Source organism: Dermochelys coriacea, chromosome 6, assembly GCF_009764565.3.
Source record: "Dermochelys coriacea isolate rDerCor1 chromosome 6, rDerCor1.pri.v4, whole genome shotgun sequence".
Classification (NCBI taxonomy): domain Eukaryota; kingdom Metazoa; phylum Chordata; order Testudines; family Dermochelyidae; genus Dermochelys; species Dermochelys coriacea.
The window spans coordinates 126,611,799-126,683,887 of NC_050073.1; positions in this window are offsets into that span (position 1 = coordinate 126,611,799).

Here is a 72,089-nt window from a genome sequence, read left to right on the forward strand (position 1 = left end):
AAGTTCTGCCGAAGGCCCCGGAGTGCCGCCAGGTGAGTACAAATTAAAAAGGGATTCTCAGGGGAGCCTCTTCAGCTGAGAGCTCAGGCAGGCCAGACAGGACGGTCCCGCAGGCAGGAATTTGCCCACCCCTTAACAACCAGTTCTCAACTGGCTTCAAAATTTAACAACCAGTTCGCGCAAACCGGTGTGAACTGGCTCCAGCTCGTCACTGGCCACATGCCAGCGTAGGCACCTCTCGCCATACCATCTCCTTCATAAACTTAGCAAGCTCAGTCTTAAACCAGTTAGGTGTTTTGCCCCCACTGCTCCCCTTGGAAGAACTGTTCCAGAACATCACTCCTCTGATGCTTGGAAACTTTTGCCTAATTTCAAGCCTAAACTTGGACAGTTTATAGCCATTTGTTTTTGTGCCAATATTGGTGCTTAACTTAAATAACTCCTCTCCCTCCCCGTTTATACTTCTGGTATATTTAGAAGAGAGTAAACTTATCTCCCCTCAGCCTTCATTTGGTTAGGCTAAACAAGCCAAGCTCCTTCTGCCTCCTCTCATAAGGTAGAGTTTCCATTCCTCGGATCATCCTAGTAGCCCTTCTCTGCACCTGTCCCAGTTTGAATTCATCTCTCTCAAACATGGGAGACATAACTGCATACACTATTCCAGATGAGATCTCACCAGTGCCTTGTGTAATGGCACAAACACTTCCTATATCTACTGGAAATACCTTGCCTGCTGCATCTAAGGATTGCATTAGCCTTTTTCATGGCCGCTTCACATCAGTGGCTCAGTTATCCTGTGATCAACTCTTAGGGGGCGTATTCCTTCACCCACTTACTTCCCTGGTCCTTCTCGCATGAAGAGAGAGCAACAATACCCGAAGTCAAAAGGCGCAAACAATTCGATTTTTATTCTGGTGAACTTCCAGCAAGCATGATTCCAGTTTCCTTCCTTAGTGTCCCCCTTCCCAGCTCTGACACCCCAGAGCCTTACACCTGTGTCCCTGTTCCCATTTCCCCCCTTAGCCAAACATGATTCCAATTTCCCCACCCCCATTCCATGTTCCCATTCCCCCCCCACCCACCCACTCCCTTCCTGGTTGACTGCAGACTATATAGTAAAACTTGAGTTCCACTTAGCTATACCTTAACCAATCATTTTCCTGAAATTTAACTAATAAATCCTAACATATTGTAACATGATTATTTAACCAATTATATCCCACCACCTTAATTAGTTTACACCCAGCAAAATTAATTATTCCGCAGACAGAAACAATCCCAGAACCAGACAGAGATTATACAGACAAACAATGGCAAAGTGGGAACTATAATGACAAAACAATACAGAAGTGAGGATTTCACATCCCAGCTATTGATAAGCGAGTTCTTGCCAGACAGGATGCTACCAAACTCAGTTTCCTTTTACATCTTCTAGGCACTTCCCTTTCTCTGGAGGCGATGGGCATTATCAGGACAGGATTGTATCCTAACGGCCCCATAGCACCTGATTTCAATGTGTGACTAGGTTGGGATGAGAGGAGGTGACTGGTCACTTCCCAGGTTATGGCTGCCTCTGTTGCTTAGCCAAAGGCCCTAGTCTAAGCACAGGGCCTCAGACTGTCACAGTAAGAGGAGGCCCTTATGCCGGCAGACAGTGATTTTGATTCTTTATTTTATACCCTCTAGAACTAGCCAAGTGATAAGAATACACCTAAATTCTTACAGTATAGGCCTTCACAGACAGGCCTGAATTTCTATATCCTAACATCAACCAATATACCCAGGTCTTTCTTCTCCTCCATCGCTTCTAACTGATATTTCCATAGCTTATGGCAAAAATCAAGTTACCAGTATCCCTAGCTCTCCAGACTAGGGAATCCAACTTTCACAGGCTCAGAGATTGCTGTATCCTATGTCCTCTAAGTCAGTGATTCTCAAAGCCAGTCCGCCGCTTATTCAGGGAAAGCCCCTGGCGCGCTGGACCGGCTTATTTATCTGCTGCGTCCGCAGGTTCGGCTGATCACGGCTCCCACTGGCCACGGTTCGCTGCTCCAGGCCAATGGGGGCTGCGGAAAGGGCGGCCAGCATGTCCCTTGGTCCACGCCGCTTCCTGCAGCCCCCATTTGCCTGGAGCGGTGATGTGTTCACTAAGCTGCAGCTTGTTAGCTTGATTGCTTTGTTTATCTTATGTGTAAATGTACCTTCACTGTCATCTGGCTTACAAAGCTTGACCCAGACGGTAAATCCACATTCTTTTGCCTAAGGCAGGCTGGTCTATCGGCTCTCTCCACATATTTTATGACAGGTTTCAGAGTAGCAGCCGTGTTAGTCTGTATTCGCATCCGATGAAGTGAGCTGTAGCTCACGAAAGCTTATGCTCTAATAAATTTATTAGTCTCTAAGGTGCCACAAGTACTCCTTTTCTTTTCACATATTTTATGACTATCAAACATTCATAGTCCTTTATACATCATTCTATCCAGATCCCAACACAGGCAGTCAGGACCAAGGGTCAGAGCAAGGACAACCCTTAGGCAGGGAATAGCAGAGGAGGGCCTAGTCAGGTTCCAGACCTCGGTCGTAACCTAGGAGGTGATCAGGAGCACAAGTCCAAATCAAGCCAAGGTCAAAGCTAAGTGTTAAGGAGGCAAGGCACAAAAGACTACAAGAAATCCAAACTATTGCCTGGACTCTTCCTGGAATGTCCCTCTTAGGTTTATAGAGGGCAGGGAGCCAATCAGGAGCCATGGGGCTGCTGCCTGCCAGACCCATTGAGGTGTTTTTTCCATAGTCTCTGTCCACAGTGGGTCATAAGAAGTGGAGTGTAAGCAAGTTACAGCTGCTACTAAGTGGCAGCACAGAGCTGCTACCTGCCTAGCACCCCTACAGGCCTGGGTGCTAGACCTGTGTGGCCTCACACACCTGTCTATACAGCATCCAATGATCTTCATAACTGAAGTATCACCAACTTTCATAAAAGACCTTTCCTGATGCACTTTTGTAGTACAATAATAGTGTATACAATCAGCTGATTTAACTGGTTATTCTTTGGGGTTCAGACTACCTCTTCTTCCCCTGCTGCATCTGTTACTCAGGGTTCTTTCAACCCAAAGCTCTTGGTAACTTTTACTCTGTGCGAGGTGGTGTCAGGAAATAAATCAGGGGAGACACGGCCGTCCGACCGATAGATGGCTCCCACAAACAGGACAACACAAGAGTGCTTTCACTTAAAGTTAAACTTTAGTCTTAAACACTTACACACGTCTGAAAAAAGTTAGTAAAACACCTCAACCCTTGATAATTACCAAAGCTGAGTGTGGTTCTCGAGTGGCACAGTGGCAGGCTTCCGGTGGTCAAATCTTCTGTCTGCCGGTGGGCCTGCAAAATATATCCAGAGGGAGAGTCCAAAAAGAATCCATCTACCTCAAACTTTTCCCCCTTATTTATACATTAGTAATAGAACGACATGTCCTTTAAAGAATACTCATTACAAGCAGTTTCAGTGGTCCAGCAAAAGGTTCCTTCTGATTATTGATTAACCAGGTGTGGGTTTTTCCAGAGTTTGCAGCATTGAGGCCTCTAGTAGACATTCCTGGGGCACATCCTGCTCTTCTAAAATGCAGTCACTTCAATACAATTCTTATCAGGAAGGACGCAGGTCAAGCTGCCCTCTCTGTGGCACCCAAAGACACACACACCCCCCGCCTTGGTTAAGCTAAGCCTGCTGACTTGGCCAATTTACAGCCTGCTGACTTGGCTGGTTTTAGCAATAAGCCATAGTGGTTTCAGGCACTTTACTGATTTGCCAAAGTCTCCCTGTACACGTCTACACCCTGATTGTCACAGGAGCCTATTAGGTTGTACAAACAAAGAGCGTTTGAAAGTCCCCAATGTGCCTTATACCAAAGACCACACAGCCCCACTGACATTGACCCAGGTGAAGACAAGCCATGGGTACTACAAATCTGTAGTCTTCTAACCCAACATTCATCGCATGGTCTTTTGCAATATTTTCCAAAGCCTTACTGCCAGGCCCAGAATGTCCTGAACCCGATCCTAGAGAAGAAAGGCTAGGAACTCAGATGTGCCGGTAGAGCAACTCTGTACATATTCCAGTTGTCTTTTAGGGACCAGCTGGGACTTGGGTAGTTTCTCATAAACTTTATTGACTCCAGCATTGCAATGATGGCACGGACTGATTCTTAGTGATCTTCTCGTAAGTCTGAAAAATATCCTGTAGATGAGATATGCCTTTATGTGCAAAAACAACTGCAGGCTAAAGAATACATCACCCCTAGAAAGAACACAATTGTTCCCAGAAACACCATCTTGGGGGTTTTTTTTAAACCAGATAGAAATCTGAGGTCAAGCATGGGCCAGAGACTTCTTGTTTTCTGGGACATGAGGATGTCTTAGAATAAGTATTCCAAGAAGCAAATTTTGTAATCTCACTGAGCATATGTCTGAATTCAATAAGTGCAACCAGGGATAGAAGGCAGGGGATGACCAAAGCACTATCTAAAGGATTTCCAATGGCTTGAAACTTGAGCTATAGAATTTATAATTAGTTACATGCTGAAAGCAGGAACCCAGATTAAGAAAACCACCACGTCACCCCAGTGACACCTCCTGAAATTGTCTTACTTTTTGGAAGCACCTCATTTTGTAGATTCCCAGGCCAGAAGGGACCATTATGATCATCTAGTCTGACCTCCTAAATAACACAGGCCACAGGACATGCCCACAATAATTCCTAGAGCAGAGCTTTTAGAAAAATATCCAATCAGGATTTAAAAATTGCCAGTTATGGAGAATCCACCACGACCCTTGGTAAACCGTTCCAGTGCTTAGTTACCCTCACTGTTAAAAATTTCTGCCTTCTTTCCAGTCTGAATTTGTCTAGCTTCAACTTTCAGTCATTGGATTGTGTTATATCTTTCTCTGCTAGATTTAATAGCCCATTGTTAAATATTTGTTCCCCATGTAGGTATTTATAGACTGTAATCAAGTCACCCCTTCAGTTTGTTAATCTAAATGGATAGAGCTCTTTAAGTATATCACTATGAGGCATGTTTTCTCATCTTTTAATCAGTTTCATGGCTTTTATCTAGTCTCAGTTTTGAACCTATCTTCCATCAAAGTCAGACTACCACAGGGAGAAACGGGAGGGTAGCTGTCTAGGCACATGTTACCTGTTGGAGGAAGAGCCCATCTGGCTATGATCCCAGTGGTGCAACGCATAACTCGTGAATAGTCTTATTGAAGCCAATCGGGCTACTCAATTAAGTAAGGGTGTACAAGATCAGGCCCTATGTCTAATAATCCTACAGTAGACTCTGGGCCAGAAGATATTGCAAGCAAGAGAGTTCTTCGTTAATATTTTTCTAAATTAATTTGTTTGATTTCAGCATTTGGAAAAAGCACAAAGTATGTTCTCGGATAAATGTTTTAACTTGGTATTGCTGCTTTATGGAGTTTTTAAGTGTTACTCAGTTATTCAAGTGTTAAATGAATGCTTCCATTTTATCTAGGTGTTTATGGAATATAAACTATCACTGAGTGGCTTTTTTCAAGCTGTCAGATTTGGGTCTGAGTGAGAGAAGTGTGATGACTTGACAAGAAAGCACGGTCTTTATCATGTTATAATTCCCTCTTTCCTTTTCTTACTTCCTGTCAGCACACTTTGAAAGAGCAGAAATCATAGTGCTACATGCAGTCTTTAATCATAATGCTGCTGCTAAGGTTACCTGTGCAGTGAAGGCTACTTGGTCAGCTTACATTGTTCTGCTTGACACCTTAAACTAAAAAGAAGACTGCAGGGATGCTATGCAGAGATCAATTTTCAAACTTGTGAACATAGGTTAGGGCACCCATTTCCCTGTTTAATTACTCAATGTGAAATTTAGACACCTACAATGGCAATTTGAGACCCCAATGCTTGGGCTTCCAAGTTTGAAAATGGGCCCATTATACAAAATCCCTGCATTCTGACTCCTAAAGACATGATAGATAGGGCCACCTTACCGCACCTTGTCATTCCATCTAGTTTTGCTTCTAATTATTTGAAACCAAATATGTATCCCTTAAGGTCCCAGAGATTCATTTTCCCATCAGTGACAACAGAATTCCTGCTTGCACAGTATTTTGAGACTCAGATGAAAAGTGCTATAGAGCATTAATATCAGCATCGTCATAATGGAAAGACACCATAGAGCTCCATGTGCCTTCACTTTCACTCTGTGGAGTAGATGTTGATATTCAGTGGACATACACCAGTTCAGTTCCTTGTCCCATTCAAGAAGGGCCAGTTCAAACTTTCCCAGTGACTTCATTGGGGACTGCATGAGGCCTACAAGGCTTTCGGTGGAAAGACGTTCTTAAATTTCCTTGGGGAAGTCTCTAACAGTGACAGAGGCATCACTCTTCGTGCTACAGCTGGAATGTGACTGCAAGTGCTCCTACTGGTGCTCTGAGGATCTCTTTCTGGATAGACTGAAAATTTGAAATATTTGTTTGGGATTATATGAAAAATTGTCAACGAATACAGAGGATGCATCTCCCACTCAACACAATACAGGTATCAATACATCTTCCAATGACGGATACCTCCTGAAAACACTAAAAAGATTGTATGGGTTTTTTAAAAAAAAAAATATGTAACATTTTATATAGACAGAATCATAACAAGTTCCAATGGCTGGAAGTTGAAATCTGCAAAGTTCCAAGGGGAAATAAGATGCAAAATGTTGGCAGGGCGGGCAATTAACCCACTTGGAACTTGTTACCAAGGGAGGTAAATTCCTCATCATTTGGAATCTTTAAATCAAGGGTAGGGGGGCAGAAATTAGCTAGTGTGAATTGTCATAACTCCATTGACTTCAGTGGAACTCTGACAGTTTACATTCGCTGAGGATCTTCCCTAGGTGTCTTTTTAAGAGATATAGCCTCATTCAACCACATGTTACTGGGCTATATTCACCATTGTTCTCTCTTTTACAGGAAGTGACTGCATGAAAATGACATCTTATCCCCGAAAATAGCCAGTCACCTTGTGGTCCATGCTTTGGCCTCTTTGTGTCACCAGAGCAATACCAATGCCTTGTCAGGCTTCCTAAGTGGGCAACTGAGGACCTGAAATGAAACAGTTCAGTTCAATGTAACCTTTTTTATATACATATAAAATTGAATTAAAAACCTAAACGCGTCATTTAGAATTTAAAAAAAAAAAAAAAAAAACCAAAAACCTGAAACATTTCATTTTGAAAATGTCAAAATAAAATGTTTCAGGTTTTTTCAGTCTTTTCTGGAAGGGGCTGGGAGGTTTCCAACCAGAATGATTTGGTGAATTCACAAGATGTTTTGACCTGAGTCTGCATTTTTCAATGAAAACAAGTTTTGTCCAAAAAATTGCAGCCAGTTCCAGAGTAGACAAAGCATCAGGGATTATCCACCCCGTGCCATCTAGACTGGTGCTGAGCAGGGGTAGACAACATGGTGGTAAAAATCCCAATGGCCACCCGCTATTCCCCTACACTAGCACTACCACCATTGCTGCCCTCACTGGAGGTGCAAAGGTCTTAGCAATGGTGGAAAAGCTTGGGTGCGGAAAGCAGGAAAGGCGAGAGTAGCCCCACCACTCTGGTACTGTAGTGGCAAGGTGGTAGCATTGACATTGTGTATTGACCAGACTGAACTCAGTCTCCCATACAATATGCTATGAATCTGTGTAATGATCTTGTCTTGTTGAGCTCAGTCCTGAAGTAGTTACTCAGGCACATAGTCTCCAAAAGGGTAGGGCTAATTAAGGGCATCAGGACTAAAGCACCAATTCAGCAAAGCACTTAAGTTTGTGCTTAAATGCTACTGAAGTCAATTGAGCTTAAGTGCTTTGCTGAAAGAGGGCCTGGGCCCACAGGCTTTTCATTCAGATGCTGCAAGTGGGGGACACACGCAGAGGTTGCTTTGCACTGGATCTGCTTTCCCCTGCCCGGGTTGGCAAGGAGCAGTGCGTCGGGTACAGCACATTTTCTACAGCGCCAAAGAGAAAGAAATGACACTGTTGCCGTGACACGCACGGGGAGTCAAATGTAACAGATGGCTTCTATTAATCACAGTAACTACCCTGAGCTGACATTTGCCAGCAGATAACACTGTGCAGCTTTATAACAAAAATGTACTGTTACCTCCAGCCCCCACGCTTTTACAGTAAGCGCCACTGCAAGAATCATTTAACAATATACCTGCCCCGACACCGAAATAAACATTGTATGATTGAAGAGTCCAGCTTGAGCAAAGCAGCAGGCTGAGCTTGGCCTCCGCCTGCATCTTGTCCTTGACCCTCCCCACCCTCATAAGGAAATCAGTGTCAGAGCTGGCTACATGCAGGCCCAGCAGATAAGAAATTGACAAATGCAGATTGTTTTCTCTTTGACAGACTCATTAGTTTCCAGTGAGTTAGAAGCACAGTGAGGAGCAGGTTTGCTAGCTGAAGTGTGTTGTGAGTGATGGAGATGCTACAAGAAGTCTGATGCATTTGAGCTAAGGTTGCATGCAGAGCAGTAAAACCACAAAAAGCCACCACACAGATAAAATCTGACACATACACACATTCCATGGAGTACCTCTCTAAAAGATCCTTAAAATCACCCACTTCCCCCCAACCCTCCATTGCATCTAGGTTTGACATACCGTAATGGGGTGGGGACTCATCCCTGCAGCGCCTCCCGCTGTCTCTCAGGGAATTAGCTCTTCCCGGCCTCCGGAGCACCCTCTGCAGGCCGGTGTCTCGCTTGCCGTTGGCCCCCGTGTCCTTCCCGGACCCCGGTACCCCTTTTACCCAGGGTGCTGCCCCCTGGCAGTACCCCCACAGTCTCTAGGTCTCCCATCCCCGGGAAACTGCCACCCACTATCCCCACCTCTCCTCAGTCTTTGGCTACTGCCAGTCACCATTGAGCCCCCAAACACTGGGGTGGACTGCAGTGTATAAGCCAATTATCACAGGCAAGAGGGGTTTGGACCTGCTGTCTCTGCCTACCCGTGGGCTGCCCCTTGCAACCCCAGTACCTATCCGGCCTTACACTAGGCCTGCAGCCTGGGGGGGTTTCCAGGCCACAGCTCCCTTGGTCTTCCCCCAGCCCTGCTCCACCTCAGGTACCCTGGTACGCTCCCCAGCAGCCAGGCCCATCTCCCTCCACAGCTAGAGGAGACTCTGTCTGCTCCTGGCCCACTGCCCTCTTATAAGGGCCAGCTGGGCCATGATTAAACCAGCCGCGGCCTGATTGGGGCGTGGCCCCCAGCTGAGGCTGCTTCTCCCAATCAGCCCCACTTTTCCTTCCCGGGCTGTTTTAAGCCTTTTAAGACAGGAGCGGGTGACCACCCGCTACACATACCCACCGATAATGACATCTGTGGTAGTAAGTCTGCTGTCACTGCAAACATTCACACCTGGAAACCCCAACCAATGACAGCTCTGGGCAAGTGTTACATGCTCTGCAAATCACACAAGCCTTTAACTTGCTTCATTCTTTCCCTTTGACAGAGGAGAAAAGGGAAATTGTGAGAGCACTAGATGGTCGCAATGAATTTTGGATAGACAGACATCCTCCTTAATGAGTCATGGTAGAAAATATGCTGTCAGCCTCTGGGTTTTTGTCCATAATCATCATGCAAACTGAATCATAGTAGGTATATTTTCCACTCAGATTGAAGTATATTTGTTGAGGTTTTCAACAAATTGTTTTCTTCATTGAAAAAGGCATCTTTCAGGCGCCAAAACATATCAAATTCAGGTTTAAAAAAAAAGTCAAAAGAGTCTACGTATTTCATTTTGTTTCCAAACATTTCCTTTTGAAGCAGTTTAAATGGTTAGTTTCAATTTTTCTATATGAAATGATATTTTGATATCAAATTTTGCCAATTTTTTTTAAAGCCCACAAAAATGGTGAACACACACCCAAAGTGACTGAAGTGAAACAGAGGAGGTCATTTAGAGTCAGCTGAAAGTGTTTACATCAACTCAAAATGGATCTGAGTGAAAAAAATTCATTTCAAGTCAACTCAAAACATTTTGATCAATTCAAATTGAAACTGAGATTTCAATTAAATTTCAATTAGATGAAAAAATTGAAAAAGTTTACTTTCGTGTTTTGCAAAACGAGAGAATGGGACTGCATTAATAGTCCCCACTTCTGAAGCAGATTTGTATTGCCAGCAACTAGAATAATAAACAGCTGAGAGTGTGGCAGATAGAAATTAAATCTCCTGCAATCAAAACATCTGAGGAAAAGAGATACTTACCTTGTAGATAAAATGTTTCTTATCAGATGCATTTCAGATGGTCCAGAGTTTGCCAGTCTTGGAGAGTTTATGTCTCCAGGCATAGCAGAGACCTACAGGAAAGTGGGGATTTCGGTATCTGTGCTGCTACTGAGTTTAGAAGTGTGATGGGGTGTTCACCCCACACATGCCATGACAGGGTTAACATGGGCCTGAGTGGCCAATTAACATGTCTGCTCAGATCTGGAGAGTGGGCCAGGACTAATTAGTAGTAAAGCCCAGGTAGGGGAGAGCAGGGCTTGTTTCCATAAAGAGCTGGTTGAGCCCAGCTGAGAGAAGGAGAGACCGCCAAAACTGAGGAGCTGGGAAATGGTCTGAAAGGCGACTGAGAAGGAGAGCTGAGCAAACAGGATTCTCCTGAGCTAGCTGGAAGTCTGACTGAGGCAGGAACCCTGATAAGCTGCAGCCCTGAGCGAGGGGAGGAGCACACCAGTCCCCGGACAGTGGGGCTTTTGGAGCTGTGGGATGAGGAGTGGGGAAAAAGACGACAGCAGCCAAGATGTGCCGGTGAGAAAGAGGTGGCCTCTTCTGCCCAGTGGGGCTGAAGGTTTGATCATTTTGTTGTACTTTGATAAAAGATTCTGAAGCCCGAGAAGAAGGTGGACTCTAACGTGGTCTGGCTGGAGGGGCAGGACACTCTCACAGCTGGAGGAGAGTGGGGGAAATGGAGGCAAAATTTGCTGCAGCTCCACAGCTGACCAGGAGGGGTTGTGTTGGGATGACAACATTGCCACATGATGCATTGCTATTTTGATTTGTACAATGTCAAGATGACTTGGTTGGGAGGAACTTTGACTATAGCCAGAAGGTCATCATGAGTCCAAAGACATTATTTCAAGAATTCTTTGTGTATGCATAAAACTGAGGATTTTCCCTGGGAAAAGAGCAAGGGGGAGAGAAGGGGTGATAAGAGTCTCCCGGCATGGCTTTTGCATCTTTAATAAACCAAGCACTACATATCGCTTTTCTTTGCTCCTGTAGAAGGATAATAGCTTTGTCTCTCTTAACAAAGGAGAGGTGTCCAGCTCTTAGAGAAGACATTGCTGCTCAGTGTCTATCATTTAATCAAACAGTGCTGAAGATTACAGTCTCTTCAGTACATTCTCCCCCAATTTGCAGTTGTAAACTCCTACCAATGCTTGACAAAAATCACAATAATTAACATTTAAATATCTTTCTAACATGAAGGAAAATAAAAGTGTATATAGACCATTGCAGCAATATAGAAGTGATAACGCTACATTGTGGAGTCTGCAATTGGACTGAGAGGTGCTAAGTACAGATTTATGGCCAAGGATGAGGTATTCTCCTTGAAACTCTTTGTAACTGTCACTTAGTGGGAGAAAGTGGAGATTCCCAGGGAGTTCTTTTAATTGGTCTGAACATTTCATTTGATCAAACAAGCAACTCAGTATATGTCTACATTACAGCAGCAGAGCTACCTCCCTGCAGTTGTTCCACTGAATTGCAGGTGCGTCCTTTATTGGCTGAGGGGGTTTTCCAGCAATTTAGGTAATCCACCTCTCCAAGAGGCGGTTGCTAGGTCAACAGAAGAATTCTTCTGTCAGCCGAGCTGTATCCACAGTGGGGGTTAGGTCAACCTAACTATGTGCTCAGGATGCAAAATTTTTACAGCCCTGAATGATGTAGCTATGTCAATCGAACATCTAGGTGTTGACCAGGCTTTAAAAAGAGGATGAGAAATGCTGCTCTCCAAGCATCATGTATCTGTCAATATCTACTAACATTGACAAGAGGGAAAGATTGACTTGTAATAACCTTAAGTTTATAATTTTATTATGAACCATTTTGCATCAGTTCAGAGGTTTATCCCCCACAAGCCTATTACCAATAGGCTAGGACTGGATTTCCAACTCAACGTACCCAACACCCTGCTAATGACTGACCACTTCCAAGACCCCTAAGCTTTCTACAGATCTGCCACAAAACTTGTCATTTTTAATGAGTGACCAACATGGCTAAGCAGGCACCTTATTTGCACCTTTATAACCCTTTGTTGAATTTACCACTGTTAGACACCTCAGAAGGCACATGCATAAAAATAACCTATAGATATAAATGCTGTTCAGTACAAGTGCTTTTACGAGTGACTATTTTATACATAGATAATTGTCCCCAAAACCTTGCTGATCACATGCATCTGGCTTCTGTAGTGGTTTTCCTGTGACCTTCTGGAACTTTAGACAGGAAGGCAAGGTCCAGTACTCACACCTATCCTTACATCTTTGATTCCTTTACATCAGTCTTTAGGAGATTGTTATTCCATGTATATACTCTAATATGAATGGGAGATCTCTTGGCAATAGAGAGGTTGTTTTGTGTAAGGCTGGAAAGTCAGTATGATGCCAAACACCTTTTCAAATACTAGTCTGCTGAAGTGATCCATAAATACTTTAGCAATCCCCATGGCTTAGCCATTAGTCAACTCGTCACAAGCCGAAAGGACATCATAGAAACACATTGATAGGCTTTTTCTTACATGGGAATCATGAATTCAGTTCTCAAATCAGCAGCTCATTGCCAGTGGTGGTAAAAAAGGGAAAGTTAAACATCCAGAGTTCTGAGCTTTTCCTTCGCTGTTCTACTGACTCAAGTGTGCGGCATTCAGAGGGTGAAATTCCCCCTTGAGGTGGAAGGCCAAAGCCCGCTTTCACTGCCAGCACTTAAGGAAGGGACGTTGTAGGATACAGTCACTAAACCATGAAGCTCTTGCATCCCACATAGGGCGCCCTGCATGTTCAGAATCCAAATAGGCCACATGGAGGGTAGATTAAGACAGGCTGAGGGACAGGCCATGCAATCTCATTGCATGGCTCCAATGACCCAGTGCTCTCACCCTAAGAGCACAGAGGGGCACTGGCTGCTATTTAAGCCCATTGACTGGCATAGTGGCTGCACTGAAAACACACCCCTTCTCCTCCTCCCTAGCCTGGCCGAGGGTTTTCAGGGGTCGGGGGTGAACTCACCTTTCCCAATCCTGATGGGAGTGACTCCTCATTCAAGCTTTGTGGAGGGATGGCATGGGGAGAGGGAATAGAGAGAAATTTCTTTCCTAGTAATCTATGGGATATTGTCTAGGAGATTATATACCATTATCGTACTGCATTTCAGATAGGTATTTAACTGGACATGAATGAGTTGCCATCAATAATATTTGATGGTTTGTTTATTGGCCTATCCCAGTTATCAAAATCTGTTCATTAATATTCCCTAGTGGTAACCAAAACAACCACAGAGCTCAGCATCTCCACTGTGTTCCCTGCAACACATTAATCTTTCTGCTTCCCATTGATTTTTTTTAAAAATGTTACTGGCTCATGGAAAATTACAGAGCTCTTTAAATGGACTAGTTTAAAAAGCTCACCCTTTACCGGTTCATCTTCATTCCTCTACACTTCATTCATTCACGTGAGGTGCTGATACCCCCAGCAGAGTCACCTTAGTGACAGCTCAAGCCACGTGTAATGAATTTCTACCCAGCTAAAGGCTAACTAGCCTACCTCAGTCTGAAGAAAGACATAGGCAAAGTCTACACTTGGAGCTCAGGGTCAGAGTCCCAGCTCCTCTAGATGTACTTGCTTTGGCTCTCCTCTGAGCTAGCACATGGATATTTTTAGTGTAGCCGAGGTACCATGGGCAGCAGCAGGACACACTATCCACCCCAAGTATGTAGCCAGGGGGATCAGGCAGGTTTATACACAGGGGGCTGGCCTGTGTCACCACGCACCAATGCCCATGCTACCACAGTGCTAGCTACACTACTATTTTTAGAGAGCTAGCTCAGAGGAGAGCTAATGCAAGCTGGGAATCACACCCCTAGCTTGCAGTGTAGTTGTAGCTACATAATGGTGTGTACAGATTGCCAATTGCTAGGGAAGGAAGACTGGTTTTTACCCCACCACTGACAAGGAGCGTGTCCACCATATAAAAGCCCCATGCTTGATAGCACTGACTTGAATAAACATATGCAAACCTTCTGCCTGGTAACGTCAGCAGCAAAGGCCAGATTCAAAATCTAGGGGTTCATCTGAACGTTACAGAACAGGGCCAGCTCAAGCCCCCACTTAGAAACCTGGGGGAAAAAACACCAACTTTGGGCATCTCTAAGAGGCAATACTGCCCCCACTCACATGCACTGAGTCTGTGCAGAATGCAAATAAACATTTATTAAGAAAAGAAAACACAGCATTCATTTGGGAAAATGCCTCAACAATGACTTACAAGTATGCAAACAATAAGTAAAACACTCACCTGCACAGCATCCCTTGCCTCAGTTTCCCACCTTATGGTGTGAAAGTCCAAAGGATGAATGTCCCTTCAACATGCCACTCTCCTTTTCTCTCTGCTGCACCCAACTCCTGGTTTGTTGAGTGAGGTCAGTGACATTCCCCAGTCCAGAGGGGAGTTCAGGTAGGTGCGTGTCCCACCCCTGAAGGGAAGGGGTAGTTGAGTGTCACTGCAGCTGTACCACTGTCTCTGCTGCAGTCATTGCCTCAACTCACTGTTGCTGCCATCATCGCTACTGCCTCGAGCTATAATGCTGCGTTCTGAGGTTCTACCACCTAGCCCAACTCTTAGTAATTTCAGCTCTTTAGCAATTGCCCTGGGTAGCAGGGAACCTCTCTACAGACATCTCTTCTGCATTGTCTTGTCACTGTAACAGGTCTGTGGTCAGTCCCCTTAGATTAGCTTATCAGTGATTGTAGATCTAATAATTGCTGAGAAAGAACAAGAACTCTCAACGGAGTCTAGTCTGATCTATCTTTAAACATCTGTCTACACCCCAAGGTAGGAATACCTTTCTTCCCTCCTCTGACTTTCATTTGGATTTGGGATCACTACCCCTCACCCAGCAAGTGAGGTTCCAGTTAGGGTGACCCCTCAATTAGGGCATATCAAGTACAGTTCTGCTGCCTTTTAATCAGATAATCAGGATAACAACATTTCATTACCCCTGTGCCCAAGACGAAAGTGAATTTTAACCCCACCTAGTCCAAACTGATCACTTTGGCAAATATATATAGCAAAGCAGGTGTGTCTGCTCATCTTCTAAGCAAAGTAAGGGTGTCTATGCAAATACAGTTTGAGCCTGAGGTCTTTTCCCCAGTTTATCAATAGAGGGCAGGAGAGATCTCATTCAGACCCTACTTACCCATATTTTAAAAACACTCTCTCTTGCACGTGCGTGCATTCACACGCACACACACATATATCCTCAGCTTAAGGATATTGGTGAGCTTCAAGTGATTTCCAGAGTTCTACCATCTTACATGAACTAAGGAGCCGATCCACAGATTTCACTTACATGTACACAATTCACTGTTGCATAGCTGTCTCAAGTTCTCCTATTGCCTCACTAGTGTAGTACCTGAGCCCCTCATACTCTTTAAGGTATTCAACCTCACAAAACCCCTGTGTAGATGGGCAGTAGCATTACCCCTGTTTTTCAGTTGGAGAACTGCGACAATGTCTACACAGCAAAGAAAACCCACCACTGGCCCATGCCAGCCGACTCGGGCTCGCAGGGCTGGGGCTGCAAGGCCATTTCATTGCAGTGTAGACTTCCAGGCTCAGGCTGGAGCCCAAACTCTGGGGCTCACCCCCCTCAGCATTAGTAGGGTGAGGAAATACAAGTAAGGGATGAAGCCCCAACTGAACATGTATCAAACAGAGTGGCATCAGCACACCACATTCTGAGAGCCGTATCCCAGCCTGCATGCCTTGGGAGATGCAACTCTTAGGAGATGCCAGGATGATGACCACAGGTGAGGATGATGATGAGGCAGACTGATACTTCAGGTTGTGCTGCAAGGGATGGTGTAACTACACGCTCAGACACGCGGTCGGTGTTTTCTCTCTCTCTCTACCACACTGTGCTGGCATGTTTGTAACTTTGCAAATGGTTACAACTATTACAAACACAGAAGGATTTTCCTAAGTTTGAGTGCTGCAACCATGCACCTTGGCGCTCTCAACTGAAGAGTGATTTTAATAATACTTGACCTCATCTTGGGAAAAGAACCTACCAAATCTCAGCATGTTAATGGGGAATTCTTAAGTAACCAATAGAATTAATGCACAATCAATAGAGCAGGCATTAGAGGCCATCTTGTTCTTGCTACAGATGGGAATACATGAGTCAATCACTTACCATCTTGTGCTTGTTGGGGTCATGGGGGATATTCTTGAGTATTAGCTATATATAGCTGCTCCCACCCACCTGTATGCCACAGTGGTTTAACCATTCATAGAGCCCTGTGTGGATGCAAAAGTTGTATCCACATCCGATCCACAAAATTGATCCAGATGTATACCAGGTATCTACAGATTTGCAGGGCTCTAACCATTCATATATGACATTGCACACACTGAAAAATGTGTTATTTACTAATTTGCTGCACCTCCTGGCACTTGCATAGTCACATGCAATATTTGATAACCAGTGTTTTGAATTGCCTTTTGCCTTCATAGTCAAGTGCAGACTTGTATTAAGGAAGCTGTTAGCACACCTGAACACTTTGAGGCTGATTTGAGGGTTTTGAAGAGACAATCTCATTTCCCACATGTTGACCTTTTGATGTGTTGGAAAATATTAACCGTAGGGAACATAAATAGCATGGCAAGATTCACATAGAACGAGGTTCTTGGCATCTGATCAATATTTAAAACACCACTTCAAAAGTGGTACAAGGGTTCAGACTTCAACCTTGTCAGATCATGGAAAGTGAAAAGGATCTATCTGTGCATTGCCCCAAACTGAAACAGAAATGGTAAACTGGGCTACTCGTCCCCAAATGTATTAGGTTGTTTATAACATATAAGTTCATCCCCACCAAATTAGCTGTGACACTCTAGCTTTCTATTCTACACATTGGGAAGTGCTGCACTATGGTACCTCACAGTAACTACAGGAGTTTTAATGGAGACCACTGTGTGTACAAAGAAATACATATCAGTTTACAATGTTAGATGTGACTGTTCCTTGATTCTCTGCTCGATAGTAAGGGATGATTAATTTTGCAACATAAAAGGCTGAAAATTACTGCTTCTGTTCCAAACAGCCATTGGTTTGACATGCACATTGTTCATTAATTGTACTAGATGGATGTCAGTGTTGTTAACATAAATTACATATCCATGTTAATAAGGCACACACAGCAGTTAAAATGGATGTAGATTTCAGAGTGCAATCTACATCTTTTTGCACTGCAGCATTTTACATTCTAGAAAGTTTATACACTCTGGGTTCAGGATGCTATGGAATCAATTAATTTATTGTACCTAGATTGCACTTTAGTCTGACATCAAGCCACTATAATCTGCATTTCTCTTCCATGTACAATCTGTCAAAAATTAGAAATGAAAAATTGTATTCACAGATTTTTGTTTAGGGAGCATTTTGCTTAAGGGTATTAGCAAAATAATTATTCTGTATATAGGAACAGACAGCTAGGTTTAGATTCTAACTAATTTTTGTAATGTTTGGGGATTTTTAAAAAAAAAAACTTTTAGAGACGAGCAGAATTTTCAGTCATAAACAAAGTGTAGAGAAAATATTTACAACAATCAAGAACCATTCTAGGACTATAATATACAGCTAATGCTGGGTCTTGGGTGTCTGCCCTCCAAAATATCACAGCCTAAAAAAATGTGTAATGATTTGATTAGCAAATGTAGCCTTTTTATCTGCTCATATAATACTCGAGAGCAGATCTCAATTTCAACAGCTTTGTTCTTTATTCAAATGTATCCAATATGTTTAGCAGAAGGGATTTGGATTTATTTTTACATTTTTACTCTATGAATGGTTTGCAAAGTATTGCAAACATCAGGTACACACTATATGATATTCAGAGCATAAGCTGTGTTGTTTACTTGTGAATGGTGAAATACATCATGTTTTATAGTTTCTGTGGCTGACTGGATAATGACAACCTAACCAAGAAGAGAGCCAGAAAATGCCACTATGGCTTTCAAACGCTCCAGTAAAAGGTAACAATTCAGGTGGCGCTAACCAATAGCAATATGAACTGGCTGTGAATAAGTTAAGGCTGGATATTATAAGGTGGTTTCTAACCATCAGAGGAGTCAGGCTCTGGAACAGCCTTCCACTAGGTTTTTTGCCTCACTACTCCTAACTAGCTTGAAGATGGAGTTTGATAAATTTATGAAACGGATTATATGCCAGGGTGGTTTATGATCGTAGGGTCAGGATTCAAAGACGCAGGAGGTTCCTTCCAGTCCTGTGCCCTATGTCTCTAATACAGATGACCATGGATTTAAAAAAAAAAATCTACACCATTTCTATTGGAATAATTAGACTATTGTTAGATTTGACTGAGAATTTAACTTTCTCACCACAATCACACAAAGCAATTGTGAACACACAAGTTAGTTGTGAGAGAGGTGTTCAAATTTTTGTATGTCTCATTTAATTACCTATGTGCCAGGATTCTGATGTGAAGCTTGGGCAATTTTTTTCCTATGCTGTGTAAAGCAAATATCCATCCCCTATAAAAAATGTACCATTGTAGCATGACTACTGGAGAACACAAGAATAAAATTTGTTGTCCTTGCATACTCCAGTGGAAATGTGTTAGCTTAAATTTACTGGTAGCAAGCATTCATGCAAGTAAAGCTCTTGAATCACTTGAATATGTGTGACAAGCAGGGTTGAAGCAACTTCAGGCTTAAATTTGAATAGATACTCACTGAAACATTTTACACAACAAATGAAAATGGGGAAGGGAGGGCTTTTTTTGACAAAAAACAAAAACATTTAAAAAAAAAGTCTTCACAGTTGCATTTATATTTTATGGGGGGGGGGAGTAATTTCGGGACCATCTCCACTATTTGCCCAGTTCTTCTAAACAAACTGGAACACACTTCCAGGAAATTAACAATAGATAACGCTAAGCAAGTTCACCAACAGATAATATTTTTTTCTACTTCATGGTTAGGTTATGCTCATTTCTGTGGTTGGTTTTGTGTGTGGATTAATATTTCCAAGGACTAATAGGATAAAGACACAAATTTTGTACTCCAAAGTCATTAGAGGCCAAAGCCAAATGGGAACCTAGATGTCCAACCTGGAGTTTGAATCTTTGATTTCATTTTCTTTAGTTGGCACTAGCCTACTTCATCCAACCACCACAAAGGCAGCACTCTCTGTTCAGGTATCATGTAATGCAATGTACAAAACCAATATGCTAATACTTTCCATGTTGGATAGCCAAGGTCAGAGTTCTTGCCCCAGTTTTTATGAAACTGTGTTACATTTTAAATCAGGGCAAGAACACAAAAATCCATGGTTTCCTGCTAGTGCCCTGTCAATTTACCCTCCTTTTTTAAGCAATTATATTTTAGAAACTGCACTAATTCAACTGTTAATTATTTCCTCTTCCCTGATAGATTTGGAAATATGTATCCAACAATTAAGTTTGTATTGCAAAAGTGTTAATCTTTCGTTTATTCTTCTTTATCTATCTGGTATTTCATCTGACATTATAAATAAACTCTAGCATGCTCGTCTTAACAATTTTTCGTAGTGGTTCAGTGCAGCATCAGCAGTCTACCTCTGTCTACCGGTGTTACTCACACCAGGAGATTTCATGCAGTCCAACCCCTCCATGGGCTTAAGACGTCCTTTCCCTTCTAGAGTCTATTTTGTCCAACAGTATAATGGGTAAGGACACATGTCTGGCTGGTATAAATGGGCACAATTTCATTGACGCCAGGGGAGTTGTGCCCACTTATGCCAGTGTTGAATCTAGCATATAGTCTCTTTCCTTGTGCTATAGAAGCAGCCTGTTCCAATATATTTAAAGCTTGTCTCTAATTCTAAACAACTGAAGACTGTTTTGCAGGCAAGCAAGCCCTGAATAGTCTTCTTCTCTCCCTGGCTGTTGGAGTTTATGTATATACCTGAATGACGCATTGATGAGATTCCTCATCTTAGCATCAACGTTAGCAACAAGTAAACAAACAATGTGTCAGTTATTTAATACACCCCGTGCCTGCAGTCTCGCTGGTCATGAAGGAAGATGGGAGCCTAACTGCGGCCAAAGAAACATGCTGTTAGCCACGAAGGGACAGCGATGGCATTGTCCTCGTGTTGTTTCCCATTTCTCTCTTTATTGGGGCCTAAATCTGAAGTCAAGAGCTTGCTAACCCTCCCTGAAATGGGACAAAAGTTGGTTTTAGCAACTTGTGGGCCAATTTAATTCTGGCAGAAAACCTGTCAAATATCACAGCTATTACTCTTACTTAGTGAGTGAAATGAAGTAGTTTTATTACCCCATCATGATGCTCTCCATATTAGGAGCCCAAGTGAGATACAACAACTGATGCATCAGCCACCCACCATTATTGTTTGCTTGCTCCATTCCAAACTTAGTCTGTCTTTTGTGTGGCATGCTCTTGATTTAAGTGATTTGATTTTCTGTTCTCCTTCAACTCTTGGGGTTAACAGACAGACAGGTCTTGTCTGCATCTGGTAAGAAGAGTACCGACAAAGAAATGGACTTTGAAATCCCAGCTTGGATCACTGAACAGCCTCATCCAAGGTTATGCTGGTGGATAAAGGAGTCAGAGAAACCATTATTAAAAACGGGAAGTATGGGTATTACATGTGTGGTATTATTGTGACAGATATTGCAACCGCATGCAATATCTTTGTACTATGTTTATGTATGACTGTGGGCCAGGGATCGTATCTGTGATTGTGTTCTTCTCCATGGGGGATGGTTATCAGAGTTCCTCCAGGAATCAAAAACATTCGGGCTGGGGGTCGGTGACTAAAGTGAATCACTTGGGTTTTAAACACGTCTAGAGCGGTACGACCCCTGGGAAGGCTTGCATCTAGTGGTTCAAAGTGGATTTTCCAGAGACCAACAGACAAAGAAAGGACCTTTGACATTAAAAGACTCTGCTTAAACTGCCTTGGTTCTGATGCCACAAAGGGACGGAACAGGAAAGATTTTGGCCTACTAGGGGCCCATAAGACTCTGGTAAGACTCTGAGTGACTTCTGATGTGCTTTTAGCATGCTTATAGAATTTTTTGCTTTTTTTCTCTGTAATGTGTCTACCTTAAGAATAAAGGTGCTTGCTTAGAAAGAGCTGTCTGGTAACAAGTAACTGCTGGCAATACACTGGTCCTAGCTCTGGGAGGGAGAGCAAGGTACAGTCACTGGCCTTTAGGCAGTCTGACTTGCTAGGGATATCCCAGTGTAAAGCAGGGAGTTCTGTAGCCCTAAAAGCCAGGTCAGGAGGGAGGGAGATATGGTTCGGAGCTGGAAACCAAGAGGTGATGGCTGGGAGCTGGAAACCTCAACTGGATGATCTTGATGGACCAGGGAAGGGAAATACAGATGCAGTTACCCTAAAACTGTGACAATTATTATCTGTACTGATAGCTCCTAAATGCCCTAGTCATGGTCCCACTATGTGAGGTGCTGTACATATCTAACAATAGATGGCCCCGGCCCTGAAGAGAGATACAGATAGACAAGGGATGCACAAGATTACCACGATATGATACTGGTCCCATGATAAGCAGCTGTCACACAAGAAATGTGAATAAAAACAGGCCATTCTTTTACAAATAAATAATGCCACTTTCTCCCAGTCTGAATATTGTCCCTGAAAAATTGTACGGAGAAGCCTTCACCTGACATCTGGCAACAGGCCAACTGCAGAAAAGTAATGTGACATTATAACTAAGGCTAAGATTTCATTGTGGATATTTTTAATAAAAGTCACAGACAGGCCACAAGCAATAAAGAAAAATTCATGGAAGACCGTGACCTGCCCCTGACTTTTGCTAAAAATATCCATGACAAAATGGGAAGCTACAGAGTCCCCACATGCCCACAGTGGCTGGACACCTGCAGGGGCCCTGGCTCAGAGCATTGGGGGCCCCCACTGCCCGTGGGAGCTCAACACTCCAGAGTCCCCCAACTGCCCTCAGCTCAGAGTTGTGGGGTCACCCTGCTGCCCACAGTAGTGGGGAGCTGCGGGGGGGGCCCTGCCGCCCATGGCAGCCGGGAGCTGCAGAGTCCCCTTGACACCTGGGGTGGCCAGGAGCTGCTGGGTCCCTCCACCACCCGCAGTGGCTCAGAGCTCTGCGGGTCCCTGCCACTCATGGTGGCCTGGAGCTGCTTGGCTCATAGTCCACCCACCACCCGTGGCAGCTCAGAACTCCTGGGGGGGGTACCCGGTGTGGGTTACCTCGCAGCTCCCAGCCACCACAGGCTGAAGTCCTGGAAGTCACGGATTCCCTGGCTGCTGTGACCTCCGTGACTAAATCGCAGCCTTAATTATAACCAACCTACACAGTGAAAACATTTTCAACAGCTCCAGCAGTCACAGTAGCAGTGAAGTGACATCTCCCATGGGAAAGAGGATGCAGCTAAGTAGCCGAGTAAAGCTGTCCAGAAATACTGTCACCGCGGGGGGAGCTCCGGACCATCCAGGAGACTGGTGACAGGGGACACCTGCATTTGACAGAACAAGTAGTATCCGCTACCACCTGCAGCAATTTTGCAGACAGTAATTGGCTGTCGCCGTCGATCTTTTCCCCTAAAACAAATTTGTTCTTACTTTTCTGGTTAGCAGTTGTTCCCAGAGTGAAAGCAGAGCAGTGCTTATTGTGGGACCAGTACTCTGTGTGGCAGGAAGTCTAGGCTGCTGGGATGGAATCATTTCATGCACAGCTTCACAACAGCAAGTGCCACTGCAGTATGGAAGTGCAATATCAAACGCCAGCATGCTGCAACGCCAGACGTGAAGACGAGCTCTGCGTAAGCTTGGAAGCTTGTCTCTCTCAGCAACTGACGTGCGTCTAGCAAAAGATTTCACCTCACCCACCTTGTCTGGCTAATCTCCCGGGACCGACACGGCGCCAACAATACAACATGCTACAGTAACATTATCAGCTAACCCATGCATGGCAACCATTACAACATAGGTGCTGAGTTTTCTTTTCCCCGGGGGGTGCTCCATCCCCACTCTGCCCCAAGACCCCTCCTCCTCCCTGCAGCCCCGTCCTTGCTCCACCCCCTCCCCTGAGGCCCTTCCCTTGCTCAGTCTCTTCCTTCCCTGCTCCGCCCCTTCCCCCAAGACCCTGCCTACCTGCAGCTCGCGGCTCTCCACCCTCCTACAAGCACCTCCCTTTGCCCCCCCCCCGAACAGCTGATCGGCAGCAGCCCCTGCAAACAGCTGTGGCTGTTGGATGCTGAGCACCTGCTCTTTTTTTTTTCCATGGGTGCTCCAGCCCTGTCGGCACCTCTGCATTACAATCGCCTTCCCAGCACAGGAAATATAGTGGGAATGATCTCAGACACAGAGTAATAGGAAAGGGGTGTTCTGGATTCAGGACTGTTCTCTGTGAGACTGAAGACTTCCATCAAAGATAAGTTGCTCTGCTCTCAGTGACTCCACTGGGATGGCCTACACGTAACTGAGGCTGGACTTTTGTCCCCGGGCTCTATTTGCCATAGAGCCAGAAGACAGAGGCTACACAGCAGGGCTAAGATGCTGTTGGGGGAGGAGCTGATTATCTCTGAGGTTTCTGTCACTTGTCCCGTCTCTCCCCGCCAGGATAATCTGGCTCATTTGCAGGCTTTTATTAGCCCTGTGGACGATCATCAGTTGCTTTTAAGAAATTATGGGTTTGCTCTTTTCCTTTTGCTCTTTGGGCCTATTGACCAGCCAGTTTTGGAGCCCAACCCTCCACAGTCCACATCAACTGGACTTTTTCCCTTTCTGCTTGTCTGTGTTTTGTCTCCCTTGCCAGCAAAGTGGACAACAGTCCCAGGAATGTCCCCGTTACAAGAACCCCACAGCACAGCTGGCCCCCTGGCACACAAGCTCAGCATCGAAGCCAAGAACTGATTGGACATGGAGAGTAAAATTATTGATATGACAGTAGCCCCTAGAGGCCTCCCACCCTCTCTAGAGCCAGCCCCACAGTGCTAGGAACTTTCCAAGCACATAGTGAGGGCAGTCCATGTCCCAAAGAGCTTACCACCTTCATAGACCATGGGGAGAGGAGAAGCAGATGCACAGAGAGAAGTAACTTGCCCAAGGAGGCACAGCAGATGAGCAGCAGAGCCAGAAATGGAACACGGGACTTGCACCCTGGGTCACATTTCTTCCTGTCTTTTGGAGTCCACTCTGTATCCCCTCCAGATTACTTCTGAAGCATATTGACATGCAAGCAGCATGCATGTCTGCTGTCCATAATATATACTGCAGACTTCTTCTGCAGTCCACAAAACATACACAAGGAGGGCAGCAGCAGTGTATGGCCCCTTCATATCACCATGCCTGACACCTGCTCAGAAAGATTCCTATGCTGCCAATCCAGAACCTTTCACAAGCATTCTATCCCATCTACAACTAAAGTGAAAAGAAAGAATTAAATCCAGAATTTTAATATTCTGATTATAGGGAGGGAGACGGGACTAGTAGGTGTTTGAGAACTGGGATTGAGAACGCACAGCTGCTAGCTTCTGGAAGAGCCAAGAACAGACCCTCTGGCTATCGAAGCACCAGCCTGCCTGCACAAGACAGTTTGGCCGCTAGCCTGCAGCCCTGTTTGGCTGGCTGGAGTTTCGGTTTTCATTTTTCTGCTGGGTAAATGGAAGTGACTGTGATGAGTGAGAGTCGAGTGTTTTGCTGCACACACAATTTATCATCATGGACCAGTTGGCAAATGCCTTCCTCGTGTGCTAGAAGTTTTGGGTAAAGATCCTACAAGAAACTGCTGGATGCTCATCCTTTGTGACAGTAAGTCACATTAATAATTATAGCATCCACAGCTTTTTTTGCATGGGTATTTTTTATTATTGTTTTCTCAATCCAAATAAATAATGAAATAATTGATTCATTTGATTTTTACCCTATGTAAAGTCAGTTCAACAAGTATTTCTGCTTTCACTGAGAAGGCAGTTGTGAAGAGAGATCCATAGTGGTGGTAGAAAGAAAGAAATTCTACGGGATTTGATCCTCTACTTAACATAGGGCTGTCAAACACCTTTCTCTTCTTTTAACAGAAAACAGGAAAGTCGTGGAATCTCTTTCACTGGAGGTTTTCAAAAGGAGGCCGAATAGCCATCTGTCTTAGCCCCAACAAATCCTGCATCTTTGCAGGGGGTTAGACTAGATGGCCCTGGTAGTCCCTTCTAACCCTATTATTCTACCACCCAAGTCCCACTAACAAAACCAGTCTCTCACGCTGACGGGGTTTGGTTCACATAAGCCTTGTCTAGACTATTCTATACTGGCTCAGGTTCTTATCTTGCCATTATAATCAGAGTATCTGAGGACCTTTCAGGAGTGCATTAAATGACATGACTAATATCTGCCATGTGTGGTTTATTCTGTATTGTATCCTTTCTCTGGCAGAAGAGGAGTAGTATGGGTGCAATGGAGTGTTTTGTTTTATGTTGTGGGGAGGGTGGGGTTACGTACATATAAATTATACTTACTTGCTGCTCTATATTTATAGTAGCAAAGGCGAGGTTGAAGAAACATGCCTTGATTTTGGAAGGGAAGGTGATGAGGTGGTGATGGCCCTTCGTTTCTGTGGGAGTTCATTCCACAGCCTTGGGCTAGTCCCCAAGAAGGCTCCATCTCCTGCACAATTGAGCTTCACCCTTGAGGTGGACAACTCCATTGTGCCAGGAGGAGCATGGTTGATAACTCTGCTCTCTGAATCGATCTGATAAAGGCTCCCACTGGCCTGAGCAACTGAGATAAGAACAGAGACCTTTCTGTTCACTCACTATTCCATGGGAAGTCAGGGTAGAGAGCGGAGGACAGGCTTGATGTGAAGCTGGTAGCCGGTGCTGCTGAGGAGGGGCATTGCAGCATTCTGTACTAGCTGGAGTTTCCTAGGTGCTGATGGCTTCATGCCCAGGTACACTGGACCGCTGCAGTCCAGCTGAGGGTGAGACAGAGGAGAATAATCCAGGCCAGATCACTCACTGCCAGGTTGAGAGAGAGACACTTAGTCAGCCAAAGATGGTAGAAAGTGTTACCCGGGGCTGCTGCAACATGAAAGCTCAAGATCAGTGAGGAATCCTGGATCTCCTGAAATGACAAGCTGAATGGAGCAATTGTGGGCATGAACCTTCAACCAAAGGAGACTGCATTTCAGCTGCGAATGACTCCAAGTGCTTTCCTCTGTGAGCCAGCATATCATCCATCTTGCTTGGGTTCAGCTTCAGCCGGCTGCTCTTCACGCATGAGTTGATCTCATCCAAGCACTGAGCTATGTTTGTGACAGTGGTATTGTCAGACAAGATGGAAGATTGGTCTTAGGCACCAAGAAATGTTTAAGAAAAGCAGACCCACTCTCGGCTATTCAGCCGCACTGGCCCTACCAGCCTGGGGAGTCACACCGTCAATGGGAATGATAAGAGCATGACAATTGCAGGTTTGAGCCCAAATTAGCACCTTGTGCCTTGTGATGCTGGTATCTGAAAACATGTGCCATGTCTCCATTCTATACATGCTCTATACACGCTCCTTTAAGTCAAAGACATTTTATCTGCTACATTGTGACTAGCAAAAGGTCTGTAAAGGCCCTCTAATTACATATATTAATATACAAATTGTTTGTACACTTAAGCTCAGATTTAATGGCAGTTTATTAGCCCATTTTCCTCTATGCACCTCCCCTTGCGGTTGCAAACCGATTCTAATTAACCATGGCAAGACGACAATGTTATTTCTCTGCAATGTTCAATGTCAATTTTTGGACTGTCCTTATCAATTGACATTTTTTTCCCATTCTAATATTGTACTTTCTTCTTGAATTATGAAATGATGATACACTCTGCAGAAATTATTATTAGAAGGTTTATCTCATGAAGAGTGCAGTCAGTCCCTGGGTAGTAATCCGTCATGGGCTCAACTGATTAACATTTTGCAATCTGACATTTAAAAAAAAAAAAAAAAGCAGCACAGCAGATAGCATTCCTAGCTGCCTAACTTCAATTTCAGAGAAGCAGCTGTAATACCCAAATGGCATTTAATCCGGTGCTAAAACCACCTATCTAGTGCAATAGCAGGCAAGTTCCAAGGGAGCTAAGCCTGTCAGCATTAAACCTAGTCATTTACTTTCACTCTCTCTCTCACACACACACACACACACACACACACACACATCTGATGAAGTGAGCTGTAGCTCATGAAAGCTTATGCTCAAATAAATGTGTTAGTCTCTAAGGTGCCACAAGTACTCCTTTTCTTTTTGCAAATACAGACTAACACGGCTGCTACTCTGAAAAGTGTGAAAGTTAAAATTCCAGACATGGGATGGCAAAAACTAAAAGAGGGGGGGAAAATGTAAGAAATGTGACCCTGTTGTAATGCTTACTAGGTTCATAATCCACAGCACTGGTGAATGCACACAGAGAATTGAACCCCATCCATGGCGGGTGACCCAATACTGAGCTCCTCCAGACAGATACCAGAGGGACCAATCTCTTTCTGACTTTTTGGCAATGCTTGTCTCATTCATCAGGCGGATAAGGTCTCATCGAATTAAAAACTATGTGCCATCCACTGTTAAAGTGAACTCCTGCCAACATCAGTGGGGGAGTTGTGCTTAGCAAGGATCAGTCACAAGATATTTCCCCAAGTAATTAAGAGTGAGGGGCTATGTCCTAAATATAAAGGGAAGGGTAACAACCTTTATGTATGCAGTAACATAAAATCCGTCCTGACCAGAGGTACAGACAGAGGTACAAAATAATTTTACCTGTAAGGGGTTAATCAGTTCAATTAACCTAGTTGTCACCTGAACAGAAGGACCAATGGGAAAAGAAGATATTTTCAAATGCGGGGGGGAGGGCAGGGGAAGGTTTTGTTTGTGCTCTCTTTGTTGGTTTCCTCTCAGGACAGAGAGAGAGACCAAGCAGGTAAACCAGCTCCTAAAAAGATCCTGAAATGCTACATGTAAAATTACAAAAATTGTAAGTAATAGCAAGGAAATGTGTTAAATTATCTTTTTGTTTTAGCTTGTCAATTTTCCCTATGCTAAGAGGGAAGTTTATTTCTGTTTTTGTAACTTTAAAGTTGAGCCTAGAGGGGAATCCTCTGTGTTTTAAATCTTTTATTACCCAGTAAAGTTAGCTTCCATCCTGATTTTGCAGGTGTGATTTTTACTTTTTTCTTTATAATAAAGTTCTTCTTTTAAGAACCTGATTGATTTTTAGTGTCCTAAAAACCAAAGGGTTTGGTCTGTGCTCACTTTGTTAACCTATTTGTTAGTATATTATTCTCAAGCCTCCCCAGGAAAGGGGGTGAAGGGGTTTGGTGGAATATTTTGGTGAAATAGGGACTCCAAGTGGTCTTTTTCCTGAATCTTTGTCTAAATCACTTGGTGGTGGCAGCAATACCATCCAAGGACAAGGAAAGGATTTGTGCCCTGGGGAAGTTTTTAACCTAGCCTGGTAGAAATAACCTTAGGGTATCTTTCATGTGGGTCCCCACATCTGTACCCCTGAGTTCAGAGTGGGGAGGGAACCCTGACATGGTGGTAGCGTGGGATCATTTTGAACCATAAGCACAGACCTCAGGATATTAAAAGGACACTGAGAAGAGCTGGAGTTTTTTCTTTGCCTAAGGGCAGAGTAGTTAAGTTCCTGCAAGGGAATTCACAAGCTGGGTTGTTGTTTTTTCTAGCTCTCAGGTTAGGCTAGGCTAAGCAAAGGAAGGCTAGAATAATGGAAAGTAAGGTCCAAAAACCCCCTAGAATTAGCCAGATTGGAAGCTGAAAAAAGACAAAAAAAACCCATAAAAGACAGATGGCCTTAAAGAGCTTGAAGTTGGAAGCGAAGAAGAGAAATCAGGCGAAAGGCTTGGAGATGGAAATGGAGGTAAAACGCTTGGATACGGAGTTAGAGCTAAAGCGCTTAGATCTGGAAAGGGCTAAGCTGGATCTACCAGATAATCCTAACATCCTTCTCCAGATACCACTCCCCATTCCAAAAAATCCCCCACCTTCAAGGTAGGCGATGATACAGAGAGGCCTTCTTAGAAAATTTCAAAAGGGCCTGTCTTGGGTACAGCATCTCTACAGACCAGTATATGGTGAAGCTGAGGCCACAGCTCAGTGGACCCTTAGCAGAGGTGGCAGCTAAAATGCCTAAAGAACACAAATGGCTACGAAGTTGTTTTTAAAAAAGGCCAAAATTAGAATGGAGCTAACACCCAAGCATGTCCGTCAGCGGTTCAGAGCTACATTGGGACTTTAGTCTCAGCCCTGAATAAGGGACTAACCATAGCTGCACTGCCCCCACCCTGGGAAGGAACAGCTCCCCAGTGGGCAAGTTGCCCTCTAGCCCTTGAAAAGGTGCAGCTTGCTCCTCCATACCCGGGCAGGTATTTGGGGGCAAAGGCAAGTACCTCCTCCCTTGCTCCCCAGGGGCACTGTCCAGAATGCTGAGACTATGCTCCGCATCACAACCCAAGATTTGAGTATACACCAAGCAATGCCCAGTCTGGGGGAGGAGGGGGCTGAATTCCTCCTTACATCTCGACACAGCTGTGTAAGACAAGGGCACAACCTAACTATACATAAATAAATAAACCAACTTACTACAGTTTCCTTTGCAGCATCACTGTATAAAATAAAAATGGTAGAGCTGGTCTGGAATTTTCTGGGGAAGTTGTTTTTCAATGGAAAATGCAGTTTCAGCTAAATCAAAAATTTCTCGTTAGCTGCTGAGAAAATCTAAATGCAATATTTTGCTTTTGGATAGGTTTGATATTAAAATGCATCTATATGGTGCCACAATTTTTCCTGGGCATTTTTGTTCAGGTGCTTCATGTCCTCATTCTTTCATATGGGCCGGATTCCAGGCCAGATTACATTTCCCACGATGCGTAGAGAAACCCCCCCACAACTGAGTTTTATCAGGCATCACGGGAGTCACATGACCATGGTGCCCTATGGGAAATGTTGTGTTGCCAGGGAGGGTCCAGTCTGTATGGAAGAAGGAGAGCATGGAGATATCTCAACCACAGCTCCCAAAGCACCACGGCACCTCACACAGATACTGTTTAAAGCTGAATTAGCTCAAAACATTTTGATAGTTCCAAACTGAAATTTTTCAGACCCTTTCATTCCATTAAATAAATTGATATTTCGACCTTTTGTTCCTATTAGGGATGAAAACAAGTGTCGGGATATAAGAATTTTCTTTCAGCTAATAAACCAGCATTCAAACGACTAAAGGAATTCAGCAAAGTTTGTGGCATAAAACAAAGTTGCAAAGGAACACTGCACTAATTGTGTGGGCCTTTTATTTGATCATGCGAGTAATTTTAGCCACTTGGAACAAACTGCCAGTATACAGTTTTGCTTAAGAGAAACCAACTATCTTTCTCAAGAGAAATTTAGTGAATGGACACCCAGAAGTTTTTATTCACTCTCCTCCACTGTCTGCAGTGAAAGCCGTATATTCTGAGCCGTATATTCAATGCAGTAATCTTTAGCATTTTAGACCTTAGGATGCACGTTCTTATTTTCCAGAGAAGGAAGAACACAGATGTAAGCAGAGTTTACTACTCCCTAGGCTCCTTCCAGACTTCAGCTAAATCTCCTTGCTTCTGTTCCTTAAATGTCTCAATTTGCATGAAATTGTCTGCAAACAATTAAAGTTAATTAAGATAATTTATCACTTGAAAGTAAAGCAGTCTTATCAGTAGGTATCAGCCTGTTAAGCAAACAAAGAATTAGTTGTAGGAAAATAATCATGTCCCTGTTACCATGTCAGACAGGAAGTGGCAAAAATCATTTCTTTAGGATACTTGCTGTTTGGACTGGGTGTTATGTTTTCAAAGTAATTAACTGCAATTAGCGAATCATGTTTCTATAGCAGCTTAATTTGTGACACGACACTATAGACTTGATTCGTTTACACTTTGGCAGTCATCCTGCATATAAATTGCGATAAAAAACTTTTGATAACATCCCAAAGTTCTTCTGACTGAACAAAAATGGGAAGTTAGAAAGAGTTTAATTGGGTATATACATAAATCTGCTCAGTCCAGGAAGTAAGAGTTTTCAAAATGGAGAGGAAAAAATATAACTCATATGAATATGGCTGCATTAAGCCACAACCAGTATGGGACTGTCCCATTGATCTCCTATACCAGGACTAATCTCCGTTAAGGACCTGCCTCTTTCTTCCTTGAGACCAGAACCAGGCTCCACTGAAGTCAATGGAAGTCATGTCCATTAGCTTCAGTGGGCATTTCATTAGGCCCTTTGCACAGAACTCCTGTTGATTTCACAGAGTTTCATGTGGGAGGTGCTTTCATGTGAAAGGGGTCTCAAAATGATGCACGTACACAGGAAAAACAGTTTGCAAATCACTCGTCATTCAAAGACTGTGACTGGCAATTTGGCAGTGCCACATGTAAATGAGAAAAATAAAAACAATGTCACCTGTTCTTGGTGACTGTGCAATGAAGACTTGATTGCTAAAATAATAACAAGAAGACAATGTTTAATTTTCATTTGTGGGCTTAGTTACATATTAGCATTCATAAAAGCATTAGCCGTCACGGTAAACTGACTTAATGCTGTCCAAAAATTGCGAAAAGGCAACCAGGAACAGTAATTTTAAAAATTAATTTAACACAATTTCTGAAAGTGCCATGGGAAAACAAAAATCATTAAGTGGGGATATTAATATTCATTGCAGCTGTTATACAGTCAGCTACCGCATCTAGTGTTCAAAAGAGCTGCCCAATGCACTGCCAGAGAGGGATCTGATTGTCCGAGTTCAGCGGAGCATCACAGCACAAAGCCTCAGCACTCCCCTTTCCCTTCTGCCTGCTCTCATCCTCCTTCTTCAAGGAAAGGCACCCACAGAGTCATGTAAAAATACAGGCACGTTATCTTAGAATACTCTGTTTGTGGGCAACGCAGCTCCTCTTATAAAGACTGATTGCTCTAATCTGTCAAGGATAATTATGGTTAGAGCAGTTATGGTTACCTATTTCTCATGCTTCCGTTCCCCAGCCCCCACAAATGTCCCACATATGGTGAAAAGAAAAGGAGTACTTGTGGCACCATAGAGACTAACAAATTTATTAAAGTGGCCATCCATTCATCCTTCCTCCCCCTCCATGTTAAGGCTTCAAATAACTTTCTCATTTTCTTTCACTTTTTCTAGGGACGCAGCATGATGAGCACAGATGTAGGAGCCAGGAGCTCGAAAGGTTTAACCCCTGCTCTGATGGGAATTGTGTGTGCATCCTTGCCAGTCACAAGCTCCCTGCATTCTCAGATTTCCCATCTCAGGTAGTTAATGCTGCCACTTTCCACTATGTATTGGTGGAGTGCTGCGAAAAATCAAAACCATTATGTAATCGCTACGTTGTTTTTTTAATTAATTTCTTTTGGAAAGTGCATAGGGCATGCCTGCCCCATAGCACCCCCTACTGAGCTATTCTGGAACTGCACATACACCCTTCCTCAGTTTCCCTTCTCAGGAAGCAAAAATCCCACTTCAGTCACTCTTGAAGCTTGACTCAATGAGCCTCTTCTTGGGGCTGGTTTTAATATAAAACTGCATTCAAAAAGGTCCATAACAAAAAGTCCCAAATAAACAAAAGGTGCTTCTGGCTTTGAGGGATCCTCTGAAACCTGCCCTCCAAATGGTCCCACAGTCCCCCTAGAGTTATCTCTCAGGCCATGTCCACGCTACAAATTTTGGTCAATGTACATTATGTCAGTGGATGGTCACCACAGTTAGCATATTGTTCAAGCACGTGAGTACTTGGCTGCTTCAATAAGTGCTGCACGTACTCACCAGAAGCACTTGTGTTGATGCACAGTGCAGCGCACCAGCGATAGGTATCCGTGACATCACTCTAGGCTGGTCAGGGAAGATGCGTGATCCTCACATCTTTAAGAACACAGGACTGCTCATAAAGCTGCAAGCAGGGATGTTCTTTCCTGACCAGAGGATTGCCACTGGTGATATTGAAATGCCAATAGGTTGCCATGCGGGACCCAACCTACCCCTTGCTCCTCTGTAACATGAAGCCATACACTGGCCACCTTGACAACACCAAAGAAAGATTCTGCTACTCGCTCAGCAGTTGAATGTGCTTTTTGGTAGATTGAAGGGATGCTGGTGATGTTTACTCACAAGGTTGGATCTCAGTGAGAAAAATAACCCCACGGTTAGAGCTACTTGCTGTGCCCTGCATAAGAGCAGTGAGGCAAAGGGAGAAACATTGCCGCCAGGGTGGAGGGTGGAGATGGAGCAGCTGCTGGCTGACTTTGAACAGATACAAGGACCATTACAGGAGATCAGTGTAGCACTGTGTGCTTGAGGGAGCCCTTAAAAGAACACTAACAGTCTGCCGCAACAATGTGCCTCACTGCCCTGTTCTCTGGCCCGGACGTTTTAGGAATTTTGAAGTGCTAGTTGTACATTTATAACTATTACTCTGTGTCTGTTGCTGAACCTCTGAATTCTGCAGGTTTTGCTGTGCATTTATAATTGTATACTGTGTGCTTAACTGGACCTGTGTGTTCTGTGGTCCTGTCCAATTACAAGTAGTGGGTGCTTTGAGTACCTCAATACACTCTGCAGTATGTGCTGTGAACTAATAAAGATGAGTTTCTTTTAAAAAATAAAAAAAAATTGTGTAGCACAAACAGGGAAATAACTATGCGCTCCAGGCTGGCAGTATCACCTAATGGCAATACTCCAGAGCATAACTCTGAATGGTGACAGTCCCAGGGTCAGTTTCCCTGGCAGTTATGGCCCAGGATACTATCGCCCACTGGCAAGAGTCCAAAGGCTGCCTTGCCTAGTGGCAATAACTCAGGGTAGTATCACTCATTGGTGAAAGTGAGGGGGAACAGGGGAACTTGGGGATTCTGACCCAGGGCCCTTTGAGACAGTAGTGCTTGTACAGGGCCTAGGGCTGGCTACCCCTAAATACACTCCTTAGGTCACTTCCTACCCTTCTTCTAGTCTCTCTGATGGTGTGTCAGGCTGAACTTGGGGTCCCTCCAATGTTTCCCACTGATCTGTCTCCTGAGTCTCTTGTGCTGGCAACAGCAAGTCATCACCTTCAGCTCCCACCGTTGATAGGCTTCCAGTGGCTGGGCACAGAGCTTGGGCATGGCTCGATCTGTTGGAATGGAGCCCTGGCAACTTCCTGGCTGGAGGCTGCTGCACCTGACTGCTCTCCTCCGTGGTCAGCCCAGGCTGAGCTGAGTCGCTCCCGTTTAAATGCTCCCTCCACTGGAAGCATGCCCAAAAGAGGCGAGGGGGTGTGGCCTCTTGGGACCAGGGGATCTCTTTAACCCTTGCCTCACCAGTGAGGAGCTGGTACATCCTGTCACACAGCATCAAAAAAATCAATGTGCAAATAAACACAACATAGTACAAATGTCTAACACAAAGTAATGGAACTCTAAAATTAGAAAGGCAGAAAACATTTTCCAGTCTATTTTGACTATACGTACACCAACCAGGCTCTCGCAGATCAGTGTATGTGAATCTATGTCCTCTGGTGTTGAGTGGTACGGGTGGGGATGCAGCCCATAATGCTAGGTACAATACCGGGGAGGGAGGATGTAGGTAGCTGCTGCAGAAAATTCCTCCCGTGACTGCAAAGGGTGGCATGTCCCAAGCAGTGGGAATATACTACCGACCACCTGCCCAGGATGGTGCTGCTGATTATGAAACATTCAGGGTGATCAGAGAGGCTATAAAGGCAGAAAATGCAGCAACAACAGGGGATTTCAACTATCCTCATATTGACTGGGTACATGTAGAGAGAAAATTTCTAGACAGCATAAATGACCGCTCCTTGGAGCAGCTACTTCTGGAACCCACAAGGGGAGAGGCCATTCTTGATTTAGTCCTAAGTGGCACACAGGATCTGGTCCAAGAGATTAATTTGTGTTTGCTGCCTGAAAAGTTCCATTAAGAACATTGGAACGGCCATACTGGGTCAGACCAATGGCCCAACTAGCCCAGTGTCCCGTCTTCCGATAGTGGCCAAAGCCAAGTGCTTCAGAGGGTGTGACAAAGCAGGACTCACCACCGCGGCGCCTCCTGCTGGCTGCCCTGGGAATTAGCTCTCAGCCCTTTCAGTCCTCCTTCAGCTAGTGGTGTCATGCTTGCCACCACTGCTGTCTCCACCATTTGAACCCATGTCGTTCCCTAGACGGCAGCCTTAGTCCCGCCCTTCGCCTCAGGGGCAAACTGAAGTCTGGATACCAGCCACTCTCTTCATTGGTGGGGGGGGCAGGCCTGCCCGCTACTCTGGGTTCTGACCCAGGGACCCTATAGCTGGCAGCCACCTACTGCCCTCCTCCAACCTGCTGCCTATTTTCCCTGGGCCACTTCCCCCATAGCCCTAGCATCCTCTCAGACTTTGTAGCAAGGCCCCAGCCGGCAGTGGTCAGCCAGCAGCTCACCCTCGCACTCTGCTGCCCCTGCTCAGCACTGCTGTATCTATGGCACTTCTTCAGGCAACCATCCTCCTCCCTTGCCTTCCAGGGCGAGACTTCCTTCCGCTCCGCTGAGCAGCCCTTTATATATGGCCCTTGCAAGCCCTGATTGGCTGCTCCAGCAAGCCTTCCCCCATTAGTGGGCTCAGTAAGCCCTTTCCTGATTAATGGGTTCTGCTCAGCCTTCCTGGTGCTGCTTTTAACCTCTTCTCCCTGTGTGAGGAAGCCACCCCATCACAGCGGAATGAACACAACAGGGTAATTATTGAGTGATCCATTTCCTGTCATCCAATCCCAGCTTCTGGCAGTTGGAGGAAGCCTGCCAAAGAGTCATTGGGGTGTACCTAGATGAGCAAGGTACTAAAGGAAATTCAAGGAAGAAAGGCTGTTGCAGAAAAGTGAAATGAAATCTTTTCTTAGGTCTTCACTACACAAGATGTGGGTGAGATCCCCAAATCCAAGCTATTCTTTTTAGGTGACAAATCAGGAACTGTCCCAAACAGGTATCAATAGAGGAGGTTTTGGAACAAATTGATAAATTAAACACTAACAAGTCACCAGGACCAGGTGGCATTCACCCAAGAGTTCTGAAGAAACTCAAATATACAACCGCAGAACTACTAACTGTGGTATGTAATATATTGCTTAAATCAGGCTCTGTTCCAGATGACTGGAAGCTATCTTATGTAATGTCAATTTTTTAAAAAGGATCCAGAGGCAATCCTGGCAATTACAGGCCAGTAAATCTAACTTCAGTTCCAGGTGATCTATATGAAACAATAGTAAAGAACAGAATTATCAGACACATAGATAAAGAGGATATGTTGGGGAAGTAAAATCATGCCTCTCCAGTCTAGGAGAATTCTCTGTGGGTGTCAGCAAGCACATGGACAATGGTGATCGAGTTCATACACTGTACTTGGACTTTCAAAAAGCCTTTGAAAGTTTTTTAGAGTTGTTAAGGAAACGTTAGTATATGTGACTCCATTTTGATTTGGGGTCCACCATTGTCTAAAAGCAAGCACATCATGCACCAGGAGGAGTGTTCCTTAAATACTGCATTCCTGTGAAAACCTTCCCCCTTGTTTCCAGCCTGTCTCAATTCCCAGTTTCTGTTCTTTGTCTCTTCCTAACTCCCTGCCTCCTGGCCTTGTGATGTGAGCCTCCCATCCTGATAAGAAAAGCTACTGATGCATTGCTTTAGGGCTATGTTGTGTAGTTGAAGTAATAGTTTAGCACGGGGAATGTACCTAGCAGGGATAGGTGGTAGATAAGGAAAGGATTTGTCTATTGGCTCAGGTTTCCGATGCATGAGGGCTACATGCTGTGCTAAAAGGTGTATAATCTTTGTATAACCTGCATTCGGGATGACTAACAGGGGGGCACCACGCTCGAGCATAATAAACTTAGTATCTTTGGGAACTCTGCAGTTGTGGACTTTGTTCGTGTGCCTCAGCTTAGACTCAAACTGCGCATGACCTATCAGGTATAATTCGCAACAGAGTTAAGGACAATAAGCCTGAGTTTTTTAAATATATTGGAACAAAAAGAATCCTGACATTGGGTCCATTACTGAATGGAAATGGTAGAATTATCAATAATAATACTGAAAAGGCAGAAGGGTTCAATAAATATCTGTTCAATATTTGGGGGGAAAGCCGATGTTATCTCAACATATGGCGATGATAACTTTCCATTCCACTCAAATTTCTGAGGCATGTTAAATCACAGCAACTAAAGTTAGACTTTTTAAAATCAGAAGAACCAGAAAACTTACACTGAAGATTTTTTTTTTTTAAAAAGAGCTGGCTGAGGCGCTCACTGGACAATTAATGTTGATTTTTAATAAGTCTTGGAACACTGGCAAAATTCCAGAAGACTGGAAGAAAGCTGATATTGTGCCAACATTTAAAAAGGGTAAATGGGATGACCCCGGTAATTATAGACCTGTCAGTCTGACATCAACCCCAGGCATGATAATGGAGCAGCACTTAAGGGACTTAATTTATAAAGAATTAAAGGAGGGAAACACGATTAATGTCAATCAACATGGGTTTATGGAAAATAGATCCTGTAAAACTAACTGGATATTTTTTTATGAGAATACAACTTTGGTTGACAAAGGTAATAGTGTTGATGCAATATACATAGCCTTCTGTAAACCATGTGACTGGGATTGCATGACATTTTGATTAAAAACTAAAACAATATTCACTTAACATGGCACACATTAAATGGATTAAAAACTGGCTAACTGATAGGTCTTAAAATGTAACTATAAACAGGGAATCATCATCATCAAGCAGGTCTGTTTCCCCTAGAGTCCCACATGGATCAGTTCTTGGACCTACGCTATTGGACATTTTTATCAATAATCTTGAAGAAAACATAAAATCATCACTGATAAAGTTTGCAGAGGACCTAGAAAATGGGGGACTGATAAATAATGAAGAGGACAGGTCATTGATTCAGAGTGATCTGGTTTGCTTGGTACACTGGGCACAAGCAAACAATATGCATTTTAATACAGCTACATGTAAATGTAGATACCTAGGAACAAAGAACGTAGGCCATGCTCGCAAGATGGGACAGTCCATGTCTGGTGGCTAGAGATCAACAACGACACTGAGAGGAAGGAGAAGCGCAGTATTACATATTAGCAGTTCAGAATGATCCTGGCCCAGGTCATCTATACCCTTCGTTGTGGCCTCAGATTCTTTGGAAATGCATTCACATGGATTTTGCTGAACCATTAGAAGGTTATATGTTTTTGTTCATAGTCAAAGTACATTCAAAATGGCCAGAAGTTTTCAGAATGACTTCTATTACAGCTACCAAGACCACTGGACATCTTCATACCTTGTTTAGCCAATCGGATTTACCATTACAGTTGGTGAGTGACAATGGACCTCAATTCTGTTCTGAAGAATTTCCGAGGTTCCTAGTTTCAAGTGGGATTCAGCTCATATGTTCTGCTCCATATCATATTGCTACAAATGGACTAGCAGAACACTCTGTACAGACACTTGAGCATGCCTCAAAAGCTAACAAGTCTATTTTGAGCCATCAGCCGAAACTGGACAGTTTCTTGCTTGTCTACAGGAAAACACCATCTGCTACCACCCCAGAATCACCTGCATCTCTTTTCCTGAAGTGATCTTTGTGTATCTGTTGGACGGCTGCATGCTGATATCATCTCACATATCGCCAAATTCCAAGCTATGCAAATTGATAAATATGAGACTCATCACTGTTATTTTCAAGCAGGAGACTTGGTGTGGACTTACGACTATGGGTGTGACGTGAAATGAGTACCTGGATAACTTGTAAAATACACGGGGCCCATTTCATTTGTGATAAAACTGTCCAATGGTATTTTGTGGAAATGATATATGAACCACTTGTAGCCTCAACTAGTAATGGAGTCCAGGTTGGTTCCAGTAGGACTTTCTGTTACTCCAATTAAACCTCCTTCCATTACAATTCCTAATTTTGATGACTTCTTGGGAGAAACTTTGTTACCAGCTCCAGTCGATTCTTTACCACTGACTGTTCCTATTGTTCACTGCCACACCTGCATCCCCACATTACCCTCAAGAGAGTATGAAAACCAGTTGTGCTCATGAATATATAAATTGTTTACTAAGAGAGTTGTTATCCCAGGGCAGAATAATCCCTTAGAATATAAAAAACATAAGAATGGCCATACTGGATCAGACCAAACTTCTATCCAGCCCAGTATCCTATCTTCCGACAGTGGTCAATGCCAGGTGCCCTAGGGAATGAACAGAACAAGTAAACATCAAGTGATCCATCCCCTGTCGCCCATTCCCAGTTTCTGGCAAACATCCTTGTCCATCCTGGCTAATAGCCATTGATGGATCTATCCTCCAGGAACTATCTAGTTCTTTTTTGAACCCTGTTATAGTCTTGGCCTTGACAACATCCCCTGGCAAATAGTTCCACAGGTTGACTGCGTGTTTTGTGCAAAAATACTTCCTTTTGTTTGTTTTAAACGTGCTCACTATTAATTTTATTTGGTGACTCGTAGTTCCAGTGTTATGAGAAGAAGTAAATAACATGTCCTTATTCACTGTCTCCACATGTCATGATTTTGTAGACCTCTGTCATCTCCCCCCCGTAGTCGCCTCTTTTCCAAGCTGAAAAGTCCCAGTCTTATTAATCTCTCCTCATACAGCAGCCGTTCCAGCCGTCCCTCGTCATTTTTGTTGCCCTTTTCTGTTGTTCTGTTGTTGATTCCAATAGATCTTTTTTGAGATGGGGTGACCACATCTGTACACAGTATTCAAGATGTGGGTGTACCAGGGATTTACATAGAGGCAATATGATATTTTCTGTCTTATTATCTGTCCCTTTCTTAATGATTCCCAACATTCTGTTTGCTTTTTTGACTGCCACTGCACATTGAGTGGATGTTTTCAGAGAACTATCCACAATGAACTCCACAATCTCTTTCTTGAGTGGTAACAGCTAATTTAGACCCCGTCATTTTATATGTATAGTTACAATTTGAGAGTCTGCAGAAGTCCACCTGCAACTTTTAGTTAGGTTCTATTGTGTTTTATGTCAGCCACATAAACAATCACGTATATCTGTTTGGAAATTTTTTTTAAAGTAGGGTGGAGGAATGTGATGTCCTGTCCCTTTAAACGTTTGAGCCCTCCCACCTCCCCAGTGCGAGTTTTGCAGCAAGAACAATAAAAGCTACCACAGCAGAGAGCTGAGTTTCTATCAGCTCCCTCTCTATGCATGTCAATCTCCTTCTCTGCTGGGTCCAAATATAGCACTATCAAAGCACAAACCCCACACATAAATCTCCTACTCTCAGTCTCAAGCTGGGTGCAGATCATCCTACCTGAAGATCAGACTTCTCTCCCTCATCAAACTTCAGACACGTTTCAGCCTGCTTTGCTTGCACCCCTCAGGCTCTGAGTATCTCCCAGCTCACCACCAAGCAGCAACACCCGGGGCTTCTTACCTGCAGCCTCCCTTCTTCCTCTTGGCTCTCCACAGGCTCCTCTTTTATCTCCATCCCCAAAGACCAATTTAGCCACATGCGCCGACTGTCACATGACTGACCATTTTCTCCGCTTGGGGAGGTGAGCTATGTATGATACAGATGGGGGCTGGACCAGTCACCTTGTGAGAGGAAGTTAAATGGCAACCTATGCTCACTTCTGGAACAGCAGGGAGGACTATGCCATGGTTCACTCATATTAACACAATTCTGCACCGCAGTGTTAAATTGTTGATGCTTGTTATAGCTGGAATAGAGAGAACAGCCTCCTATCAGTTTGTTAGTGACTATGCTACTCACGGATTTTGTGGCTCGTTAAATCATGCTGCATCAGATTATAGTCTAATGCAGAGTCACTTGGCACTGCACCTTCATAATTTCCCCATTTTCTTGGGCGATATTTTCAAAAGCATTCAGCACCAGGCTAACTCTTCTCCCACCAGAGTCAGAGGTAAAGCCCTCACTGACTGCAGTGAAACAAGAGCCAAGACAATGTGAGGCACCTTGCAAACTCCTCCCTTACTGATCACGTGTAACATCGGTGGGTAGGATTGAACCATGGACCTCTGGAACTTAGTGCATGAGCCTCTACCACATGAGCTAAAAGCTAACTTCCTGTTAACTAAGCCTGTAGAGCAGACACACACACACACACTCTCTCTCTCTCTCTCTCTCTCCTCCCCCCCCACACACACACACACACTAGATTGGACAGAACACCACACCCAGGAGACGTGTGGGTTTCACATGCTCCCAATGCCATATGAATTCCTTACTTTGCACTCAGTTGCCCATTTCTCTGTATAATCTTCTCCATGGCCATGTTCACGTCCACACTTTAATTTACAAAACAGCCATCTAAGAGCTGCTAAAGTATGGTCAAGTGTCATGGCAGATGCATGGGTGACAAAAGCACCACTCTCATGGGAGGATCACAGGTCCTAAATGATGACTGAAACCATGTATGAGTGGGTCCCAAGACATCTCATTTAAGATCTGAGTACCCAAGTCTAGGGTATCTCAGGATGTTTCTCTTCAATTCCAGATATTGGTGGTATATCCTGAGGGTGCAAGTATTGTTGAACCCTGCCATCTGTTCCCACAATGTGACCATTAATAGCAATAGGAAGCTGCTTTTTCTTCAGCCACTAAGGGCCTCATTTTTCCAGAGGATTGAGCAGACACAATCATAAAAATGTACATTCACCCATTGTGACTGCAACTCACCCCAACCTTTCTTGTGTACATGCAAATGTGGAATTGTGCACGCATGGGCAAATGAAGTAATAACACACGCAGAGAAAGACAACGTAGCATGTCATCACTGGATCTGTAAGTGCAAATAAGGGCTTTTGCAGTCTCAGCCAGTGCACATGCTTATTTTTGTGGGTGCATGAGGGGTACCCTACTTTAAACATTTCTCTCTCAGAATAATTTTTGGGGAATTCTCATCCCTATGATGACATCCTTAAAAACTGGAAATGTTCAACTTGCAGAGACTTTATGGAATGTATTCAGGCTGTCCTTCTTCTGATGGTGATGATAAAATGAATGAAACTTGCAAAATGATATTAATCTGAAGTTGCCAGGAAAGGTAGTAATGGCTCTCTTATTATGCCCAATTGTGTAAGAAGAAAACATTTTAATCAAACAAATCCCCTGTGTTTGAGGGGACATGGGACACTACATTTCCATAGCAACAAGATTCTGATTGTTCCACTTTGACTGGCCATGGAAAGCAGTTTATGCGAGTACCACTCTTGCATTCACAATGATGGGCTATTGCCAGAGGCTCTGGATTATGAAGAGAAGAGACTTCTCCAGACAGTCAGGCAAGTTACAAAAATCAATTCACAAGTACAAACTGGAGGTATTAAAGTACATAACACACATTAGCAGTTCTAGGTATGCAGGGAGACAGTGTGGCCAAGGGGATCAGGCCCATGGCTACAAGCCAGGAGACATTGGTTTGAGTCCCAGGTTTGACCTTTGCTCACCCTGTGAGCTTGGGAAATCAGGTCAAGAGTCCAAGAATCAGGGATATGTCAATTTCTGGTGGCCCAACTGGAGATATCTGGTTTTTAGAGCAGCTCCCAGCAATTTCAACTGCACTTGTGGTTGCTGAGCACCTCTGAATAGCAAGCCAGATAGGGCCGCTGATGGAATAAGATATTACTCAACCTAAGAGTGGCACAACTGACCCCTACCAATGGCCCAGTTGGACCCTGTGTAAGCACACACTGAATGGTAAGGAAGAAAAAATGCAGGTATAAGTTTCCTAGGAGAAAAGAAGAATGAGAATCCTTGTAAATCTATTCGTTGCAGTTGAACTGTTCGGTATGTAGATCACAGACACCGAGTTCCTCCAGCTTCCAGTAAATAGCGATAGTCTGAGAACTAGCCCCAAAAGCGGGGTGGGGGGGGAGAATAATTTACAAGTGGCTAGATTAAAAAAAAAACCCGGCTCTAACACTGTTTGTTTCCTGACTTATCTATACTTTCCAGGTAACAACGGTATAATGGCTATGTATTAATGATATGCCTTGGCTGCAATTCTTTGTTATCTCTTATGCTTCCTCATCTAGTTGTTTTGATTTGTAATGGTAAAATGCACACTCTGTCCCCACTCCCAATTTAATTTAAAGGCAAATGACATTGAAGTCACAGATCTTTATTTTTTAAAGACAGCTCGCAGCTCAATCTGTTGAGAAACATAGTTTTGTTTTCTTTTTAACTGGGGTCATCACCTTCTCTGCTGTTGTTTCAAGGTTGGCAGTGATTTAAACTTGGTGTATTTTTACAACCTGCACCTAATCCAGGGTATAAATCATCCTGAAGGACATTTATTTCTGCCTGTCATCTCCCAGGAAGATGTGCCTGGTACAATGTGCAATTCAAAAACAAATTTGTTGCTGATGACTTCAACATGCATTACATTTTCATTAGCTGCAGAGAGAGAGGGAGGTGGGATGGAATGCCAGCTGATTCATATGATTAAATGATAATTGCTTTCCCCTCAGTTAAGAGCATGTCAGGGGTTTTTCTTCATTAATAAAAGGATATCTGCATTTTTTTAGCAGTATCCCGTTCTGTTAATAGAGACTGAGTATATTAGACTCACTGGCTAGGGACTGGGAGCACTCAGAAATGTTGCAGTTGGGTTTTATAATTACCACCACTCTTATTAGGTTTCACAGGAACAAGAGACAAGATTTTCCAAAGTGATTAGAGATTCCGGGTGCCTCAATTTCTGCTGAAAAATGCGGGGCCTTTAAGATGACTCAAATTAAGCCTTGTAGCCCATAGGGCTGGCTTGCCTTTATTATATTCACTGCCTTGCCTTCATTATATTCTGCCTTTATTATATGCAGCAGTAATGCAAGAAACTTAGAGGCCTGTATGCTGTAAGACATTATTTTCAGCAGTTAGCATAGGTCTTGAGTCCTATGACCTTTAGCACAAATAAAAGGCCTGACGGAAAACCCCAAGTATTGGGGAAGCTGAAAATAGACTGTTTAAGGCCACTGGCTACATCTCTCTCTCCTACTGCCCAAAGGCTGGGATGCAAATTTTATAAGATGTTTACACTGATGCCACTATGTTTAATGCATATTCAGTCTGGGTTTCTCCCCTACTCTTTATTTGTATTTCCTCACCCTACTAATGTTGGGGTGTCCTTCTCCTATAGGTTAGTATATTAATGGTTTCAACTTTTTATTATATACATCAATTCATTGCCATGGAGTAACACTGGCAGACCCCAGTTGTCGGCGGGCGGGATTGAATCTGGTGCTTCTAGAGCTTAGTGCATAAGCCCCCCCTTGATGGGACAGAACATCACACTGAGGAGCTGTGTGGGTTACAATGGCACTCTTGTGGTTAGGTAGCTGCGGATGTTAGCTTATGTTCTCATTATTCCTTGCATTACTGCTGAATATAATGAAGACAGAATATAATGAAGGCCAGGCAGCGAATATAATAAAGACAAGCTAGCCCTATGGGCTATAGCATCTAATAATGAAGGCATCCAAAAATCACGAGTCATCTTTTGAAAACTTTCGCCGAAAGCTATGCAGCAAAACTGTGGTGTGGGGTTTTTCCCAAAAGAAACTGAATCTCTGAGTAATGGACCCACAAAGTAGTGCTATATTTTCCCTATTACAGCATATGCTGAGCAGCAGCTGTTTGTCAGAGGTACGGACCCCCATGAACACGAGGCATGGGGGGGCCAGTGTGAGTTTATCAATTTCTTTTTCCAGCTAGACTCGTGTGTGGCTGCTCTTGCCCCTTGTGCACAGAAAACATCTGATTGTTTTGGCTGAGGGTGACAGAGGGAATGTCTGGGCCCAAAGAGCCAAAGGGGTTAACATGACCTGGTTCAACATTAAACAATTTTAAACAAGGTTCAAGGATTGAGACTCCAGCCTGCTTAGTACCCTAGCAAACACACCATTAACAATAGTTTTAAACCTTTTATTAATGATACAGAAAAGAAGGAAAAACAGTTACATCATTTGAAATATAAATGATTAAGGAAGGATTTCATTGTAACAACATCCCTTGTTCCCTTTAGCTGGAGGGAGTTTTTAGAAGGAAAAAGCCCCTTGTCTGACAGTCTTTTAGATGGTATTAAAAATGGTTGTCTTGTTTGGTTTGGGGAAAAGAGAAATTAGCTGAAATAGGCTGAAGCTGTTGTTGTTAAAATTCAATTTTGTTTTCCAGAAAACACACACACCGGGGGGGGGGGGGGAAAGAAAAGAACAGCAAAGATAGAAAATGCGGGTGTTGACTTTCACTTCCAGCCTCAGTGCTGGAAAAACACCGGCTCAGTACGTGGTCTGATCAGCCACTCTGAGACCTGCTGAGGATATTGAATTTAGCTGCCTGTTTCTGGTCACCGGCTTACAGCACCGCTGCAAAATACACAGTCTTGGCCAGCTCTTATTAGACAAAAAGACGAGGGACAGGAAAGAAAAGAAACAAGGTGGGGAAGGAAAAGAACACACAAGGTGGGATGGAAGGGGAGTAACAATATCTCACCTCCCAGGTGGTATTCAGGATTTAGCCAAAAGCGGTGGAGATGGCAAATTGGATGTTATCTCAATCTGCAAACTGGCTGGCTCACTCAGCAGAGGGGTTTAACAAAAGTTTATTGAGGCAAAAAAGACTCAGCAAGCAATAGTCACTAACTCACAAGTGGGATGCTGATCAGGACAACACCACACAGTTGCCTCCAGCATTGCACATACACAGCTTCAGCTTCTCTTTGTTCAGCTGACTATAACACGTGTTATCTTTTTCTTATGCACATGTTTTAGTTTAGAGACTAACAAATTTATTTGAGCATAAGCTTTCGTGAGCTACAGCTCACTTCATCGGATGCATTCCTGACAGGTTTCAGAGTAGAAGTCGTGTTAGTCTGTATTCGCAAAAAGAAAAGGAGTACTTGTGGCACCTTAGAGACTAACAAATTTATTTGAGCATAAAAGTTTTCGTTTAAAACGCACTCCCCTGTGCTAATCCTTGTAGTGAGCCATGATTTAAATAATAGATTCTCTATATCTTCTCCTGTAGAGCATTTCACTAGGATCCGTATGGGATCCTCCCACTCTGCACATTCCTGTTCATAGCTAATAATTAATAATAGATATTGTGGGTTTCAGACAGCTACCACTGGGTAATGTCTGCTCCCCAGCCTGCAGCTTTATATTCCTACCCCCTATCTACTTCCATGTTTGAATAGATTGGGGAAAATCACTGATCTCTTCACCCAGCTGCAGAGCTCCGTCTCTGCTCCATATCAGCCTCATGTCACACAAGAGCACTTGCTGCTTCTCCCAAGCTGATGGCAACTCTCTCGTGCAGTGTCACAGAACCAGACTCGGTGAGGAGGCAAGTGTACGCCATGGAGGTCCGAGTACGCAAACGGTAATGTCCCGTGAGCAGCATTTGTTGTGGTGGCTGCCATGGAGGTGTTTTTTGTGCGCTCCTTCACGGGCTCTTCAACACACTGCTAGGCCTTTCTGTGTAACTGCAGCCTCCATGTTAGTGACCATTTTGTGCGGAATGGCAGGTCTATTGGGAGACTGTATTGTGCAGGCGGGAAGCAATGGAACTGTGTCCAACCTATAGACCACTGGCTACCTCAGATGTCCACAGTCCCTGTCGTGAAAACTGGGCCTGCAAACTGACCCTAATTGTATGCTCAGCTGTCAGAAGTAAATGAAAGTTCATAAACTGTCCCAATGACCTGTTATACAAAATAATTTAAGAGAAGAGGTAAGGAGGAAACAATCTGAACCCCCAATGCATCCGATGAAGTGAGCTGTAGCTCACGAAAGCTTATGCTCTAATAAATTTGTTAGTCTCTAAGGTGCCACAAGTACTCCTTTTCTTTTTGTAAACAGAAAGGATCGTATTGATGCCACTCAAGGATTGTGTGTTAAGATAATGACTGGTAAAGAAGAGCCGTGGAGTATCAGTGATGTTGTGCATGTGTAAGAAATTGCAGAGTAATTATATGCGTGAGGGAAAAAAATAAAGTAACTGCAAAGCTACAAGAACTGGTTTGAGCTACCGTTAAACTTGTACTGATAGGGTGGAGAATTGAGATAATGACAAACTAAAACAGGTTTCAGAGTAGCAGCCGTGTTAGTCTGTATTCGCAAAAAGAAAAGGAGGACTTGTGGCACCTTAGAGACTAACAAATTTATTTGAGCATAAGTTTTCATGAGCTACAGTTCACTTCATCGGATGCATTCAGTGGAAAATACAGTGGGGAGATTTATATACATAGAGAACATAAAACAATGGGTGTTACCATACACACTGTAACAAGAGTGATCGCTTAAGGTGAGCTATTACCAGCAGGAGAGCGGGGAGGAACCTTTTGTAGTGATAATCAAGATGGGCCATTTCCAGCAGTTGACAGGAACCTGTGAGGAACAGTGGGGGGAGGAGAATAAACATGGGGAAATAGTTTTACTTTGTGTAATGACACATCCACTCCCAGTCTTTATTCAAGCCTAATTTAATGGTGTCCAGTTTGCAAATTAATTCCAATTCAGCAGTCTGTGACTGCTTCTGGAGTGTCCCCGCAACAGCTGTGTTCAAAGTCACTTCAGAGCTAGCTCCAAAAGAAAGTGTTCTTTGTGTAGATGTTCTTTATACCCAAGGATACCAGCATGGAACATGGAAACCAGCAACACATGTGGTTGCAGGTGATGGAGGGTGTGATACAGAGGGAGAAGCAGCATGGTGAAACATACCTATGCCAGAGTGACAATACATTTATCTCCCTGACCCACAGCAGTAACACCTGTGCAGCTGGGTTTCTGGAGAAAGATCTACTTGGTCTCGCTCTGCTGCTCCCTTGACACTGTGCCGAGATGAGTGGCGTGATTCAGATTCCATTCAAAATTCACAGTGACTGTACGTTCCAAACAACCTGGTCACATTTTCTCTTCTCCTGTTCGTTTGTGTCCCTCAACGCATCTTGGCTCCAGAAGCTGTGAAGCAGCATGTGAAGGGCTCCAACGTGGCTCTGGAGTAAAGGAAACCTGGGAAGGAAAGCCTATTCTGAAATGTCTAGGGTCTGAACTTTTCTATGCTTATCCACACCAAGCATGGAGGTTTATGAGCGGCTAGAATGAGCAAGGCAGGGGAAAGTTTCTTAGTCATGGATTAAAAAGAAAAAAGAAAAATTTCATTCCTGTCACTCAGCTTCTATTATTGTGCTGATTTGTTTTCAGAGTTTCCACGTAACAATGGCAAGCCTGGCAATCCTATGTGGATTTTGACATGTACAAGCACACACACACTTTGTGTATCCAAAGTTCCAAAGCATGTGAAGCTGACCAATTTGGTTTCGGTGACATTTACACCAGAGTGAGGCTGTAGACTGAACCAGAAGCCTGCCAGCCATGATAGGGCTTCATTTAATAGCATATTAAGAACTCAGTCCAAAGCTCTTAGGCACCTGTGCAACTTTAAGCACCTGATTAGCCCCGGTGAAAGAAACTTTACCTCAAGCAGCAACGTACATGGGAGCTCACATGCTTAGAGTTATCCACATGCTTAGAGATATCCACATGCTGAAGTACTTCGTTGAAACGAGACGCAAGACAGTTTGAGATACACACCGAGAAGTGAAGTTGGCCTTGTTCTCCCTACTCTAAGATGGAGGTGTCCTATCCAACTGCAACACTGCACAGAAGAACTCCTTCATCTTTTAAAATTATTCTCGGTTTGGAGCATGAAGCTGGCAAACTCCAATCTGCCAAGGTGCTGACTGGCTGAACTCCGAAGTTAGGTGTGCTGGGATGTGCAAACCCCAAACTGGACAACAAGGGTTTAAGGAGCTGCTTTGGGCTCAGCCAGCCCCACCCCACCCCCACGGTCTGCATGGGCTGGAGGAGGAGTTAAAAGGGGAGCAGAGGAGTTCCCCTGGGGGAAGGCTAGGGAAGAGAGCAGACCTTCAGCCCCTGAGGAAAGGACTGACCGAAGGCAGGCGCTTCCCAGATAACCGCTGCCCAGAGAAAGGAGAGGCTGATGCTGATGTGCCCCAAGCAGGAATCATCCCCCTCTAGTTCTTATTAACTGAGTTTCTTTGCGTTAATTCCCCATGGCTTTTGTTCATGGACTACCAAAGACTTTTAAGTGACCTAGCTGGAGGGCCAAGCCACAGGGAGAGAAATGTCACGGCAGAGGTGCCGCAGCCGGTAGCAGGAGACATCCAGTGGGGAAAGAACTGCTACACCACTCCAAGGAGGCATCAGGAATGAGACAACCCCTTCACACCGGGAAGGCACCAATTTTGCAATAGGATCCAGAAAGACACTAGCTGGACTCCTCACAAGAGCAGGGATCTGCCCACACAGACCTAACTGCAGGATCTGGACCAAAATTACTTGTAGTGGCTTTGTGAACAGTGAGTAAAAATGGAAAGGATTCTGTTGCAGTCAAACACTTTTTCTACTGCATTATTAGTTGATAAAGAGAAATATATATAAAGCCATGCTTAATTACTAATTAAGAAACAGTTATGTGCTATTTTCCTAATGATTCACTGGGAAGATGGATCATATAGACTCCCATAACTGTACTTTGCAAATTTAATATTTTCCTGGCCTGCAAACAGAATTATAGTGCCAGGCCTGGTGCTCTCCCTCCCCTGCCCCTCTTTCAGCTGCTGCCTCTGAAATGCACCATATTATTTTGTTTATTTCATATTCTGAGGTGAGGGACAGGACTGGGGAACACCAACCCTCAAAATCCCCTTATTAGAATTAACAGGAAGAGTTTCACCTCTTCAGCATGGAGAGAGATTTTATTTCCTGAGTGTTTTCTGGAATTTGTGGCATATTTTACAGTCATTACACTTCCGTATATAATGGTCATTGCAATGCTCATCTTTTATAAAGCAGCCTTTGATGTAAGCCTGTTGAACTCTATACAAATCCCACTATCTATAGCTTCCCCCTTTTGTATGAAGTATACAGGTCTAAAATGCAAACTCTCAGTTTCCTACAGGGCTGTATACAGAGGCCCCACTGCATTTATAAGACAAAGGGTTATCTGTTATATTTCAGGATAGGAGCTGCCACATTTTGTTTCAGATGGAAAAAAGATAACTTTGCTGTTCAGAGGCTCAACTGTATTCGTTTTTTCTGCATGCATTACTACATTGCAGCATTGCCGAAGAGTTCTTTATGCATTCCATTTACAAAACATAATTATTTCAAGGGCTAATAGTAAAGCTATCCATCAAACCATTAATGCTGTACTGTTCCCTAATGAATGCTTGAAATCTACATGCTTCTCTCCTTATGTAACTAAGTAAAGAATGTACTGACCTTTCACATTAATAAATGTCCTATGGAGACAACTATGGTAAATGATCCCCCAGATAGCCATAGAAGGACTTGCTAGATATTCCTTATAGTAAACTTTCCCTGAAACGCTAAAAACTTTGTGAGGAAATCATTAAATAACACACATTTGATTCACAATTTCCAAAGTGAATGTATTTCTAATTTCCCAGAGCAAGAAGGGACTCTTGAGTCTATTGAATGATGCCTTCCTCCGCACCGTATTTGTAATGAGGCGCAAATGTCAGTGCATAAGGAGAAAATGAAGATGGGCCATAAGGTCTGGAATTTCCTAGCATGAAGCAGCCAGTGAATTTATATACCCCAGAGCACAAGCAGTCGGACATTAGATTTACAGACCACAGTTCAGAGAGAGTCACACAGCTTTCCTTCATGCTCTGGAAAGTCATTTCTGGTGTGACCCAGAAACAAAACAGATAATGAGCTTTAAACTATTTATAGAACAAGAGGAATTAATGTGCCTATATGTTGGAGATTAGACTTATTATTTCAATACTACTAACTACTTCAGTGCAGTTAAAAACCCTGCACCAGGCAAGCAGGTGTTAAAGAGCAGCAGTGAGCTCAGGCAACCCCACCCCTGCAAGACCTGCCAATCTTGAAGGAAGAGCCTTAAAAAAGGGGGAAGCTCAGTTCATAAGACCCCAGCTTGGGGAGGTAGGTGGACAGACCTATCTGGCTCTCAAAAAGGAGCACAGCAGAGAGAGAGCCAAGTTACCTCTGGTTGCCTGTGAGCACAGATCAGTAGGACTGGTGGCTCGAGGATCCTGGTAGGACAGAGGAGCTGGTGCTGCTCTCCATTTCAATCAATTTAGTTTCCTTTGCCGCCTGAAGAACTGGGATTAGGGGCTTCACCCCAGTGCAGATCCCTGCTGAGAATGAGCCCCCTGAGAAGAAAGTGGGTTGATGTAGGAAACAGTATTGGGAAAAAGCAAGAGTTGGGTCAGACGGACCTTAACCACAGATACCAGGATAGAGGGAGGGGCTTTGTTCCCCCACAGCCTCCCTGAGAAGAATCCAAGCACAAGGGGCCTGAAGGAATATTGGGCCTGGACCATGGTCATCAACCTGGTGTGACATCCTGGGACAACTAGTGAAAACCGAGTCACAAGGCAAAAGCCATCGGCAGTCCCGGTTGGCAGGACTACAGAGAAATAGCCTGCGATGCTGTCTCTGGCCACAAGGAGGCGCACCAGCTGGGGAGTTACTTTGGCAGACAGCCATGCTGTGGGCATGCTGCAGATGTGCAGACATCTGTCAATGAAACCCAGTACACTGTGATCGCCCATTGATCCCGGTGGCGTTTTGATTTCAAACGATGGCACAGCCATGAGATAGAGCGCCCCACTAAGGAAGGGGTAAGAAATAAATGCACCGCAAGCTAAATTAAAAACATCAATAAATACACAAAACAATTGTTACAATCTCCCCCTCAGATTAGAAATCCCGCAGGCATTCAGATACCTTCCAGTTCTTCCAGCATGCATGTTTCGCCCCCTTTTTCCCGTGTCCCCCATTCAACATGGTAACGGGAGAGATATCCTCTCTCCTCAGGAGAGCACCTGACAAAAGCAACACAGCTGAATTCTCTCGCTGTTGCTCTTCGGGATTTCTTTTTCTCCTCAGGGCCCATGTTGCAAGTGGTGGCAGCAACAGCTTCTATTCGGGCACAGGGCAGGAGAAAAGGACCAGCTCCGCCTCAGCCTTGCTGGTTGCCATGGCAACCAGGTGGGCAGGAGGGTGACCTGCGTGTTGATGGACCACAAACAAGTGCCAATCCAGATCCCCAACCAAATGAAGACAGGAATAAAGATATGAGGGAGAGTCCCGCCCAGTGCAAGCAGCTGCTACTCCACAGACTTTAGTAGTGCCATCGGCGGCCTGGATTGGACCTTGGGTCCGCACTGGCGTGAAATGGAAGTGACTGGAATTAGTCTCGAGTTGCACCTGTGTAACAGAGCGCCACGGACTCCTTCTGCATCAAGAGGGTGACGCAAGCAGCAGCAGCTGCCACCCTCTGGCAGGAAGAAGATGTACCGTGTTCTGCTCTTCTCATAGTGTGAGCGAACATGATGCTATGGCAAGATGAGCACGATGGGGGAATCGGTCTGATTAAGGCAGGCTCAGGGCAGTGCAACTGCACTTCTCCTCCCCTGTGGAGAGGTCATAGTTTAGCAGACTCAGGGGCCTCTGTGAAAGAGGCCTTTCAATACAAATACAGACAAATATTAAATCCATCATTTCCAAAACTGCTGAGCCACGTTTGGCTGACAGGACATTTGGGAGCCCACCTAGGTGATTTAGCTTTCAAATCCAACAAGCAGCACAGGTGTTCATCGGCAAGCTATCTGACATACAAGACAGAGACTGGATCCTGTCAACTGCAAGGATATCTAAAGAGCAAAACATAAACACCGGAGCTGCCTTGTATTTTTTCTTGATTCCTTTCCATTCTCCCAACATATACAGTACAAACCAGGAGCAGAGAGCACATGACATAGAAGTGGTGAAATGGTCCCTTCCCAAACTGCTGGAGACAAAGTGAGACACATTCAAAACCTCCACTGAATCATTTGAAGAAATAAAGCTAGATTAAAAACTGAGGACTCTGCGAAGGTGTCCACATCAGAAAGGCTTTCAGGTAGCCTCTTTGAAAAGTTTAGGTGGTTTCCTTCATGTTGCCACCAGTTAACATACTAAGCAAAGCCCCGTAGATCTATTGTTCACCTAGAACTGGCCAGTTCCAGTGTGTTGAATTCAGGACTGTAAATTTAAAAATGCCTTTATGGTTGCCATGAGGCACTATGCTCTTCAGCGACTTATTTTAGTTCTTACTCCGTGGTGGTTGTTCGTGAATACACTTGCTGACAGCCGCCCCAAGCCAAATCCAGGATTTAATCCATAAAGTACTCAAAGGATCATTGGAAAGGACCTAATGGCTAGGATTTAAAAACTCCCATAATATCAATGCAGTTGAAAAAATTATACCTTGCACATAATGATGGGAAACCCGAGGCTTAGGGATTATGGGCCAAATTTAGACCTAGTGTAAAGGGTGCAAATCAGTTGAGATCGATATCTGGATTAAAACGTTAAATATGAGTGACTTTCATCCTACATGTTTTCTATTGTTTCAATTACTATAATTGGCCAATGTAATTAATGAATACAAAAAAATATAAAGTGTAACATGTCCTATCAGATTGAGTTTAGGGGGGATTTTTGGTAAGCATTACACATACCCTGCTAGAACTGGCCTGCATTATACAGGCCTTAACATCTATAAACCTAAAAATCTAGGAGTTTAGCCAGGACCATGCCAGCCAAATCAAGTCTCATCAGACCCACGTGCTCAGAACTGAATAGGATTTCACTGGTATTTCTCATCAAAAAAAGGCATTGCCTATTGCAGCACAGTGCCACTTGCAGTGTGTGGACATTGCATCAGTACTGACCCAAAACACAGAATTACTAGTGTCATGTCATGCAGAATCTCTCTTGTGATCAGAGGTCTCCATCCAAAGGCCAACCCTTTCTGCTGACAGGAACTGACTCGGTTGTAGCCTGCATAGTCTAGCTGCAGACGACTGCCCATGCAAGACGTTCCTCTTTCTCCACTGAACAAACTCTGAATAGAAAGAACGAGGAGGACTTGTGGCACCTTAGAAACTAACAAATTATTTGAGCATAAGCTTCTGTGGGCTAAAGCCCACTTCATCAGATGCATGCAGTGGAAAATACAATAGATAGATAGATAGATAGATAGATAGATAGATAGATAGATAAAAAATGTGGGTTGCCATACCAACTCTTAACAAGAACAATCGATTAAAGTGGGCTATTATCAGGAGAAGAAAAATAAACTTTTGTGGTGATAATCAGGATAATCAGGATGATTATCACTACAAAAGTTTTTTTTCTCTCCTGCTGATAATAGCCCACCTTAATCAATTGGTCTCGTTAAGAGTTGGTATGGCAACCCTCATTTTTTCATGTTTTCTGTGTATCTATATCTATATCTTCCTACTGTATTTTCCACTGCATGCATCTGATGAAATGTGATTCAGCCCACGAAAGCTTATGCTCAGATAAATTTGTTAGTCTCTAAGATGCCGCAAGTCCTCCTCGTTCTTTCTGCTAATACAGACTAACACGGCTGCTACTCTGAAATCTGAAGAGAAAGACAGTCACAGAACCAAGAAGAACAAAAGCACTTTCAATGGATGGTAAATTTCAGGTGAAATCCCTGATTGTAGAGAATCAGTGCTGAGGAGGGGAAGAGAGATGAAAGCTTCTGCTCAAGCCCTATGCATACCAGGGAGGATTTTATTATCATTTAACTGAGTCTGGATGATCTCCATGCAGTCATGATTCCATCCAACAACCAGAACACCTATCATCTTTTAAAATCAAACTTCTGTGTCCTTTCAATTAAAAAATATTGTGGAGCCATTACTGATACCTGCAAATGCCACTGCACGCTGTTTGCTTTATACGGGACCAGGAAGAGGCTCCAGTAGCGACAGCAGACTGCACTACAATTAAACAATGTATTTTTTTTCTTATTGTTTCATTTCATCTCCTCTCCTGTGGCTGCAACAGTTGCAGATAGTGCGTCTGACACAGATAAGCATTAATCTATTGCTTATCCGGCGCTAATTGTTTTCTTTTGCAGAAAGACTGTATTTAGGTCCTTCATGACACTGGTCAAGATCACTTCATTAAGTGTAGATAATAACGGGCAAGTAGTTCTTGGGGTTAGAGCAACCTGACTTTAACAGCAAGTGATTAAATGCAGCCATGGGGCCCGAGCGCCAGGGGCTGTAAACAGAGCAAGGAGAAGGTAGCATCCTCTCTCTCCTCCATTGCACTAATAGCAATGATGTGTATGGGGCCCTGCCGCCTTCTGGATTAACTGCAACTGATTTAGTCCCTGATCCAGCACAGCACTAAGAATTTGAAAAGTCTCACTGAAATCCTGGTTAACAAGTCACTTGATTAAAGGCAATTAACTATTTATGAAGGTGCTACTGCATGTAGGGAAAGGTACCAGAATGGGGCAGCCCTGCTACTTTTCTCCCTCTCTCTTTCCTGTCCTCCCCTTGCACATCCTTCCTGTGCTCCTTTTCTGCTCTTGCAGTTAACAGGCTAATTAGCACCTTAAAGCTCCCCAGCCCAGGCTGATGCAGTAATTAGCCAGTGCTTCCCTCACCCAGGCCCTCTCCAGGTGAGATAAGTGGATTTTAACAGACTGTCAAACACCTCCCCACCCATTATCTGGTGGAATTTTCTCCTTCCATGGGCTCTCTCTCCTTTACTGATGGTGCTGCTCTCCCTGAGACCTTCTTTGCCCCTAGGGTGGCCAGCCAGGGTCCCCTTCTGGGCTCCCTCCATTCTCCACTCATAGAAATCACATTTGGTGGGTGGGGCCGCACCTGAAATTCTGTCTTTGCCCACAGATCTTCCCATTAGGGGCAACCTGGTGGGATACTCTCACCCCCTTTGTTTTATGGCAGGGCCTGTTGGCACCTCTCACCCTCCTGGTTAGCCAGGGTCTCAGGTTCTCCGGCCTCTGAACTGCTCCTGGGGTCCCTCCTACCACCATTCAGGTGATGGAGGTTCCAGTAATCACCAGACCCCAGTCAACAAGCTCAAGTTCTCCTTATCCTACATGGCTAATTCTGTGTTACCACCTTCCTCCCCCTCTTTCTCTAGGGGGCTCGCTTTTCTTTAACTTTCCCCCAACTTGTGTCCCTTTGCCTAGTCTTTTCCAAACCCTCTGTGTTTAACTTCTCTTTTCCCTTCCCCTCGGGTTATATCCCTCCTCACCAGGGGCTCCGAATTCCCACCAGCTTTCTGCAGGAGAAGAGGCTCCAGTGCATGCCTACTATGATGGGGTGGGACATATCCACTACCCTGCATCTCCAGGGGTCCCTCAGCCATCGTGCAGAGTTTCTTATCCCCATGGATGCAATCAGGCCACAACCTTGCTCCCAAGAGCATCCAGTGAGGCTTCACCAATTTCTTCTTGACTAGTGATCAGGCTGAGGCATTGCCCGCTAGACCCCTTTGACATCTCCCCAGTCACAGAAACAGGAGGTCATTTCTTTTTCCTTCCATTCCCAGGGGGTCTCTGCCCAACTGCAGAACTCTGCAAACCCACATCCCATCTAAGGGTAGTCTCTTTTTGTCCTTGATGCCAAACCTGATGCTCATTACCGGGGAATCAGCTGATTCCTGCTCAGGTGTGCCTCTTTAGTAACTGGGTCTGCTGGCCCAGGGCTAAAGTCACCCTGTTCCAGGTGTTCTGCATGAGAATGCAAACAGCAAACTGGCAAGGTTCACCACTGTATCTACTTGATATTTGGAAGAAAGCAAATGGCCTAAGCACATCAGAGAATGGGCGAAGGGCACAGAAAGACCGGTCAGCCTGAAGCACATTGCACAAATAATGCATGGCTGAGGCTATTGGTAAGGAGACTTTCACTCAAGTTTCAGTAAATCTTGTACTGTAAACATAATACAATGGCATGGCATTACTAGCAATAAGAAAAAAATGAACAGCATTATTTGAAATAATCTGTAAATACTGGAGCAGATTAGTGAGGAGATTTACACTAATTTGTGTGAAAAAAATTACAAGAACAGCGGCTAAATTTTTGGCAGCCAAAAATAGTCAATTACTATTTTTAAAATGAGAGAGAAATTAAAACTACAGGAGCTTTCATTTGAACTCAGATGATAAAAGGATAAATTAGAAACCCTCATGAGCCAAAACCTCCCTTGAATATTTTCTTTGACTTAGCTCCTATCACTTTAAACCAAACAGCACAGCGTTTGGACAGGACTTGATCTCCTCTGCCTTGTTTTGCTGTACTGATCTGTTTGCTGTATTGTTATGCTCAAGGGTCAGAGACTACATAAAGTGCAGGACGGGGAGAAACAGACCTTCTGATAAATCAGTTGGGGCTTCACAGACTATCTGTTGTGGAGTCCATTAGCTGGATAGGACATAAATAGGAAAATTCAAGAATCGCAATGAGGAGAGCAAGTTCATCAACTTCCCGAAATGGAACCCCAGGAAGTACTGTACTAACTCAGCTATTACAAACTGTGAATTTAATCATATTGGATCAGAACCACTAAGCTAGCGAATTGCAAATACTTTGAAGTCAAATGGCAGAGTCCCGCTAGCTCATGAAAATTCACTAGAGTGCACCCCCCTGTGTAATTTGTTGGCAAAATATTGCAAACTTGACAAATATCGTGGTCAAAAAGTCAAACATTACATATCATATAATTTTTAGTTAAGATATTACATTCGCAGGAGAACAACATTTCCCATAACCTCAGAGATTAAAAAGATGGTGAATATTTTGCGGTAATTGGTTTTATTGCTAGCTGTGCTGCTTTTCTGAATAATATTAATTCACACGCAATTCCATCCACATAGTGGTTAGAGAACAAAAAAAGTTACAAAAGGAAAATTAGCTTTTGATATTGTGTGTGTCTATGCAATTTTCTTGTTAGTTTTCAAGTTATAAATCTTTTTAGTTTTTAAATAAAAGCGAGGACAAATTGTGAAGAAGAGAAATCAAAGTTACAGTGAGTTTTGCAGTACTGTTTAGAGTTTATTTTTATGCCAAGTCAACCAGGGAGGATAGCGTGTCAATAATATTAAACTCATGTGAAATCTGAGGTAATTCCATTTATTTTTAGCTCCTTCAGTTAAGTTGTATGAACTCACTCCTTTCCAAAAACATGCACCCTGAGATGGGTGTTATGAGCAGTGGATGCGGATGACTGAATAACACATTCCCAATTCAGACAGGAAACCTGACATAAAAGCAATCCATGTCCCAGAATGGCGGCTTATATAGTAGCCATACATAGAATAGGCATTACTGGATTTTGCTTGCTAAAATGTAAGGTAACAGCAGGTTTGTCACTTTGGAGACTAGAATAAAAAAAAAGGGCCACTTCCCATCTGACATAAATCTGCATAATATAATTGATTTAAATAGAACTACACCGATTTATTCCATCTGAAGATCTGGCTAATTAGACTCATAAACTTACACACTTTAAGGTCAAAAAGCACCATTATGATCATCTAGTCTGACTTCCATCACAGACCCTCGCCGACCCACTCCTGTAATAGACTCATAACTCTGGCTGAGTCACTGAAGTCCTCAAATCATGATTTAACGATTCAAGTTACAGAGAATCCACCATTACGCTAGTTAAACCTGCAAGTGACCTGGGCCCCACACTGCAGAGGAAGGCAAATCCCCCACCCCAATGTCTCTGCCAATCTGACCCAGGGAAAATTGCTTGCCAACCCCAGATATGGTGATAAGTTAGACCCTGAACATGTGGGCAAGACCCACCAGCCAGACAGATGGGAAAGAATTCTCTGTAGTAACTCAGAGCCCTCTGTACCTAGTGTTTCATCAGCAGCAGTGACAGTTATTTGTTGCTTGCAGAGCTACATGCTGTTGTAGGCAGTCTCGTCATACCATGCCCTCCATAACTTATCAAGCTCAGTCTTGAAGCCAGTTAAGTTTTTTGCCTCCACTGCTCCCCTTGGGAGGCTGTTCCAGAACTTCACTCCTCTGATGGTTAGAAACCTTCATCTAATTTGAGCCTAAACTTTTGATGGCCAGTTTATAGCCATTGGTTCGTGTGTCCACATTGGCCCTTAACATAAATAATTCCTCTCCCTCCATGGAATTTATCTCTCTGATGTATTTACAGAGAGAAATCATAGAATCATAGGACTGGAAGGGAGCTCAAGAGGTCATCTAGTCCAGTCCCCTGTGCTAATGGCAGGACTAAGTATTATCTAGACCATCCCTGACAGATGTTTGTCTAACCTGCCCTTAAAAATCTCCAGTGACAGAGATTCCACAGGTTTCAGAGTAGCAGCTGTGTTAGTCTGTATCCACAAAAAGAAAAAGAGTACTTATGGCACCTTAGAGACTAACAAATTTATTTGAGCATAAGCTTTCGTGAGCTACAGCTCACTTCATTGGATGCATCCGATGAAGTGAGCTGTAGCTCACGAAAGCTTATGCTCAAGTAAATTTGAGATTCCACAACCTCCCTGGGCAATTTATTCCAGTGCTTTATCGCCCTAACAGTTAGGAAGATTTTCCATATGTCCAACCTAAACCTCCCTTGCTGCAATTCATGCCTGTTGCTTCTTCTCCTATCCTCAGAGCTTAAGGAGAACCATGTTTCTCCCTCCTCCTTGTAACAACCTTTTATGTATTTGAAAACTGTTATCATGTCTCCTCTCCGTCTTCTCTTCTCCAGACTAAACAAACCCATTTTTTTCAATCTTTCCTCATAGGTCATGTTTTCTAGACCTTTAATCATTTTTGTTGCTCTTCTCTGGACTCTCTCCAATTTGTCCACATCTTTCCTGAAATGTGGTGCCCAGAACTGGACTTAATACTTGCGCTGAGGCCTAATGAGCACAGTGTAGAGTGAAAGAATTACTCCTCATGTCTTGCTTACAACACTCCTGCTAATAGATCCCAGAAGGATGTTCGCTTTTTTTGCAACAGTGTTACATTGTTGACTCACATTTGGCTTGTGATCTGTGAACCCCAGATCCCTTTTTGCAATACTCCTTCCTAGGCAGTCATTTCCCATTTTGTATGTGTGCAACTGATTGTTCCTTCCTAAATGGGGTACTTTGTATTTACTTCAGACCTTTGCTTCAGTTTGTCCAGATCATTTGAATTTTAACTTATTCTCCAAAACACTTGCAATCCCTCCTAGCTTGATATCATCCACAAACTGTATGTGTACTCTCTATGCCATTATCTAAATCATTGATGAATGTATTGAATGGACTCAGAACTTATCCCTATGGGACCACACTCGATATACACTTCCAGCCTGACTGTGAACCACTGATAAATACTCCCTGGGAACAAGTATCAGAGGGGTACCCGTTTTAGTCTAGATCTATAAAAGTAGCAAAGAGTCCTGTGGCACCTTACAGACTAACAGACGTATTGGAGCATAAGCTTTTGTGGGTAAATACTCACTTCGTCGGATGTTGGAGCATAAGCTTTTGTGGGTAAATACCCACTTCATCGGATGCATGCATGCATTCGATAAAGTGGGTATTTACTCACGAAAGCTTATGCTCCAATACGTCTGTTAGTCTATAAGGTGCCACAGGACTCTCTGCCTCTGGGAACAGTTTTCCAAACAGTTATACACCCACCTTATAGTAACTCCATCTAGGTCGTATTTCCCTAGTTTGTGTATGAGCAGGTCATGCGAGACAATACCAAAAGCCTCACTAAAGTCAAGATATACCACATCTACTGCTTTCCCCCATCCACGAGGCTTGTTACTCTGTCAAAGAAAACTATCAGTTTAGTTTGACATGATTTATTCTTGACAAATCCATGCTGACTGGTTATTTATCACCTTATTAGCTTCTAGGTGTTTGCAAATTGATTGCTTAATTATTTGCTTAATTATCTTTCTGGTTACTGAAATTAAGCTGACTGGTCTGTAATTCCATGGGTTTTATTTATTTTACTTTTTATAGATTGGCACTATATTTGCCATTTTCCAGTCCTCTGGAATCTCTCCCACCTTCCATGTTTTTTCAAAGATATCTCCCCTCCGCCCTCTTTTGGCTAGGTTAAACAAGCCAAACTCTTTCAGTCTCATTTGAAGGTAGGTTTTCAATTCCTGAGGTCATCCTAGTAGTCCTGCTCTACACCTGTTCCAATTTGAATTAATCTTTCTTGACCAAAATTGCACACAGTATTCCAGATAAGGTCTCACCAGTGCTTTGTATAATGGTAAGAACACTTCCCTGTCTCTACTGGAAATACCTCGCCTGATGCATTCTCGGACTGCATTAGCTTTTTTCACAGCTGCGTCACATTGTCAACTCAGGCATCCTGTGATCAACCAATACACCCAGGTTTTTCTCCTCCTCTGTCACTTCTAATGATACATCCCCAGCTTATCGCAAAAATTCTTGTTCTTAGTCCCTAAATGCATGACCTTGAATTTTGCATTATTAAATTTCATCCTGTTTCTATTACAAGTGGTCTTCCTCTGGATTGGCAATACCTCCCAACTTTGTGTCATCCACAAACTTTATTAGCACACTCCCACTTTTTGTGCCAAGGTCAGTAATAAAAATGTTAAATAAGATTGGTCCCAAGAACAATCCCTGAGGAACTCCACTAGTAACCTCCCTCCAGGCTGACAGTTCACCTTTCAGTATGACCCATTGTGTTCTCTCCTTTAACCAGTATCTTATCCACCATTCTATTCTCATATTAATCCCCATCTTCTCCAATTTAGTTAATAATTTTCCATGTGGAATGGTATCAAATACCTTACTGAAATTCAGATAGAAAGTTTTCCTTTGTCTAAAAAGTCAGTTATCTTCTCAAAGAAGGAAATCAGGTTGTTCTGGCATGATCTACCTTTTGTAAAACCGTGTTTAATTTTATCCAAGTTACCATTTTCCTCTATGTCTTTAACTACTTTCTCTTTCAAAATTTGTTCCAAGACCCTGCATACAATTGAGATCAAACTAACAGGCCTGTAGTTTCTCGGATCACTTTTTCCCCCCTTTCTTAAAAATAGGAACTATATTAGCAATTCTGCAATCATAGAGTATGACCCCTGAGTTTACAGATTAATTTAAAATCCTTGCTATTGGGCTTACAATTTCATGTGCCAGTTACTTTCCCCCCATATTTTCCTTTAATCTTTAAGCTCAGGGGCTGTGCAGCCTGATGGCTAGCAGGGAGCCTGCCAGCCCCACTGCACAGTGCTTCCAACTGGACAGTCAACGGGGAGGTGGTGGGGCAGGGATGCAGTGAGGGGGAAGCGGGTGCACAGGGTGGGACAGAGAGGGATGCAGTGAGGGGGATGGGGGTGTGGGGGGGGACAGGAAGGGATGCAGTGTGGGGGATGAGGGTGCGGGACGGAGATGGATGCAGTGACTGGGATGGAGGTGCGGGGAGGTGGGACCGAAGGGATGCAGTGATGGGGGTGTGGGGGGTTTGGGGCGGGGAGGGATGCAGTGATGGGGATAGGAGTGCAGGAGGGGTTGAGATGAGGAGGGATGCAATGACAGGGATGGGGGTGTGGGGTGGGTGGGACCGGAAGCGATGCAGTGATGGGGATGGGGGTGTGGGGGGAGGAATTGCGGGGAACACAGTGATGGGGGATGGGGGTGCAGTGGGGTTGGGATGGGGAGGGATGCAGTGATGGGGATGGGGGTGTTGGGGGTGAGTGGGTCCAGAAGCGATGCAGTGACAGGAATGGGGTGTGGGGAGAGAGACTGGGTGGGGGACACAGTGACGGGGAATGGGGGTGCAGGGGGGTTGGGACAGGGAGGGATGCAGTGATGGGGATGGGGGTGTCTGGGGTGGAACGGGGAGAGATGCAGTGAGGGGAATGGGAGTGCGGGGGAGATTGGGACAGGAAGTGATGCAGTGAGAGGGATGCAGCTCAAGCCCAGCTGCATGAGAAGAAGGGAGGCCGGGCAGCAGTGGGAGAGGCACACACCACGTGACCCCTCCACACCACCTGCTGAGTGCTCGCAACTTGGACTCGCGCTAGTTCCTCCCCTGCCCTGACCCAGCCAATGGGAGCTGTGCCTGTGGCCGGGGCAGCACACAGAGCCTCCCGGCCGCCCCTAAGGCTAGGTGCTGGACATGCCAGCTGCTTCCTGACCCAGGAACTGCACAGCATGACGGCTAGCAGGGAGCCTGCCAGCCCCACTGCAGGGTGCAGTGGTGACACCAACCAATCAATGGCCCAGTCAGCGGTGCTGACCAGAGCAGCCAGGATCTCTTTTTGACCAGGTCTTCCAGTTCAAAACCAGACACCTTCACCGGAGGGACAAGCTATGAAGAGGAAGCACTGCGACTCCAAAGGAGCAAGAGCAGCCGCAGTTACAGCAAGCAAAGTAAGGTGGCATCAGACCAGGCAGATCTGATCCCCAGATGCAGCCCCAAGGGGGTACCTCAACAATGAGTAAAAACTCCACTACCTGGTCAGTTAGATCTGGAAATGGTCGAGTATCTCAACAGGAAAGAAACAAAGCAGACCATTGTAGTCACTGGAATGGGCACAAACATTTTGAAGCTTGTACAGTGATCACCATTAAAAAGACAACGTTACCTTTACATGGCATCTGAGCTACTGCAGTTACTGTCCTATACTTCAGATAGGCACCTTGCAGCAAACCCTTCCCCAGTGTCTGGTTCAAGTGGGTAGGTTAGACACTGGTGTTGATCCAGAGAGAGGGGGGTGATAAGGAATTCTCTCACCACTCTAGGTTACACAGCTGTGCCGGACCAAAATTGCAGGTGTCAAAAGTGGGAAAGACCTAAAGTTTTATGTAGATCCAGTGCCATAGTCCACACTGGAAATGAATTCTGCATGTGTAGCCCACTGGTTCAGTGTGGGTTACCAGTCTCCTCCTAGAGGCTGTTTCACATAGCAGAATGATCATCTACTACTACTACCAGCTAAAGGATTTACTACTTCAGCTCATGTGGTAGACCCCCATTCTTTTAGTACAGAAGGATCCAGCTTCAATCCCCACTGATGAGCCACTGCAGGCGATTATACGTGCAGCTGCATATTTTCCCCCATGCACCTCAAATCTTGCACCAGTCCCCATTCTCCCTCACACAGTTAGGGTGACCAGATGTCCCAATTTTATTGGAACAGTCCCGATATCTGGGGCTTTGTCTTATACAGGCACCTATTACTCCCCACCCTGTCTCAATTTTTTACACTGGCTGTCTGGTCACCCTACACACAGTAGAGCCACACTGGATCAACCACCAGTCTAGCTTCTGCAGATAGGAAGGCAGAGGCAGGAATTTCCCCTCCCTGCAGTATCTCAGTTACCATGGCATGAAAGCTTCCAGAACGTACTAATTTTCAAACAGTGGCCACTATGGAAGTAATATTTCCTATGCAAGGGAGAGGAAGCTCCCAAAATTTATCTTTAGCCATATTTTAACAAACAAGCAGTTCAGGAAAGAAACCATAAGGCACCATCTTCACTTCAACATTAGCATCAACAGAAATAACTGTTCATTAGGTCTGCTTGCTGCCTACATGCACTTCAGGGAAATGTATTCTTGTTGCCGTCTACCATCTTACATTAATTGCACACTGAAGGGCATTTTGGAAAATAGATCCAAGCAAGTTTAGAGAACTCAATTCTCTTTGTGTTCCCTCTAGTTGAATTAAATGAGATTAATGTGAATGTAAGGTTCTTGAGCAATACAATTAGAGCCATTACAGTGCTCAGTAGTTCTGCAATATTGATTTCATGAGTAAGATGGAATCGGTTGGCTCGGATGAAACAGGAATTCCCACACTTCTAATGAGAGATGTTTAGAAGAGATGTATTCTTTTCGTAAGTTCTCTCATTGGTGAATACTGGAAAATATTTCCTTCCTGAGGTGAAAGGGGTATTTTGACCTGAATACAGCCACTTTTCATGGTGTAATGGATAACAAGTCATGTAGAATTAGAATGCTTAATCTTGCAAGAGAAAGATTACCAAATTAAAGTGGCCAAATGCCTAAACACACAGGGGATGGTTCTACTTTTTCAAGCCCAGTCAGGCTGACTTTTTATGAGCGGTGTCTCCCTTTCACTCAAAGGTCTGAATTTGTCTTAAACCAGAGCTCTGCTTATTTTCTAATTACCCTGTCTCATTGGCACCCTAAATGCAATATAACTTTATTCTGTTTAATATCTTCTGTACAAACTGTATCCCTACACATTTACATTTTATATTACAGTAGTGCTCAGAAGCTCCAATCTTGATCAGGGCCCCATTGTGTGATGGGGCTACAAAAACACATATTTAGATATTGTAATGGTTCTGAGGGAGTTGTAGCTTTGACCCCTCATTCAATCTCTCTCCATGCTCCCCTTCCATATAGCAGGCCTGCACTTGTCCCTCTCTCTCTCAGAGTGGAATCCCACAATTCACCACACTCATAGACAGGGTCTCCAGGTTGCAGTACCCCTGTTTACCAACCATATGTCCTCAACAAGTCCAATTGGGTTTTGGCCATGGCTATTGACCTCCCTTCAGGATTTGTGAGCAGTATGAAAATACAGTGGCACTGAAAAATTTCTTCAAAACAGCGTTATCTATTTACCCATAGCAAACAGAAAGGAAAAGGATTAAAACAACAAAAGGCCTATATGCATATTGTCTTATACTAATGGCTCAGATAGGCCTAATTTACTCATGACATCCCAGCCTCTGAGAGCTGAGCATTTTAGCCACTCTCAAGCTCTTTGTTTCATTTTTCCTGTCTGAAGTCCCTGAATCTGTAAACTCAGAGGTTGTACTGTATGACTGGAGAATTGCTAACATAGTTCCTATTTTTAAGAAAGGGAAAAAAACGTGATCCGGATAACTACATGCCTCTAAGTTTGACATCTGTAGTATGCAAGGTCTTGGAAAAAAATTTGAAGGAGAAAGTAGTTAAGGACATCGAGGTCAATGGTATATGGGACAAAATACAACATGGTTTTACAAAAGGTAGATAGTGCCAAACCAACCTGATCTCCTTCTTTGAGAAAGTAACAGATTTTTTAGACAAAGGAAATCAGTGGATCTAATTTACCTAGATTTCAGTAAGGCGTTTGATATCGTGCCACATGGGGAATTATTAGTTAAATTGGAAAAGATGGGGATCAATATGAAAATTGAAAGGTGGATAAAGAATTGCTTAAAGGGGAGACTACAGCGGGTCATACTGAACGGTGAACTGTCAGGCTGGAGGGAGGTTACCAGTGGAGTTCCTCAGGGATCAGTTTTGCAACCAATCTTTTTTATTACTGCCTCGGCAGAAAAAGTGGGAGTGTGCTAATAAAGTTTGCGGATGATACAAAGCTGGGAGATATTGCCAATTTAGAGAAGGACCGGAATATCATACAGGAGGATCTGGATGACCTTGTAAACTGGAGTAATAGCAATAGAATGAAATTGAATAGTGAGAAGTGTAAGGTTATGCATTTAGGGATTAATAACAAGAATTTTAGTTACAAGCTGGGGACACATCAATTAGAAGTAACGGAGGAGGAGAAGGACTTTGGAGTATTGATTGACCACAGGATGACTATGAGCTGCCAATGTGATATGGCTGTGAAAAAACCTCATGTGGTCTTGGGATGCATCAGGCCAGGTATTTCCAGTAGAGATAAGGAGGTGTAGTACCATTATACAAGGCACTGGTGAGACCTCATCTGGAATACTGTGTGCAGTTCTCGTCTCCCATGTTTAAGAAGGATGGATTCAAACTGGAACAGGTACAGAGAAGGACTTAGGATGATCCAAGGAATGGAAAATTTGTCTTATGAAAGGAGACTCAAGGAGCTTGGCTTGTTTAGCCTAACCAAAAGAAGGCTGTGGGGAGATATGATTACTCTCTATGAATACATCAGAGGTATAAATATCAGAGAGGGAGATGAATTATTTAAGCTCAGTAACAATGTGGACACAAAAACAAATGAATATAAACTGGCCATCAGGAAGTTTAGACTTGAAATTAGACAAAGGTTTCTAACCATCAGAGGAGTGAAGTTCTGGAACCGCCTTCCAAGGGAAGCAGTGGGGGCAAAAGACCTATCTGGCTTCAAGATAAAACTTGATAAGTGTATGGAGGAGATGGTATGATGGAATAACATGATTTTGGCAATTAATTGATCTTTAACTATTCGTGGTAAATAGGCCCAATGGCCTGTGATGGGATGTTAGATGGGGTGGGATCTGAGTTACTACAGAGAATTCTTTCCTGGGTATCTGGCTGGTGAATCTTGCCCACATGCTCAGGGTTCACTGATCGCCATATTTGGGGTCGGGGAGGAACTTTCCTCCAGGGCAGATTGGAAGAGGCCCTGGGGGGTTTTTGCCTTCCTATGCAGCATGGGGCACGGGTCACTTGCTGAAGGATTCTCTGCACCCTGAAGTCTTTAAACCATGATTTGAGGACTTCAATAGCTCAGACATAGGTGAGAGGTTTATTGCAGGAGTAGGTGGGTGAGATTCATTGTTCAGGAGGTCAGACTAGATAATCATAATGGTCCCTTCTGACCTTAATATATATGAGTCTATGAGTCTATGAGATCAAACTTCTGATTCCACGCTGGTGGAGCTAGGCTTTAAAGGAATGAACATGTAGTGACTTCGGGTCATTGTCTGTCCTCCTGGATAGGCTACAAACTCACCTAAGACTGAGTTAACTCTCAGTGCTTCATATAGCATGCCACATTACAATAATCAAACACACTCACATACCTATATTTTTATGAATAGTGTGGGTATCTCCCATGCTCCTCAGACACACAGTCCCTACGCCGATGAGCTTACATCTTGTCTGTCTTTAAATTGTAACAATTGTAACAAAGAGGAAGGAATATGAGCGAAACATTAGGCTAACAATGTGTTGGTTAAAATCATGCAAACTTTTTCTTTAAAATATCATTTTTAAATAGCTTTTCAAACCACAATCCTGGGATCCCTTAACATTTGATCTCCTCTGGAAGGCAGAATATATAAGGAAGCATGACTCTGACTTATTATTTCATAGAAATGTAGGGTGGGAAGGGACCTCAAAAGATCTGCGAGTTCATCCCCCCATGCTGAGGCAGTATTAAGGAATTTATTTTCCCCCCTTCATGAGATAATGCAAGAGAGCAAACAATACAGGATATAGATGGCTTTAAAGACACAATTCTAATCTCACACTGGTAAGACTTCACTGACCTGACTGGAGCTGCTTCTGTTTTACACCAATGTGAATAAGAGCAGAATCATTCCCCTTGCATAGTCACTCAATTAAAATATTCAGCGGGAGCACTTTCTGCAGGTCTCTGAAAAGAGTTACCTGTAGAATGAAGAAAGAAAAGGAGTACTTGTGGCACCTTAGAGACGAACAAATTTATTTGAGCATAAGCTTTCATGAGCTACAGCTCACTTCATCAGATGCACCATCCGATGAAGTGAGCTGTAGCTCATGAAAGCTTATGCTCAAATAAATTTGTTCGTCTCTAAGGTGCCACAAGTACTCCTTTTCTTTTTGCGAATACAGACTGACACGGCTGCTACTCTGAAACCTGTCAAAAATAGCTTGTGTGGCACTTTTCTCATCATTGGTAACATAGACCTAGACCAGGATGTTATACAGGATATTATAAACAAGTTAAACGCATAACCACAATGCACATAATTTGTAATGGTTTATAAGGTAAACTGATAAAGGGCCTTTTGCAGCTGGTAAGTACATTAGCCACAGGCTTTGTCCTGAGCTTCTTTCTCAAACTGCTTCCTTTATATTTTAATGATATTAAGTTTTCATAACTCTTGAAAGACGGAGCACTCTTGTGCTACTCCATATAGAGACACGGTCTTTTAGTTTGGGATACAGCCACATCCCCAGTTATGGGAGACAAGTGAAGGACACAGATTTTCCCCACACCTCCATTTAGAAATATGGGCCCAGATCCTTGGCTAGGGCCAAAAATGGCATAGTTGGATCCAGGAAGAGTAGGGGGTTGCAAATTGCTTTTGCCTTCTCCCCACTTCTCTACTCTATTCTTCCTAATATGAGCCCCTGAAATATTTGCAAGTCTTATTAATTACTACTATTACTCACGCCAGAATTTCTTTACATTTTCCATGGTTGGGCATGAGATGGGAGCACTTTTTTCCATTGAAGGTGCTTCCCTGCAGGCTGTAGAGTTTTATTATTATGGCTATTTTGATTTGTAAAATGAAGAAACAAAAGACCTCCTCATTCTTCTTTTGCATGCAACTGACTAGAGTTAGCTGTGTCAAGTGCCAGCAGGAGCAGTTAATGTGATACTTATTGCATCTCTGTGACATTTAGCACAACTCTCTCGTTCCCCCTGCACAAACACTCTGAGCTGCGGGGGAGACAGTGGCACATGTTGCAGGCTAGCAGGCAGCTAAGACTTTCCCTTAATCAAGGGGAAAACTTGATATGCACCAATTATTGTATGTAGTGTGCTAGTTTTGTAGTAACTATGAATGTACCGTAGCTACAGACTATTGCATCAGAAGGAGCTGGTTCTCAACGCAGGATGATTTAAGATGCTGGAAACAAAAAATAAAATGATTGTCCAGAGCTGTTCTTTGTCAGTGTGTTTTATTGGCAAGACAGACTCTTCTTTGGTAATAATCTTAAGAGAAGACCCTTAATGGGGGATGGGATAGCTCATGGGTTTGAGCATTGGCCTGCTAAACCCAAGGTTGTGAAGTTCAATCCTTGAGAGGGCCATTTAGGGATCTGGAGCAAAAATTGGGGATTGGACCTGCTTTGAGCAGGGGGTTGGACGAGATGACCTCCTGAGGTCCCTTGCAACCCTGATATTTAGGATTCTATGAATGTGTGAGTTCACCTCTAATCTAACTTTCCCCTCCCCTTTCCCACAATTGCAGGGCACAGAGGCTGAATGGGTAAAAACCTTGACTGGTAAAAGCCAGCTTCAAATAACTCTTCACCCTCTCCCCTCCCCTAGCAGCAAAGGGAAAGAGGGAGGGAACTGTGCTTCAGTGTGATGTCTTAGGCACAATGTGCCCCTGGGGTGGTGCAGCTTACACACTAGCCAGCGTTCACAGTGGCCTGTGTTTTATGGCACCACCTAGCCCTCTGTTACAAGCTCCATAGCTTGATTTTAGAAATGGGTTGACCAATTGTATTTTATTGGTTTTTATTTTCCTCGTTACCTAGATCCACTGTGTATGATCCTATCCCATAGAAATGTTTGTGTCACACCCTCCCAGGACTGGAACTGGTTGGGATTTTCTCAGCTAAATATTTTCCATCAGAAAAAGCTGATTTGTCAAAACCGAAGCTTTTCATGGCAATGTGTCATGTTCAAGGAAGCCTTTGGCAGGACGATTTCTGTGTAGGCTGGAGTCTGGTTAAAACAAGGGAGAGACCCACCCAGAATAGCCAATAGCCCAGTGGTCAGGGCACTCACCTGGGGTGTGGAAGACCCAGGATAAGTCCCTCTTCTACCTCATACAGAGCAGGGCCTTAAACCTAGGTCTCCCACATCCCATGGGTGTACCCAGACCATTGGGCTATTATTCTGGGATGGGGGGTGCTGCATAGGGGGTTCTCTCCCTCTTTTCACCCTTCTCCGTCAGCAGCTCCAAATTCCCTACTTTCAAATGACTTACTTCCTTCATGAGGCCAACATACATCCAGGTACACAACTTTCCAGTTAACTGGACCCTTCCTTTTGGAGATTTTTAGACTGAAACTTGCACTGACCAGTACACTGAGCCAGTATTATAGAAGGGGGTGCGAGAAAGGGTCATGAAATGCAGAGGAACTTGAACTGGAACTCAAACATTCAGTCGTTTCCTAATTTGTATCACTTCACTCATTTTCAACCTATATATACTTTAAACTCAGATTATGAGCGTTTATGTGGATCATAACTTTGATGCTGAGACCAGACAGTGCTTTTGGAATGCACACAAAGAACTCCCATTGACTTTCAATGGGAATCAGACCTGACATTAAGAGCAGTTTTTGGCTCTACCTAGTTAAACACTGTATCATTAAATAATTGGTTACTGCATGATTTCACATGAATCAATAATTAGACAAGTATTAACACCCCTCATCACTTTTCCTCTTCCTTTGAAGCATTGTTATAGAAATGAAATTCAGGTAAAGATGAACGGTTCTTGAACAGCTTCTATACAAATATGAACACGCTTTTCTTTAACAGATCAGACCCCATACACCCTCCCTGGCTGTTTTTCAGCCTGTTCACCTTAATTGTGACCAAATGAGAATACTACTTGCGTTCAAGTTACTCCTATTCCCGTTATAGCATCTGAGATAGGGTGTGAATGTAGAACTTTAGTTTTACTTGCACTTTCAAGACTTCAGTGCCAGTAGTAACTGAGGTTTTGATATTTCCCCAGAACCTTCTGAACTAGGAGCAAATTATAGTAAGAAAATAATTCTCTTAGTTTTGGCTTTGTGAATATGCTCAACAAATGGTATGTGAAGACCCTCGTGCTGTTGTCCATGTGTAGTCAGCTACATTTCATGCAGAGGATGGAGTACTGAAGGATAGACAACAGTAGCAAGATAATTAAGGATCTGTCTACACAGCTGCTAGGAGGGAGTCTTGCAACCCGGGTCAACAGACTTGTGTTAGAGGGGCTTATGCTCGCAAGCTAAAAGTAGCACTATGCGCATTGTG